This window comes from Triticum urartu, chromosome 4A (genome assembly GCF_056163025.1).
Source record: "Triticum urartu cultivar PI428250 chromosome 4A, HENAU_Tu73, whole genome shotgun sequence".
NCBI classification, from domain to species: Eukaryota; Viridiplantae; Streptophyta; class Magnoliopsida; order Poales; family Poaceae; genus Triticum; species Triticum urartu.
The window spans coordinates 51,203,358-51,275,446 of record NC_141876.1 but is presented as its reverse complement, the minus strand read 5'-3'; the positions used below and the strand labels follow the sequence as shown (position 1 = coordinate 51,275,446).

At 43.4% G+C, this 72,089-nt stretch overlaps 1 protein-coding gene across 1 annotated transcript; it reads right to left on the bottom strand.

The window, feature by feature from the left end:
- Window positions 1-24,950: 24,950 nt before the first annotated feature.
- Window positions 24,951-43,475, bottom strand: LOC147974715 (uncharacterized). Its single transcript, XM_087520121.1, has 12 exons — window positions 43,179-43,475; window positions 40,904-41,362; window positions 34,752-34,793; window positions 34,534-34,612; window positions 34,010-34,098; window positions 33,666-33,761; window positions 33,461-33,527; window positions 33,276-33,359; window positions 32,403-32,462; window positions 29,485-31,834; window positions 29,190-29,279; window positions 24,951-29,106 (listed from the first exon to the last, which is right to left on the bottom strand). The coding sequence occupies exons 1-7, from the start codon at window positions 43,473-43,475 to the stop codon at window positions 33,483-33,485; spliced, it is 1,107 nt and encodes a 368-aa protein (XP_087376247.1). The 3' UTR covers window positions 24,951-29,106; window positions 29,190-29,279; window positions 29,485-31,834; window positions 32,403-32,462; window positions 33,276-33,359; window positions 33,461-33,482.
- Window positions 43,476-72,089: the final 28,614 nt, after the last annotated feature.

Below are 72,089 nucleotides of genomic sequence, written 5' to 3'. Positions count from 1 at the left end.
AGTTGTCACAACAACTGGAACTGGTCCAACAAATCATTGTCTTCAATGAGTCACTGGTTTCATCCTTCCCTTCTCCTTACTTACTGTTACTCCTTGCGAAGTCATTGTATGATTGCACTATCTTTTATCTTCACTGAGTGACTGCGTGTTCTGTTCGGCTTCATAATATCTTCCTACCTGATCCTCACTACATTGCTGCTATTAGTCATTGTGCTTTCACTCCATTGAATATTTGACTATGGCTTTCCTAGTGTAGTCTACCTTCCGCTGCAGGGTAATAGGTTTATTTCTATCGTTTGTCTTCATAACTTCCACGTTTTGAAGACTTTCGTAAAAATCGCCTATTCACCCCCCCCCTCTAGTCGATATAATGCACTTTCAATTGGTATCAGAGCAAGGTACTCCCTTGTTCTGTGTGATTCGGTTTAACCACCTCGAGTTTTAGCTATGTCGACTGCAGGGATAATTAAAGTCTCCGCTGCGTGCCCCGTCTTCGATGGAACTGAATATCCCTACTGGAAGAATAAGATGCGCATGCATCTTGAAGCCATTGACGTCGACCTATGGTATGTCGTCAAGAACGGCGTTCCCAAGGCTGGAGAAGGTGTCACTGCTATTGATGTCAAGAAGTTCGTTCAACTGGACTCTACTGCCAAGAATATCATCTGTGGTCATCTCATCAAAGGACAATATGGCCGTGTGAGTGCTTTGGAAACATCTAAGCTAGTCTGGGACTGGCTCTCCAAAGTCAATGAAGGCGTCTCAACCCAGAGAGATCAGAGAATCAGTGTCCTTCGCAACCTCTTCAACCGCTTTAAGAGAAATGATAATGAGAATGTCCAGCTCACATTTGATCGACTCACTGACATCACGAATGAGCTTCAAGCCCTTGGCGCTACTGAGATCACCAAGCATGAAGTCGTCAAGACACTACTGAGATCACTTGACAGTTTGTTTGACACCCTAGCCCTGATGATTCAAGAACGACCTGATTTCAAGACACTCGATCCGTCTGACATACTTGAGAGGCTCAACACACATGAGTTTCAGCTTTCTGAGAAAAGAGATATCTACGGTCCAAACTATGGGTGAACTCGTGCCTTGAAGGCAAAAGTTGTCTCCTCATTTGAAGAAGAATCTGACAACAGTTCTGATGATCCTGAAGACATTGGAAGGGAACTTGCTATGCTTGTGAAGAAGTTCCAAAAATTCACCAAGAAGAAAGGTTTCAGAAAGTCTTCACGATCAAGCTCAAGGAATGATGAAGCTTCTGCTCATGACTACAAGAAGAAAACATGTCACAAGTGCAAGAAACCTGGCCACTTCATCTCTGAGTGTCCACAGTGGGACAATGAGAACAAAAAGAAGAAGAAGAGCAAGGAATATGACTCCGACGACAAGAAGAAGAAGAAGAAATACTCAAAGTCTTCTTCCAAGTCTTCATCACACAAGAAGAGCTCATCTGGCAAGGCACGTGCGTTTGTTGGCAAGGAAATGGATTCAGAGGAGGAGTCCGCTTCTGAGGAGGCGGAGGTGGAGTCTGAGGAAGAGTCCGATTCTGGCGTTGCAAGTCTGGCTACAGCATACGTTGCCAAGCCCATCTTCAACACTGAAGACAATGACTTCATCACCGACACCGATGCAAATGACAAGGACTACTCCGCTCCTACCTACTGCTTCATGGCACGCGGTGCCAAGGTAAACACATGCACTACTCACTATCAAACATCTAGTGAAGATGACTCTGATTGTGGTTCAAAACCCAGCTACAAAATACTTGCTAAAATTGCAACTGAACAACAGAAAGCTATGGAACATATTCAAAAACTGTTAGACAAAAGCGATGATATGTTAGGCGCTGAAATGACTCGGTCTGAGTCCTTAATTGAAGACATAAAAAATCTTCACGTTAAGTATGAGGAACTTGAAAGTCGTCATGAAACGCTCTCAACAACTCATGAAAAGCTTTCCTATGATTATCTTCAAAGGAAGCAAGATCTTGAGAAATTGAGAGCGGCTCATGAAGATCTTCAAAAGGAAAACGAGTCACTTCGCGCCGAACAGATCAGTTCCGCTCAGGAAGGATTTGAACCACCATGTCTTAAATGCATTGAGCGTGATAATGCTACTACTGTTGCCGAATGTTCTACTGCTGCTACTGTTGCAATATTTTCAACTGTTGATGTGGGAACTAACCCCTCTGCTGAGGATTACACTGCTATTGCTGATGAGAATGCTAGGTTGAAGACATTGCTTGAAACAGGGATGTACAAAAGTCTTAAAGGGCATCAGACACTATGTGATGTCCTCAAAAAGCAGATCTTGAACCGAAACCCGAGGAAAGAGGGTGTTGGGTTCGTAAGGAAAATGAATGCTGATGGCTCTTACTGGAAACCTGAGCAGTACCCCAAAACCACATGGGTTGCTGCAAAGGAATCTTCAGCAGATCCATCCACTCTATCTGGCTTCACTTGTGCAAACCCCATTGTCATTGATGAATCCCTTGATGCAAACTATAAACTGTTTAAGAATCAGAATGGTGAAGTGTTTGCCAGGTACATTGGTACTAACTGCAGGAACGGACCACCTATGAAGAAGATCTGGGTTCCGAAAAAGTGTCTGGAGAATCTTCCTGTGAATGTCATCATGACACCACACGTGAAGAAGACAAACCTCAGACCACAGGCTTCATACGGTCCAAAGGCTTCATACAGACAGAGGACTCACCTGAGTCGCACTAACGCAAATGTTTTGCAGGGAAACCATACTCAGGCCTATGAATATGAGCGCGGTTCATCAAACTGCCATGTTCATAAGACCAAGAACTATTCTGCTTATTCTTATGAGTAATATTGTCCGCCTGCAAGACTTTTTGCTAGGGCTCCAAAGCCAAAGTTCTCAGACGCTGCACTTAGACTTATTGCTTCTAAGACACCCTTGAAGATGTGGGTGGCTAAGAAAGCTTAACTCTCTTTTGCAGGGAAAGGTCTCCAGCAGAAAACCAAAATCGTCTGACGCTATTGCTGGGGACCTTAAACATCTTGTAGGGCGCAAGATCAAATGCCCGAATGGTCTTATTATGTACTTCGTTCCTGAATCGCTTGCTACTCTCCCTATCAGTCCTAATCTGGATCTAAGCTTTCATAACCCACTGGTTCGTTAAATGTTTTTGCTTCACAATTCTCTTCGTGAAGCCTATCCCCCTAACTGCACTGTAGGGTACGACACCAGCGTCTTCAGAATGGATTATTGATAGTGGGTGTACCAATCACATGACTGGCAAAAGAAGCCTTCTTATGGACTCAACCTTACGTCCATCCGACAAGAGTCACATCACATTTGCTGACACTAGTAAAAGTAAGGTACTGGGTCTAGGTAGAGTTGCAATCTCAAAGGATCAACACATGGATAAAGTCATGCTTGTTGAATCCCTTGGCTTCAACTTAATGTCTGTCTCAATGCTTTGCGATTTGAACATGATTGTAATATTTGGAAAATATCGCTGCCTTGTACTAATGGAATCTGACAAGTATCTAGTGTTTGAAGGGTATCGGAAAGATGATTTGTATGTAGTAGATTTCTCGGCAGGGCCACAGCTTGCCGTATGTCTTCTAGCAAAAGCTTCAGAATGCTGGCTCTGGCATCGAAGGCTAGGGCATGCTGGCATGAGGAACCTCCACACCCTTGCAAAGAAGAAGCATGTCATAGGCATCGAGGGCGTCAAGTTCAAGAAAGATCACTTATGCGGTGCCTGTGAAGCAGGAAAGATGACGAGGGCCAAACATCTCTCGAAGACAATCATGACAACCACTCGACCCTTCGAACTGCTCCACATGGATCTTTTCGGTCCCACTCATTACTCAACTCTTACTACTACTGCTTGTCTCTATGGCTTTGTCATTGTTGATGATTATTCTAGATATACTTGGGTGCACATAATCCTCTACAAGACTGAAGTGCAGGATGTCTTCAGACGCTTCGCCAATCGAGCAATGAACAACTATGGCGCCAAGATAAAGCACATCAGAAGTGACAATGGCACTGAATTCAAGAACACTGGCCTTGATACATATCTTGATACCTTGGGCATCACACATGAATTCTCAGCCCCATACACGCCACAGCAGAATGGCGTCGTCGAACGCAAGAACAGAACACTCATTGAGATGGCCTGAACGATGCTTGATGAATACAAGACTCCAAGAAAATTCTGGCCTGAAGCCATTGATACTGCATGCCATACAATCAATTGTGTTTATCTTCACAAGCTTCTGAACAAGACATCTTATGAGCTCCTTACTGGCAAGAAGCCAAATGTCAGTTACTTCAGAGTATTTGGTGCCAGGTGCTGGATCAAGGAACCACATCACACTTCAAAATTTGCACCAAAAGCACATGAGGGTTTTATGCTTGGATATGGAAAGGATTCGCACTCCTACAGAGTCTTCAATCTCTTTCATTATAAAGTGGTTGAAACAGTGGATGTGCGGTTTGATGAGACCAACGGTTCACAAAGAGAGCACCTCCCAAATGTGCTAGATGAAGTTCCATCCAGCGAATCAATCAAGCTTATGGGAACCGGAGAAATCATACCCTCTGAAGCTCAACCTGAAGAGGAACTTATCATCTCCGCACCTGATCAACCTGAAGACAATGCTCAGCCTGAAGACAATCCCACTAACAATGACAATGATCAGTAAGAGCAAAACCTTCGCCCTGTACATCCTCGTGTTGCCAATGAAGTGCAGATTGAGAGAATAATTGATAGCATCAATGCACCCGGTCCACTCACTCGTTCAAGGGCAACTCAGCTGGCAAATTTCTGTGGGCACTTCGCATTCATCTCAATAACAGAACCCAAGAAAGTTGAAGAAGCCTTCATGGAACCTGAATGGATTCAAGCTATGCAAGAAGAGCTTCAACAGTTTGAGCTGAATAATGTATGGGAACTGGTTAAGCGTCCTGATCCTCGGAAGCACAATATAATAAGCACCAAATGGATATACCGCAACAAGCAAGACGAGCATGGTCAAGTTGTCAGAAACAAAGCTCGTCTCGTTGCTCAAGGATATACTCAAGTGGAAGGCATTGACTTCCATGAAACATTTGCTCCTGTGGCTCGACTTGAAGCCATACGCATACTGCTGGCCTATGCAAATCATCATAACATACTTCTATATCAAATGGATGTGAAGAGCGCCTTTCTCAATGGCAAGATTGAAGAAGAAGTGTATGTTGCACAACCGCATGGCTTTGAAGATCCAAAACATCCTGACATGGTATACAAGCTCAACAAGGCACTGTATGACCTCAAAAAAGCCCCTCGGGCCTGGTATGACACACTCAAATACTTCCTGAAGAGCAAAGGCTTCATACCTGGTTCCCTCGACCCCACTCTCTTCACGAAGACATATGATGGTGAACTGTTCATGTGCCAAATGTATGTGGATGACATCATCTTCGGCTGCACAAATCAGAAGTACAGTGAAGAGTTTGGATATATGATGCAAGAGCAATATCATATGTCCATGATGGGAGAGCTGAAGTTCTTCCTCGGTCTTCAAATACGACAGCAACGCAACAGCATCTTCATATCTCAAGAGAAGTATCTCAAAGATTGCCTGAAGAAGTTCGGTATGCAAGACTGCAAGGGCTTCACGACGCCAATGCCAGCCAAACATCATCTGGGTCCCGACGACAATGGTAAAGAGTTCGATCAAAAGGTATACCGCTCCATGATTGGTTCTTTACTTTATCTATGTGCATCTAGGCCAGATATTATGCTTAGTGTTTGCATGTGTGCTCGATTCCAAGCGGCACCAAAGGAGTCGCATCACTTAGCTGTGAAGCGAATTCTTCGATATTTGGCTCACACCCCAACTCTAGGATTATGGTATCCAAAGGGCTCAGAGTTTGATCTGGTTGGATTCTCGGATGCTGATTATGCTGGTGACAAAGTGGATCGCAAGTCTACATCAGGCACATGTCATTTTCTGGGACGATCACTTGTATGCTGGTCTTCAAAGAAGTAGAACTGTGTATCTCTCTCCACTGTTGAATGTGAATACATTGCTGCTGGATCTTGCTGCGCTCAGCTTCTGTGGATGAAGCAAACACTCAAGGACTATGGCATTCATCTGAAGAAAGTGCCACTCTACTGCGACAACGAAAGCGCCATCAAGATCGCCAACAACCCAGTTCAGCACTCGAAGACAAAACACATTGAAATTCGTCATCACTTTCTCAGAGATCATGTTGTGAAGGAAGATATTGACATCATACACGTCAACACTGAAGAGCAATTGGCAGATATCTTTACCAAGCCCTTGGATGAAAAGAGATTTTGCAAGTTACGGTGTGAGCTAAATATCTTGGAATCCTCAAATGTCCTGTGATCAGGCACACATCCTAACACTTATGCATATTGATGACTTAGATGTGCAACACATGAAGTAAAGTATATCTTCAATCAATGAAGACATACATTCTAAGTGTGAATACATTAATATGGAATTTGACTTCGGAGCGCCACGATAATTGTGCGCCGTGGCTGGGTCTAATACTTCCTATGCGGTGGGTAATGCCACCACCAAAATGTTCTGTTTGAAGTGTTTCACTCATGGCGTTACATTTGCTATGTCTTCACATTTGGTTTGGCTTCAATTTCAACATGTCTTCATGATTATCTTCACTATGTTGATTATATATATATACTAGTGTTCTGTCCTCTACAGCATTCACTTATAGCTATGTCTTCTTGTTGAATCTTTTGAACTAAGTGAATGTGATCAGACCCTAACCTCTCTATGCTTTCTATCTCAAACTCTATCTCTCCAAATCATATGCATTCTGTTGAAACTGTCGAATGTCTTCTCTGCGTCCTTGTCAGCAGAAGATACAGAGACAACCATTAAGTCCGTCTTCAATGCTCATTCCTTCACCTGAAACCCGGAGAAGTGGGAACGACCACCCGACAATCCAGGCGTGCGTGGGACGTGGAACAACCCCCGATATGCTGCATGATGGCCACGTGTTCCTCAGATGTGAATCGCCAGGGGCACCTGTGTAATAACGCAGTGCCGCCCCTGTACCTATAAATACACACCTCACAGCAGTCATTATCTCTTCTTCCACTCTCGCACGAACCCTAGCGCCACCGCTAGCCCTCGACGACGCTGGCGACGAAGCGCTTCGCTGCCGCAACCTCTCCGACGCTGTCTTCACACCGACCGCGGACATCGTCTTCTCCGCCGTCGCCGTAGGTGTCCTCCATCGCCAAGTTAGGGCACGGACGATCGAACTGCTCGGCCTCCTCTTCCACTCCGTCTAGCAGTTCTTCGTGTGGTAAATAAAACTTCCTTTTTACAACCCCTTTGATCCTATAGCTTTATCACTTTCTACCACAAGCAGTTTCTATTCACACAAGTTGGATCTCTTTCATACTGCATCTCATAACATGCCTAGTATATTCACTTATGCTTCACAAAGTAGTTAGATTCCTCACTTGTACTGATCCGTGGATTCGTACAAATCTGGAACCAACTCCTTATCTATGAGTGAATGTCTTCGCACGATGAGGTCAATGTCTTCTAAACTGATTTATCTTCAAAATCTTCTGAGAATGCATGTGACCTCTTCCCCTTCCCTCGCACCTTAATGCTGTCACAGGTACATGTCCGTGGGAGAATCCCTTGGTTCTCATAGTCTGCATTCATTTGCAGAATTCTTACAGTATCACATAAATTCTCCCGAAGCCAGTTCCTGTCTGTCCAGCAAACAAAAACCTTTGAAGCCTTTGAACGTATTGAAGCCTTTCAATTTAAAGGTCATGGCTTCAGAGAAATCAGCAAGGAAGGGTGGCAGAAAGCGTCAAGGAGAAACATCAAGAGATCTGCCCGATGACCTCTCAGAGCTGTACAAGACAGATCCTGAAGAGGATTACAATTAGCGCAAGACACGAATCCAATGGATTCGACGCTATTGGGCAGAACAGTGGTTCAAGTACAGATTTGTGACCAAGGAATATGCTGAAAAGAATGCCATCAAGCGACCATGGGGAGACATCCTCTACAAAAATCTTCAACCCAGGACCAGAGATGAAGCCATTGAACAAGGCTTCTATCCCTGCATGGTCCGTGGACCACAGCCTGCGGATGCTGACCCATTGTACCTACTATGGTGTCGTGACGACAATCTGTTTAAGCGCAACTTCCAGTTTGCCCAGAACTCAGCGAAGCAGAACAAGAAGACTTTGGGTTTAGATTTCAACCCTGGTCCCTCTGCTCCCCGTGCCGATGGAACTCGCGAAGCTGAACCCAATCTTCTTGGGCCCTTCTACAACCTTGAAGGTCTCATCACTCACATCGTGGTTCAAGGGACAGCCGTGAATGAGCCTGCAGATGACGCTGAATCAGATGAAGCACCTGCAGCGCCGAAGCTAAAGAAGTTGAAGAAGCCAAAAGCTTCAAAGCCGGCCTCTGCACCAAAAATCTCACGGGCGAAGCCACTGGCAACTACACCTCCTAAAGACTGTGCAGTCTGAAGATTTGTCACGCATCTCCAAGCCCCAGAAGGTCAAGATGCCTCTGCCACACACCGGCCAAGAGCTAACAGCTGCTGCCATTCTGCGTAACGATGCCATTGATCTGTCAAGTGATGAAGATCTTGCAGATGACGCTCTTGAGCAACTCATCAAGAGCAAAGAAGAAGCAGAAATCTTCAATGATCTGCCTCTCTTTGACGTGACAATCATCCACAACTTCATTGATGAGTGGTTTGACACGCCAAACATCAGCTTCAAAGATCTGCAACTACCCATTAGCCTCAGTGTCGCCTTCCATGGCGCCATTGCTTCAGAGCTAGCTCTCGCTCAGCGCATCGTTGAACTGAAGCAAAAGATTGACTATGAAAAGGCTCAGTTCAAGAAGCATATGGCCAAGCTCAGCGTGCAAGAGGTGAAAAACTTCAAGATTATGCTGCACGAGCTCAAAGAAGCCTTTCTCAAGAAACGCGCAGAAGCTCAGGGTTCTCGGGAGCGCATGAAGAGCCTGGCTGACAAGTGTGTGCAAGGCTACAACGAAGCTGAGAAGCGCAAGGCCCTTGGGCGTCCGGGCATTGATCCTAGGATGGCTGCTAAGCAGAAGAAGAAGCCCATTGTGACCGAACCTCTCGCACCAAGGCAGGAAGCAGATCCCATTGTCTTCCCAACTCGCATGACTGGCTCAAAGCCAAAGGCCCGGTCAACCGCTTCAGAGCTGAAGAAGACGAGGACTGCTGAGGCTGAAGCCAGGAAGAGGAAACATCCCGAAGCCTCTCCTACTGCCCCCTCCAAGAAGAAGAGGAAGACCAAGAAAGAATGGGCTGCTCCCACAGAGCCTTTGATTGTTGAACCCATTTCCATGGTTCATCCTGACGCTAAACGCCAACTGGCAATCCATGAGCCTGCTTTCACAAAGGCTCATGAAGTTGAAGACTTTCCAGCAGCTGATCCCATCGCTGCTGAAGACATTGGTCACCATGACCATGTAGAAGATGGTGCAGTCCTTCCTCAGCTCGAGCACAGCGAACTCATCAGCATTGGTCGTCCTCTGACGCCAATTGCTCAGGATGCTTCATGGGCTGATCGCCCAGAAGAGGAAGAAGACTTTGAGGCCCGGCCAACTCCAACTACACAGGCGTTGCCTGCGTTGCGCAGGCTTCGCAAAGGACCAAGGCCTCCAGTCTCTGCGTTTGAAGACATTCCGGCTGCATCAGCCGATGAAGAAGAAGTCCCACAAGCTGCTACTCCCCTGTCCCACCAAGAAGCGGTTCTCGAGGAGAACGTGACTGTGACCGACCCTCCAGCTCGTCAAGTGGAGGTTGAAAATCTTGAGGCTGCCACCACCAACACCAATGAAGACACTGACGTTGTCATGGCTGAAGCTAATGTGGAGCCCTCACCAACAAAAGCACCAGAAGTCAGCGAAGCCACTGATCCCACTGCTTCTGTTCCTGCGCCTGCTGCCGGTCCTCAGTTCGACTATCATGTTGAGCACAGGCCTCAGGTACAGAAGCCAATCCCAAGATTGCCCAGGTTCCCAGGTCCTGCATCAGCACCTGGATCCTTCAGTATCAATGGCTTCAGAGCAGACAACACATTCTTCAACAGCTCTCGGAACCCCTACTCAAGGGAAAGAATATCATCTGATCGGTTCTGGAGCTATGCGCAGCGAAGCTATTACTCCTGCATTCTATACAATCAAGGTCGCATCTTCCCACACAAGCGTCTTGACATTGAAGCAATAGCTGGTCTGCCCTGTCTGGAAGAAGCTCTGGATTGCTTCAAAGAGGTTGGATTGTTGCCGTTCGTCACTGACCAAGAGCATTGGAATGAAGAGTTGTTGCTCCAATTCTATGCCACACTTCACATCCGCGGGTATAACAGAGATCCGAAGACTTGGGTCCTGGAGTGGATGACAGGAAATGTTCATCACGAAGCCAAAGCCTTTGACATCATTGAGCTCACTGGTCTACCCACTCCTGGTAATCTCTACGAATCTGGCTGTCAACTTCACAGTGAAGCTGTGGAGAGCATCTTTCAGAAGCCTGGACCTAACATGAGTCAGATGCTCAGTATGATGAAGCCATTGCCCCAAGATGCTGAATATCCCAAAGAGTTCTTTGTTGAAGACCTTGAGTATCTGCCAAGAACTATTTATCACATCATAAGGAGAACTCTCTGGCCCATCAAAGGACACTCTCCACATGCCAAGATGGAAGGTGCAATGAAGACTTTGGTCTTCTATATTCTTCATGGCAAATGCTTCAATGCACAGGACTTCTTCATTCGCCAACTTGCTGCATCAGGCTCTGATCTGTTTGGCTTGAAGTTCTACACCCCATGGGTAATGCGGCTGATCAAACTTCACTCCGCTATCTCATATCAGCCATCTGCTCGCAATCATCGGATCTTTCTGCGTGATGTGGATATGTCTATTGAAGCCATCTATCCTGAGCCTGCCAAGGAACCTCTAAGTCTTCAGAATGCAGAGAATCAAAGTTTTTCTCGGAACATTGAAGGAGTTGAAGCAGTCACTCGTGTGTATCCTTTGGCTGGCACTACACGTGCACCGCATCCTGCTCTCACTGAAGCCACTGATAGTACAACTGCCCCACGACCCAAGAAGCACACTCGTGTTCTCAATGACTGAGAGCTTCTTGTGTCTCTTCATCAGAAACAGGATAGGCATCATGACTGGCTGAAGCGTCAAATGCAAAGCCTCTTGGTGGATGTTAATCGCATTCGCAATCTTGCCACCAAGAATGCCTTTGTTGCCCATGAAACCTCTCGACGCACATGGAAAGGGCTGACGCTGATGTGTTCTGAAGATGATCTTCAAGAGGATGGCTTCTCTGAGCGCTTCAAGTTTGACTCCACACCTCCTCGAAGGGCAGTGCTGCGACGAACTCCATCTCTTGAAGACTCTGAGTTCTCTTCCTCTGCTGCAACTGTGAATGCCAGAGTGATCGAGGATGAAGATGATGCTACTTCACCGCCACCTCCTTCAGCACGCTTCGACACTGCTCCAAGCTCTTCTGCACAGCCGAACACCACCGATGACCCTGCTGCTTCACCTACTCTTCATGGGAACGAGTAGATGCTCTTTGTCTTCACACCTTTTTGGTCCTTACTGACAAAAGGGGGAGAAGCCTATGAGTTTGATAGTCTTCAAGCGGGTCCATATGGGCGGGTGCTTCATATTTTGCTTCGTGTTTACAACTCTCATTTTGATACATTTGGTTCTTTGAGTTGTAACACTTAAACTCGATGGTCGCCTGCTACTTATTTGCCACTTTGTGATGCGATGATAAATTCCGCATGTGCGACGATAAATTCTGCACTTAGATCATTTTGCAGACGTCCATTTTCCATTATGCATGTCATTATCTTCACATACCTTCACATGCATAGTGGATTGTCATCATAAGTTGAAGAGGATCTCCAGAAGCACAACCTGCCATGTGCATTTGCATTCCAAAAGCAAATTACTTATATGCACATCTTCAGGGGGAGCCCTTGCAACTTATGAAAACAATTCCTTATCCTTTAAAATTTCACATATTATATTCCCCGTTGAAAACTTCAACTAGTTTGTCATCAATCACCAAAAAGGGGGAGATTGTAAGTGCATCTAGTGCCACCCCTAGTTGGTTTTGGAGTATTGACGACAAACCTAGTTGAGGGACTAATGTGTTTGTGAGAATTGCAGGATAACACAGGAAGAAGTCCCTCATTGATTCGGTTTTCCTACCAGAGATGACCCCTAAAAATGTATGAAGACATTGAAGTCAAAGGTGGTATATGAAGATATTCACATTGAAGACTATGACAAGAGAAGACATCGCATGAAGCCTATGGAGCTCGAAGACTTAGATCTTTCGTAGTTCTTTTTCTTCTTTGTTGAGTCATAGGAACCATCGTACTGTTAAGTGGGGTCCAAGAGAACCAGACAGAATGACTGAAGTGATGCTTAACCAAAACCTATGTATTCGAGTGAAGACTATGAGAGCGAATCTTATCCAGAGTCGGACAAGTCAGCTTTGCTTGTAGCCCAAGTAAAGTTGCCGTGTGAGTTTGAAATCTGACCGTTGGAACACGTGTCAGTTCCTTAGTGACCCAGGGTCATTTCGGACAAATCAGGTCGGGTTGCCTAGTGGCTATAAATAGCCCACCCCCTACAACCATAAATGGTTGGCTGCTCAGAGTTAGTGTACGGCTTTTGTCGTTTGAGAGCAACCCACCTCGAAGCCTTTGAGAGAGAATTCCTTGCGAGGATAAATCCCTAACCGCCCAGAGCCAAAGAGAATTAGGCATCACTTAAGTCTTCTTGTTTGTGTGATCTGAAGACTTATTACACTTGAGGACTATGAATCCTCCAGCCGGTTAGGCGTCGCGTTCTGAGCATCCAAGAGACATTGTGGATCGCCGGTGAACGAAGTCCGTGAAGGTTTGGGAGTCTACCTTGAAGACTTACCAGAGTGATTGGGCGAGGTCTGTGTGACCTTAGCTCAAGGGGAATACGGTGAGGACTGGGTGTCCTGAGCTACGTGTTCAGGACTGGGTGTCCGGGACTGTGTGTCCTCAGGTTTAAATACCTAGCCGCCCTAACCAGACGTACAGTTGTCACAGCAACTGGAACTGGTCCAACAAATCATTGTCTTCAATGAGTCACTGGTTTTATCCTTCCCTTCTCCTTACTTACTGTTACTCCTTGCGAAGTCATTGTATGATTGCACTATCTTTTATCTTCACTGAGTGACTGTGTGTTCTATTCGGCTTCATAATATCTTCCTACCTGATCCTCACTACATTGCTGCTATTAGTCATTGTGCTTTCACTCCATTGAATATTTGACTATGGCTTGCCTAGTGTAGTCTACCTTCCGCTGCAGGGTAATAGGTTTATTTCTATCGTTTGTCTTCATAACTTCCACGTTTTGAAGACTTTCATAAAAATCGCCTATTCACCCCCCCCCTCTAATCGATATAACGCACTTTCAACCCTGGAAGTACAAAGATGTACCATGACCTCAAGCAGTCGTATTGGTGGACTCGAATGAAGCGCGAGATTGCTCAGTTCGTGAATGAATGTGATGTCTGCAGAAGAGTGAAGGCAGAACACCAATGACCAGTTGGTCTCCTCCAACCTCTTGTCATTCCAGAATGGAAGTTTGACCATATTGAGATGGACTTTGTGACTGGATTTCCAAAGTCCAAGTGTGGCAATGATGCTATCTTCGTTGTCATCGACAAACTCACTAAAGTGGCTCATTTCCTTCCTATCAAAGAATCTATCACAGCAGCTCAATTGGCAGAGCTATATACCTCCCGGATTGTCTCTCTGCACGGCATTCTGTAGTTGATATCTTCAGATCATGGCAGCATCTTCACCTCTAAGTTTTGGGATTCTTTTCAGAAGGCCATAGGCACCAACATCTGTTTCAGCATAGCTTTTCATCCTCAAACTAGTGGCCAAGTTGAGCGAGTAAATCAGATTCTTGAAGATATGCTCAGGGCTTGCGTCATATCCTTCGGTATGAAGTGGGAAGATTGTCTTCCATATGTCGAGTTCTCCTACAACAACAGCTTCCAAGCGAGTTCGGGCAAGGCCCCGTTCGAAATTCTCTATGGCAGGAAGTGTCGTACTCCTCTTAACTGGTCACAGACTGGTGAACATCAACTTCTTGGCAATGACTTGATCACAGAGGCAGAAGAGATGTGCAAAGTCATTCGTGATAATCTCAAAGCCGCGCAATCGCGCCAGAAGAGCTACTATGATAGCAAGCATCGTGACTTGGCTTTCGAGATCGGAGACCATGTTTACCTCCGCATCTCTCCAATGAAAGGTACTCGACGCTTTGGTATCAAAGGGAAGAACATACGTGGGTCCTTTCAAGATCGTCAGCAAGAGAGGCGATCTCGCCTATCAACTTGAGCTTCCCTCCAACTTTGCAAACGTGCATGACGTGTTTCATGTCTCTCAGCTCCGCAAGTGCATCAAGACCCCTGACCACACCGTCAACTTCGAAGACATTGATCTCCAAGAAGACCTTTCTTATCGTGAGCACCCGGTTGCTATTCTTGAAGAAACTGAGCGCAAGACTCGCAACAAGTCTATCAAATTCCTCAAAGTCAAGTGGTCACATCATTCCGACCGTGAAGCCACCTGGGAACGCGAGGATCACCTCCGTTCTGAGTACCCGGAATTTTTCTAGTCCTAGATCTCGGGACGAGATCCTTTCGTAGTGGTGGAGTGTTGTAACACCCCGGATGTAATTTACCTTATTTGTACTCCAAATCTTGCCGTTTCCGGCACTAAGTTATGTCATTTCATCGCTGTCGGGTTTTTGTCTCCGTGTGTTTTGTCCTTGTCATGCATCTCATATCATGTCATCATGTGCATTGCATTTGCATACGTGTTCGTCTCATGCATTCGAGCATTTTCCCTGTTGTCCGTTTTGCATTCCGGCGCTCCTATGTCCTCCGGTGTCCCTTTCTACCTCTTTTCGTGTGTGGGGGTTAAACGTTTTTGGATTGGACCGAGACTTGTCATGCGGCCTTGGTTTACTACCGGTAGACCGCCTGTCAAGTTTCGTGCCATTTGGACTTCGTTTGATACTCCAACGGTTAACCGAGGGACCGAAAAGGCCTCGTGTGTGTTGCAGCCCAACACCCCTCAAAAGTGGCCCAAAACCCACCTAAACCTCCTCCATCATCTAGAGCGTTCGATCACGACTGCGTGGCCGCAAACCGCATCTCATTTGGAGCTTCCTAGCTCCCTCTACCTCTATAAATAGACCCCTCCACGAAATCCCGGGTCTTCTCCCCCCAAAACCCTAAAATTTAGCCTCCGCCACCACCGGACGAATCGCCGCCACCAATCCTGAGCTACCACGCATCCAGCCGCCGGCCCGGGGAGCCCAAATTGGGCCCCCGAGGCCCATCCGCCGCCCGCGCCACCAGGGCGCCTCCCCGCCGCCCTTCCTCGCCGCGCCTTGCCGCCGACGACGCTCCGCCGCGCCGCCGTTGTCTTCCTCCTCGCCGGCCGCCGCGCTACCCCGCTGCCGCAGCAAGCTCCTCGGCGCCTCGCCGCGCCGCACCGTGCCGGCGACCTCCTCCGCCGCCGCCCGACGACCGCCGACGCCGCCCCCATTCACCTCCGGCCCGGATCCGGCCCCGGTGCCTTGTAACATCCCAAAATTCTAAATTTTGGAATGTTATAAACACATAGATAGATTGATTGATTGTTTGATTGATTGCGTGAATTGAGTGAAATTCGAATTCTTTTTGAAAGTTAAATGAGAGGGAATAAAAGGACTTTCCCAAACTTTCATATTTGTTTTCTGATCTTCGTGAATTCAAATTCTTTTATTTAAATGACTTCTTCCATTTATTTAAATGACAAGGGGTGTTGAAAATATTTGAATTTCATTTGAAAATATTTCCAATTCAGAAACTTTAAGCAACTCAATGATTTTCACGAGAGAAGATAAAATGACTTCTTCAAATTATGAAATATGAGTTGGGAGTTTCAAAGAATTAAATTCAAAGTTCTTTTGAATTTATTTTTCAAATTGGAATACATTAGATCATCATGCATATCTGATTTTCTTGCATTTTGGTCGATCCTAGAAATTTCACGCAACTCAAGGACCTTCGGAGAGAGTTGGAGATTTCGTTATTTTCATATTTGAGAGTTTTCTCGAATTTGAAAAGAGGGTCATTTGATTTATTTATTTCATCTTCAATAATTTTTTCCGTTATCAAAAATATAAGAGAGGGAACAATATGAATTTCCCAAAATATAGGAAAAATGAAGATCTAATGAATAAATCAAATTTCGATTCCCGGAGTTTATTTGCATTTTATTTGGATAGGGAAAAATGCGCGTTTTCGAAAATTTCATTTTAGGTCCGGAGAAAAGTTCATTTTGTTTGGCTCATTTTTAGGAGTCGGGAAAAATTTACTTTAGGTTTTTCGGAGTTCGTTTAGATCTCTTTTTTTTGCGCGCGGAATCAGTTAAAAAAATTTGGAGCAAAGGCCAGCCGGGCCTAAAACCCAAGCCAAGCCACCGCCCCCAGCCTCCCCTGCGCCAGGCGCGCAAGGCGCAGGCAGCCAGGCCGCCGCGCCGCCTCTTGCCTCTAGTCCTTTTTGGACTAGGTTAGCCCCTACTCTTTCCTTGTTTCGTTTTCTTTTCTTTTTTCTTCTAGGACTCTTTTTCCTATTCCTAGTCTATTTCTTGTCCCCTACCCCAAGTGTCCTCACCCCTCCCCAATATAAATACTCCCACACCCCCCCTCTAAATCATCAAACCCAAAAGCCCCAAGCCTCCACCGCGCCTCTCACCCTGCGCCGCACCTTGCCACGCCGCCGCCGCCCTGCATCACCGCCGTCGCCGCACCTTGCCGCGCCGCCGCCGCCCTGCGTCACCACCGCCGCCGCACCTTGCCGCGCCGCCGCCGACCTGCGTCACCGCCGCCGCCGCACCTTGCCGCGCCGCCGCCGCCTTGTGCATCGCCGCCGCCGCCCAACGCCGCCGTCACCGCCATTCGCCGGAGGTACCGCGCCGCGTCTCTTCTTTCCCTCGATTCGGTTTTTCTTATAAACCGTTCCGATTCTTTTCTTCTCTACCGATTCGTTTTCTCTCCGATTCTTCGCCAAACTGTTCCGGTTTTCTAGATCGGTTTTCGTTCTTCTTTCGGACCGTTCGTTTCAACGAACGTGATCACCGATTAACCCCGGTTAACGACGCCCGTTCGTTTAACCGTTCTTCTTTTTCTTCTCGTCGTATTTATTCCGCGATCGCGATCTCAGATCCGATCTTCGTTCTAGTTTATCTTCTCGCTCGTTTATCGGAATTAGGTGATTCAAGCGCCTGGAGTTTCGTCTCGAAACCGCCGTTCCGTCTAATCAACTTAAACAAGTTTTTGCCCCGGTAAAATTTTGACCTAGTTTCAACTTGCTAGAACCGAGTTGTTTTCTTCCGCCGTTTGTTTTCCGTTTCTTTGTTCGGTTCGTTCTTTCTTTGCAACCGGAGTTCTTAAGTTGAACTATCTGGTTCGATCTCTTGTTCGAGTTTTACTTGTGCATTAGATGAGTACTTATTGTGTGGTTACTATTGTTTGCTTACGATAGATTGACCGGAGTGTGACGAGTAGATCTATCAAGAGTTTTGAGTGCGCATCATCTTCACCAACATTGCAGGCAAGTTCACACTTTGATCATACCTTTTCTACAACCCATGTTTTATTGCATTAGATCAATCCTCACACATTGCATGATTAGGATCTAATTAAATTGTGGGATGGGAAGTAGTTGAGGTAGTACCTATTACCTGTATTATTATGAAACCTTTGGGAGTTACTCTACGTTTGCTTATTATGCCATGCTATGCTGGTAGACGTGGATTGGGTGAGTGATATCCATGACAGATGTGAGTTGATAATTTTAATGGTTTATTTAAGGTGGCAACTTAAACACACATCTGGGTGGATTGAGGCACCTGATGTCTATCAGGACTTGCCTGTTTTTTTTGGACCGCCACCCAGGCTCAAAGGGATCATAAGATAATTCATGCTAAATACTTCCGTGTGCAGCCACATGCTACTATGGGCTCTGGCATAGTTGACTAAGTTGTGCGAACTCTTACGGGGTGGACTAGCAGATGTAGGGGATGTAGGTGTACCGGTCTACCCCACATGTAAGGTGCTAGTGCTTCTGAAAGACTATGTCTCGGTCATCCGTCTTCTCAAACACCCTGTAGTGCGAGAAACCAAACGGAGGCGATCGAGTCATGTGGGGAAAAGTGCGCAAACCTCTGCAGAGTTTACAAACTAATCATGATTAGCCGTGTCCCCGGTTATGGACAACTTGAGTATCTAGTACTTGAATATCATGTGAATCTCAACATGTTACCTCTAATTAATGTTGTTGGGTTTTAATTGTACTTTTAATTGGGATTGAGAATGCTGTCAACCATTCTCGATGTTTCACAACCACCATGATAGTTAAATAAATTCATTCCTTTGCAGTAGGGAAAAATTGGCTTTACGCAAAAACCTTATAACCATAGAGCTTTTCCACCAGCCAAATATGCATGTAGTGATAGCCATTGTTCATTATTCTCTATGGTGTGAATTTACCAGTACATTCAATGTACTGACCCGTTCGGGCTGCAACGTCTTATGTTGCAGGTTTCTTACGACGAGTAAGTGATACGTTAGGGTTACGATTTCTACACTCAACTTTGCCGTTGGTGTTGATGGGAAACCACAACCTTGTTGCTTCCGCTATATGGATTGAGGTAATAGTATTTACGTTACTTTATACATGTGATTTACCTCTGTTATAAATCCTTCGAGTACTGTGTGTGTCAGCATACTGATCCAGGGATGACACATAAGCACAGAGACTTGATCCATTCGGGTCGGGTCGCTACAAGATGGTATCAGAGCACATGTTGACTGTAGGACGTGACCCTAGAAATTGGCAAGCCCATAGCAAAGATTTTTCTCTACAACTTTCCCTTTCAAAAAGATCTTTTACTTCTTTTCTCTTCCGAGCTTATTCAAAAATTCCCTTTAGTGAGACCATACCCCTTTCCCCTTTTGACCACACGAAGATTCGACTGATGAGACCACTCCAAGAAGTACAAGATATCGGACAACTGAGACCACTATGGAATGAAGGAGATTTTACCATACATTATGATAATGGAAACTACAACGTTGAAGACTCTAAAGACTAGGAGAATTGGAGGCTCTGAAGAATCCCCAGATTTGTATGACCTAGGAAGGCTACCCTTATGGAACTTGGCAGACTATGGAAGTTGTCAATACCCGAGATCAAGGTGTATCGGAGAAAGACTGAAACAAGGAGCATGAGAACTCAAAGTTCTGTTAAGAAAAAACCCTAAGGCAGAAGATATCAACTATGGAATGATAGCTCATGAATGACAAGAGCAGAAACATGGTTATCCGTGATGTCATCGCCCGCTGATGCTACTGTCACCGTGCTGAGTTAAGGATGCATTTCTTCAGAATGGATTTGATGGAAGAAGGCTGATGGAGCACCTAATAGTAAGATGAAGTTTTAACCCTGGCCGGTGTATCACCAGGATCTGGAGTATTACATCAAGAAGTTTAAGGTGGAGCTCCATGAAGCCGTATTAGACAAGGAAGCATTTCGTGAAGAACTCAGGAACCAAAAGCTGAAAGTAGCCAAGCTGGAGGAGCTACAACCTCGAGATACCGGAGAATTGTCAGGAACTGAAGGACAGTATGACCATGGCTCATGCCAAGGATGTTGAAACCTAGAAGTTTGGAATGCAATTCCAAAATATTCAAGGATGTCACGAGAGATTTCACGTCAACAGAGATTGATCTGGCAAAAGAACTTGAGAAAGACAAGCATGATCAGGAAGAAGCCACCGAAGATAGACTTGAAGAGTTTGACGACGTTGACCTTTAGAAGACCAAACCCCTGTTATATACCTGCATTAGATGCGACGTTTGTGAGCTGTCATTTGTTTGATGTTTTTCGACAGCCACAACAAAAATCTGTCTTTCAAAACTTTTGTTTGTGTTGTGTGCATCCCTCTCTATCTCTCTTATCTCACCCCAAACCCATGGACCCAATAGATGATGAATGGAGATGAGCTTGTATTTTCTGGACCGATGAGTCAATTGGAGACAGACTGATGGATTCAGAACATGGAGGATCATATGGAGAACAACCCTATAGTCGGAAAGGATATGGCCCAGCATGCTCTTCAATGCTTTGAAAGAGGTGCTGCTACTTGGTGGAGGATGTATCAAACCATCAATGGATGGCAAGGAGTAACCACTTGGAAAGAATTTAAGTTAACTTTGCTAAAGTCTCAGTTTGTGTCCCAGAAGTTGAAGCCTTATGGAAAGGATATGAGGAAACCATGTGCATGCAAGATTTGTGGAGAAATCGGACACACCCATAAAGAACACGATGATGAATGCCCTAATTGTGAAGGAAGTCACCCAGCTGAAGAATGCCCAACTAGGCAGATCACTTGTTTCTTGTGTGAAGGGACTACCCACTACCCTGCACAGTGCCACATTTACCATCTTTTGTCATGATTAATGTGTGCATGCTATGATCCTGAGCTCTACATGTATTTTGAAGAATGTCATACCATCTTTACAGGGGTATATGCCATGTATTTTTGTGATCTTTGTGGTGACTAGCACAAGCATGCAAAGTAGCTTACTCAATGATGCTGATTTCAGGGACTTAGAATTTCACTAAGTCCTTGTCCTGCTATTGTTTTTATGTCATATGTTCATGTTGTTTCCTAGTGATCCGTGCCTCTTTTGAGGATGATCAGTAAGGATGTTTTGTAGATATTGTGGTGCTCTATCCATCCATATCTTTGTTTGCAATTATGGAGCACCCTAGCTTGAGTCAATCGAGCTCTACTTTTGCTATAAAATGTTCCTGGCAGATTGTTAACATGTTTAGCGATTTTGTCGAGCTTGTTGTTGTTGATCCGTGCATGCTATGTTGTTGTTCTTGCCATGTCTAGCTTCTATGCCATGTCTTCTTGATGGGTGTATGCTTAGTTTGTCATGCAATGCCTCTTAGTGAGTGCATCGAGCTCGTAAACATGCCTACTTGTTAACTGTTTTGCATGCTCCAGTTTTTCACCAAGTCTGAATCTGTTTATGTTTTTGCTATGTTCACATGCTTGCAATTGTATTTTCTGATCCCTTTTGGCTCATGGTCACTAAGGGACTTTTGTTATATGCTTGGAGTAGCTTCATGCCATGCCTTGCTTTGCCATGATATGTTCCTGTAGCATGTAGTTTTCATGCTCTAAACATTGCTTCCTGATGATAAATTCCTGACTTGTTATTTCACTAAGTCTGAAACCTGTTATCTTTTGCACTTTTGCCATGCTTGTTTGAAGCTGCTACTGAGTGAATTATCCGTAGCTCAGTGTTCATATTTTGTCAAGCATCATGAGTGGATCCCTGACATTTATTTTATTGTCATGTTGGAGTGTTGTATCATGTTGTTCTTGATGCATTTAGAAGGCTACTTGCTGTTTATCGCAGACCAGTGCCATGTTTGTTTTGCTTGCCATTTCTAAACCGTGCATCCGATTCCGGTGATCTTTATATCGATTTCAACTGAAATCAACTCCTCTTTCCAGTGGCACTCTTGGATTTCCAAGTTGAGGCCAGGTTCAATCATTCCTTTCCAAATCTTGCATATGCATCACATATCGCATCCCGCATATCATACCATGTTTGCATCATGTTGTTTGAGCATTGCACGTGGTTGATTGTGTTCCTTTTGCTTGTTGTTCTTGTTTGGGTAGAGCCGGGAGACGAGTATGTGAATGAGGAGCCTGTTGAGTACGCTTTCGAGGATCAAGGCAACTCTGAGAACTTTGCAGGCAAGATGACCATACCCTCGAAATCACTTCTATCTTTGCTTGCTAGATGCTCGCTCTTTTGCTATGCCTATGCTACGATACCTACCACTTGCTTATCATGCCTCCCATATTGTCATGTCAAACCTCTAACCCACCATGTCCTAGCAAACCGTTGTTTGGCTATGTTACCGCTTTGCTCAGCCCCTATTATAGCGTTGCTAGTTGCAAGTAAAGATTGGAGATCGTTCGTTGTTGGAACATGTTTATTGTTGGGATATCATCATATTATCTTGTTTATCTTAATGCACCTATATGCTTGGTAAAGGGTGGAAGGCTCGGCCTTATGCCTAGTGTTTTGTTCCACTCTTGTCGCCCTAGTTTCCGTCATATCGGTGTTATGTTTCCGGATTTTGCGTTCCTTACACGGTTGGGTTATAATGGGAACCCCTTGACAGTTCGCCTTGAATAAAACTCTTCCAGCAATGCCCAACATTGGTTTTACCATTCTCCACCTAGCCTTTTCCCTTGGGTTTCGCGGACTTAAGGGTCATCTTTATTTTAACTCCCCCCCCCCCCCCGGGCCAGTGCTTCTCTAAGTGTTGGTCCAACTGAGCGATATCCGGGGCTACCAGGGGCAACTCTGGGCTGGCCTACCCAACGTCTTGCTCATCCGGTGTGCCCTGAGAACGAGATATGTGCAGCTCCTATCGGGATTTGTCGGCACATCTGGGTGGTGTTGCTGGTTTAGTTTTACCATTGTCGAGGATGTCTTGTAACCGGGATGCCGAGTCTGATCGGATTGTCTTGGGAGAAGGAATATCCTTCGTTGACCGTGAGAGCTTGTGATGGGCTAAGTTGGGACTCCCCTGTAGGGATTTGATCTTTCAAAAGTCGTGCCCGCGGTTATGGGCAGATGGGAATTTGTTAATGTCCGGTTGTAGATAACCTGAAACTTGACTTAATTAAAATGCATCAACCGCGTGTGTTACCGTGATGGTCTCTTCTCGGCGGAGTCCGGGAAGTGAACATGGTGTTGGAGTAATACTTGACGTAGGTTGTTCTAGGATCACTTCTTGATCATAGTTGTTCGACCATGCTTTTGCCTTCTCTTCTCGCTCTCTTTTGCGAATATGTTAGCCACCATATATGCTAGTCGCTTGCTGCAGCTCCACATCATACCTTTACCTTACCTATAATCTTAAATAGTCTTGATCGCGAGGGTGTGAGATTGCTGAGTCCCCGTGACTCACAGTTTACTTCCAAAAACCAGATGCAGGGACCGATGATTCCGCTCCAGATGATATGACCGAGCTCAAGTGGGAGTTCAATGAAGACTCTCACCGTTACTGCGTGTCTTTCCCAGATGATCAGTAGTGGTGCCCAGTTGGGGCGATCAGGGACTTTGTCGCATTTGGGGGTTGATCTTTATTTTGGTTCCGTAGTCGGACCTTGAGTGATTGGATGAATGTAATGACTTATTTATGATATTTGTGTGACGTGGCGAGTGTAAGACAACTATGTACCTTTCCCCTTTTATTTATGTACATGGGTTGTTTGCGAAGATTACCTCACTTGCGACATTGCTTTCAATGCGGTTATGCCTCTAAGTCGTGCTTCGACACGTGGGAGATATAGTCGCATCAAGGGCGTTACAGGTAGCTATATTATTTAATTTAGTAAAATGTGCCACAACAGTTTCAGATTCATAGCCATCGAAAGGATCAGATTCAACCAAAGTAATTAACTCAGGATCAACTGAGAAATCATAATCCTTATCAGTAACAAAGATAGGTGGAGTAGCATAAGCAGGATCATATTTCATTCTAGCATTCAGAGTTTTTTCTTTAAGCTCAGCTAATAACTTCTTAAGATCACTTCTATCATTGCAAGCAAGAAAGTCTCTAGCAGTTTCTTCATCCATAACATAGCCCTCAGAAACAACTGGCAATTCATATCTAGGGGGGGAATCTTCATCATCACTTTCATCAATATTATCAGTTTCAATAATTTCATTCTCCCTAGCCTAGCAAGTTGTTCATCAAGAAATTCACCTAGTGGCACGGTAGTATCAAGCATAGAAGTAGTTTCATCATAAGTATCATGCATAGCAGAAGTGGCATCATCAATCAAATGTGACATATCAGAGTCAATAGCAGAAGCAGGTTTTGGTGTCGCAAGCTTACTCAAAACAGAAGGTGAATCAAGTGCAGAGCTAGATGGCAGTTCCTTACCTCCCTCGTAGTTGAGGGATAAATCTTGTTTCTTTGATCTTTCAAGTTCTTCATAATGATAAGTAGATATAAATCCCAAGTGACTCAAAGAATAGAGCTATGCTCGCCGGCAACGGCGCCAGAAAATAGTCTTGATAACCCAAATTTATTGATTCGACACAAGGGGAGTCAAAGAATATTCTCAAATATTAGCAGCTGAGTTGTCAATTCAACCACACCTGGATAACTTAATATCTGTAGCAAAGTATTTAGTAGCAAAGTAATATGATAGTAGTGATAACGATAGCAAAAGGTAACGATGGCAAAAGTAATATTTTTGGGTTTTGTAGTGATTGTAACAGTAGCAGCGGGAAAGTAAATAAGCGAAGAACAATATATGAAAAGCTTGTAGACATTGGATCGGTGATAGAGAATTATGCCGGATGCGATCGATCATGTAACAGTCATAACCTAGGGTGACACAGAACTAGCTCCAGTTCATCAATGTAATGTAGGCATGTATTCCGAATATAGTCATACGTGCTTATGGAAAAGAACTTGCATGACATCTTTTGTCCTACCCTCCCGTGGCAGCGGGGTCCTATTAGAAACTAAGGGATATTAAGGCCTCCTTTTAATAGAGTATCGGACCAAAGCATTAACACATAGTGAATACATGAACTCCTCAAACTACGGTCATCACCAGTAAGTATCCCGATTATTGTCACTTCGGGGTTAACGGATCATAACACATAATAGGTGACGATAGACTTGCAAGATAGGATTAAGAACTCTCATATATTGGTGAAAACATAATAGGTTCAAATCTAAATCATGGTACTCGGTCCCTAGTGACAAGCATTAAGCATAGCAAAGTCATAGCAACATCAATCTCATAACATAGTGGATACTAGGGATCAAACCCTAACAAAACTAACTCGATTACATGATAAATCTCATCCAACCCATCACCGTCCAGCAAGCCTACGTTGGAATTACTCACGCATGGCGGTGAGCATCATGAAATTGGTGATGGAGGAAGGTTGATGATGACGACGGCGACGGATTCCCATCTCCGGAGCCCGAACGGACTAAAGATCAGCCCTCCCGAGAGAGTTTAGGGCTTGGCGGCGGCTCCATATCATAAAACACGATGAATCCTTCTCTCTAATTATTTTTCTCCCCAAAAGTGAATATATGGAGTCAAGGTTGAGGTCGGTGGAGCGTCAGGGGGCCCACGAGGCAAGGGCGTGCCCAGGGGGTAGGGCGCCCCCCCCCCCACCCTCGTGGACAGATGGAGGCCCCCCTGATGTGGATTCTTCTTCCAGTATTTTTTATATATTCCAAAATAATTCTCCGTTGATTTTCAAGTCATTCCGAGAACTTTTATTTCTGCACAAAAATAACACCATGGCAATTCTGCTGCAAACAGCGTCAGTCTGGGTTAGTTCCATTCAAATCATGCAAGTTAGAGTCCAAAATAAGGGCAAAAGTGTTTGGAAAAAGTAGATACGACGGAGACGTATCAATTACCACTACCATCCAAGTGCAGTATCAGGACCAGTCATGCAAACGATACCTACTAGTTTACTTATGTAACTGTAATTATCAGGGAACTCTGTGAATCATCCCCACTTGCTTGCATCTGCTACACTACTCTACAGGATTTTCTAGGGAAGCAGTTACCCACAACAATTGAACTACATCTTTCTAGAGAATTGTGGTACAGGAGGCCTTTCATGCAAGGCTTCCTATACACTCACTTACCTTTGGGAACAGAACTAAAACGTATTCGGCTTCATTCACTACTACATGTTGTTCGCTCCACATTTGCTCATCCGGGCTTGGGACTGGCAAAGCCAGTGTTAAACTACAAAACTACTAAACACAAAAGAATTAGCAAACACTACAACCAATCATTCAGATAAGCAACAAGCCACACAATCAACCAAAGGGAGCATTGGCACGACACATGATTGGCAATAAATATTCACGCAACGTTTTCACAAGATCATAACACAGACATGGTTCAAAGTCGCATGGAAACACCATTGAAATCATGGACACCGCTCACAAGAGCACAACAAAGATTCAAATTACACAGGAACAAAGAGCATCACACATAATGGGGATTAAAAACCGAACACACAGCAGAAGTACTAAAGACCCAACGAGGAGCCACGGCATTGAAGACAAAGTAGTCGACAGCGTCTAATCCATATGGAACACACAACATGGACAACCTGCTGAAATGAAATTACAGGTGAATCAAAGAATTGAGACACACAACATGGACAGCCTGCTGCATCTAGGAAATGAAGAAGCTCAATCTTTACCTAATAATAAAGCAAATTGGGTTTCTTTCGTCCGTCATGGCATTTTTCAGAAAAGTCCCTCTATTTCAGAGAATTCAACTCGCAGCCCTGTTTTAAGTTAAAACGAATCGTTATTCTCGTATTTTACATAAAAATCCCTGGCTTTTCTTGAAATCAACCCGCCGTCCGGATTTAAGTCACACCCGAACCGTTATTTTACATTTTTCGAAAACCCCCTGATGTTTTAGGTAATTCATTCGTGAGTCATATTTAAGTCATACAAATGCTTTTTAAAATCATCCATATCTTTTAAACCGTAACTCCGATTTGAACATGTTATATATATGAAATTTGATTAGAAAAATATGTAGAATGTGAATATGAGATTATTTTTACCTGTTAAGTATTTTTAAATATTGTTTTGGAATATATTTGAGTCAAACTAAATGATTTTCTAAATTATTTGTATCTTTTAAACCGTAACTTCGATTTTAACATATTATATATGAAATTTTATTAGAAAAATGGGTGGAATCTAAAAATGATGTTAATTTTACCTGTTAAATATTTTTAAAATATTGTTATGGAAGCAAACTTATAATTTATAGTGCAAGATTCGTTTTTTTCATACCGGCGGCGATCTGGATTGCAAATAAATACCCCACTATAACCATATACGGAAAAGAAAACATCGATAACTACACATGCATACCTCTGAAAAATGTCACAGGGGAAAACAACAGATTTCTCGTCGCGAGAGTGAGAGAAAGCGAGCGAGAGAGAGAGGGAGAGAGAGACGCCTTAAGATTAACCATATTCAACACACGTTTTTTGTTGTTTTGTGTGAACACCAAGGCCATCGCCGGCGAGGGTGAGAAGGAGGATAAGCGGCAACACAAATATGATGCCCCGCAAAAATAAAGGAGATGGACCTATTGTGGTCTTGAGTAATGGTTGTTGAGTTAAGAGCGTGTGTTATGTTTTCTCTCCCGTTGCGACGCACGGGCTCTTTTGCTAGTATAAGTAAAACTGCATTTATGAACTACCTGATTGTTCAAAAGTAGCTAGTCCTGTTAAGTAGCTAGATAATTGTTGCTGCAGGGCACATACTCATACACTGAGCTGCTGCAGTCTGGTACAATGTAATCACATCACTCGTCTAAAAAAACTGGCTTCAGTGATGTTCTAGAACAAAATGACACTGAAACACTAGCTTCAGTGATGTTCTAGGTACAAAATGGTACTCAGGTACAGAGAACTTCCGCAAGAGTTCCAACACACAAAAACTAGCAGTAAAATCACCATTGGAATGAATAAAATGTATGAAAACTGCTGCACACAAAGGCATTTATCTCTAAACTATATACGCTAACCATATCTTACAACAGATAATCAATTCAGAAACACAAGAAATGCAAGTGAAAATAGAGGGGAAAACGGGCGGCGTCTTTAAAAAGGTGCACAACAAAACCATTTATCATGTACAGAAACTAAACACTACATCAGCTAGATTTCAAGTCTTGCATGCACAAAACTAATTAACAAGCTAACCATCTAAGTAAACTAGAGTGCCATCAACCGCAAAATTCAGAAGGTGAATATATATAAGATAAAAAGGAGGTAAATACAGCTCCCTCCACATTTTCACATCCAGGCTTGGGACCGGCAAAGGCAGTGTTAAACCACACTAACACCAATCATTCAGCAAAGCATACAGGCCACACCATCAAGCAAATGCAATATTCACACAAACACAAACACACACACACAGTCACATACACACAAGCAAATGCAACATTCACACACACATATACAGAGTCACACACAGTCAGACATACACATAGTCAGGCACAGAGTCAGACATACACACAGTCACACACAGAGTCAGACACACACAGCGGAGCGCTTGCACACAAGAAACAGAGATAGATAGGGGCACATCACATGCACATAGTCACACACACAATGGAGCGCTTGCACACAAGAAACAGAAAGAAATAGACATAGATTGGGGCACAAACAGAAAGCTAATACATGCAAGAACAAAGTAAATTCAGAAAGCTATAAAAAATTCCAGAATCTGAATGAGTAAACTTATTTCTCTAGAGGGGTGAGGGTGATTTAGATCTTCGTTCCTGAAAATAAGAAGCTAGTCAGAGGCTGATTAAGTGATAATCATAACAGCATAAGTAATTATTCATGTGTGTGTATCGAAGTTATCAAGAAATCAAGGATTCGGTACAAAACAAGTCAAACAAACTGATCAAAATTCATACTCTTGACCATTTGAAAGGATAGAAACTTACCGATGATTCTGTGTATCTTGCAACTCCAATAATTCAACTGGTTTGTCGTCTTTGACTTTAGCTATAGGTGAGAAGAACTAAGAACAAATAGAAGTTACACAAATAGAAGTACACAAATGGAAGTAACCAGTGTGTTTCAAATTAGCAAACATCCACGTTTGTCTTGCACGGAGGGGGGAAATGCATTCAGCAAACCATAAAAATAGAACAATCAGAAGAATACCTCTCTCAACATTGCTTGCCTATACATCCAGATCCAGGACCTTGCAATGAGACCATTTTGTTGGTCCATACTTGCTTACAAGATCAATAATTTTGTCATCTTCCTGTAGAAAAAATATCATAAATATAACTATAAAATGTGCAAAAGCTTTTTTTCTCTAGCAAAGTCAGGAGTGCAGTGACAAACCTCTTGAGTCCAAGGACCTTTGAACAATCAGAAGAACCTTTTGCCATGGATGCAAACATTGTACCTCTGTCCTATCCGGAAATAGCTCAGCTACACAGGTAGATACCGACACAATATGTGAGCTCATCACGCTTGCATATAAAGAACAACGTCCAAAGAAGTATGGCGTTACTATATAACTAGCTAAAATGTGGGATATGCATTCATAAGGTTACCATTACCAGCCGTGAGATAAACATTGTGTAAAATATAGGAAGGAGTTAAATTCGAGAGGGATTATCATCCAAACACATACCAGGATGGTGAGTGATCCACGGCTTCAGTTCAACCACCAGAAGCACACCATCCGAACAACCATAAAAATCAAATTAGCCATCATGAAAACATCCATCCACCCCTGGATTCTACATATACATCATTCTGAGCACAAACATCATACTTGGCTAAATAAATGCTCTGGGACTACAGGCATCAGCATCGCAAAATGTAAAGAACGTCAATATACCTGCGCTATATATGCCAACTCAACCCATCAGTGTCCTTAGCAACACAATAAAGAGCAAATATGATATGTCCAGATCCAAATGTCTATGCCTTAAATACTTGGAAAAGTGTTATTCAAGTGACTGGACAGCAGTAATACAAAAAATGAATATGATATCCACATAAGACATAATCAGAAAAAAGTTCAGAAAAAAGAATAGTGCTAGGTCTACCAATACCAAAGTTAGATACCGGTCAACAAACAGCAGTCAATCAATCAACAAACAACATTCAATCAATCAATCAATCTTAACAACCATAAACAAACAATAATCAATCATGCCATATAAACATATCATAGCTAGTGTACTAACACAGAAGTGATCAATATTCCTACCTTCCACAACAGATTTGAATCAGTGAACTACAAAAGGGAACAAAGAACAGTAGAAATGGAGTGTTGTCAACACCATGATAAACATGATTATTGATTAGAAAAAGAAGGGAAAACAAACAGGGAAAAGGGTTTTTTGATGAGTGGATGCATTGGATATGAAAACAAACAGGGAAAACATGATTATAATAAATAAGATAGGCATTGGATGTCAAATCGGCAACACAAAGAAGTGGAAACCAAGCAGATTGTTACAAGAGTCAAACTTTTCTTCTCAGCCTATCATCCTAATTTATTAGCAGGAGAGAAGCCTCATATCATAGTACCCACGGCCTACATGGTTTGCACCCCTGAACACACATCACCATATATGGGAACATAAGCAAAGCATGATAACAAGAAACCAATTGAAAAGAACACCATCAAAACAACTGTAACAGACAAGAACAAGATTCTCTGCATCTACGATGGGAGACAGGTGATGGAACAGAGGAACCAATTTGACACTGCTTCAATTTTGAAACCAGAACCAATCGTTCCTACAACCGTCGCCCCAACGCGAACACAAAATGCAGGATCGTCATATAACAGAAGCGCACGCACAAGTTTCTCAAACAGAAACGCTGGAATCATCGCTCCACCGTGAACACGAAACGCAGGATCATCGGATAACAAAAGCGCACGCATTTCTCGAACAAACTTGTTAGTTCGCAAACCAGACGGTGATCCAAACGGTGGAGACCCCTGATGAGACGGCCCCAAGAACATGCAAGAGCATCAGGGCGACAGCGAGGACGACCAAAATCATATCAGAAGCGCTTCTAAACGGGTGACGGTGAGGACGAGCAAATCAAACCAGACACTAACATCATACAACTTTAGAAAGGAACACACCCGTACCATAACACTGACCTCATACAACTTCAGAAAGGAATCAGTAAGTTTATAGCAAGGAAGGATGCATTTTAAAGCTTAAATCACATGCTACCAAATTATGTGAAGATTCACTATTCGATTAGGACAGTAACCTAAGCTGTGTAATTTCTATCGACACTCGTAATGCAAACAATACAAAGAAGGTAACTGCAGCTCCCTCCACATTTTCACATCCGGGCTTGGGACCGGCAAAGGCAGTGTTAGGCCCCGACAATATAAACACACAAGTTATACAACCAATCATTCAACAAAGCATACAAGACACACCATCAAGCAAATGCAATATTCACACACAGAGAGTCAAGCACACACACAGTCAAGCCACACACAGTCACACACACAGTCAAGCCACACACATACAGAGTCAAGCACACAGAGTCACACACACATAAAGGAGCGCTTGCACACAAGAAACAGACATAGATAGGGGCACAAACAGAAATCTAATACATGCAAGACCGAAGTAAACTCAAAAAGCTATAAAGAATTCCAGAACTTGAATTTGTAAACTAATCTCTCTAGAGGGGTGAGGGTGATTCAGATCTTCGTTCCTAAAAATAGGAAGCTAGTTAGAGGCTGATTAAGTGATTATATTCATCACTACCCACAAGTTTGTAGGCACAGTGACGCATGCTTATTTATTTAGAATTTAGTTTGCAATTCAAAATATCATGAGCGTACGCATATGGACATAAAAGAAATGTTAAAGTATTCTTGTTCTACTTACTAGAGAAAGGAAGGCATGTAACATGAGCAACATTCTTATAGAAATTCTGGCTAAGGTAAGAGTAGCCTTCAACACTGATTCATTTGTAGTGCTAGTAGATTCAGCCTGCAGGGCAGAGAAACAATGTCAGTACAAATCACCAGGCAAACCAACCTTCTTACTTGTTGGGTCCAAATCAAGGAATTCTAGCTACCAAATAATTCAAGGTGGATGCAAGATGAAACACCCCCAAACATCAGCCTCACTGGTTCACACCAGCTTATAAACTCACGTATTGCGTTTATATTATACAGAATAAACAAACCAGCCTACCACCAGTCAAGTTCGAAATAATGTACTGATTAACCAAGCTTATGATGACTTTCCAACAGTTCAAAAGTGAACTGCACTCTAGTGTTTATTCCATTTGTAAGTAGAACATGATGCAAGCAAAAACACTAAAAGCATAATTAATTCACTGGCCTAATGTATGTAAAGCATCCACTTTTCACATATTGGGAATATGCACTAATGCCAATTGCCATTATTCCCTTTATGTTCAGAACAAGGGCGTTGATATTTATAGGTAGTTCCTGTTTTTCATATTATACGTACTGGGCCATGTATTCTAAAATTGAAAAGAACCACCAAAGAATGGTTAATGCAGGCAACAGATGAAGGCAGGTTAACTCACCAGGTGACGTGGATCAGCAAGCATGGGAAAGAGGCCTCTAACTATGAGTGATTGTCTTGCCTGCAGGAATATAATGCAACAAATATGAGTTATAACTGGCACACTGCCAAACACCAGAGACAAGTCTTGGTCCAACATAAGCGATATTGGTTCTTATCGGGCAAAATTCTTTAGTACTCCCTCCGTCCCGAATTACTTATCTTAGATTTGTCTAGATAGGGATGTATTAGACACGTGGTAATACATGTTAATTAGTGAGTCTAGTTGAACACCACACTGTTTCTCATCAGGGTAAATTCTATAGTACATTAGTGAGTGCAGCTGAACAACATAGTCCCAATCTTTCTGTTTGTTAGGCACATGCTATTTTTAGATCAACGATTTGGCCAATGGAATATGAGGTATGCTACAAAAGGTACACCATGACAAACCTATTTCAAATACAAATTTCAATGGTATACTTCAGCATATAATATGTATTTCGTTGGTCAAACTGATGATCTAGAAATACGTCCCTTATAAACTGAAACAGAGGTAGTACGAATTATGCACCATGTAAAAATAAAGGAGCAATACATATCATCATTCTTTTGCTGAGAGAAAAGAAGGATGTTGTATCAAGGCAAAACCATGAAGGTTAAATGCTAAATGAATTTTCTAGCATTACATGGAAAATACTTATATATTGTTCCTCTGTATTGAGTTGCGTGATTGTGCAAGTTTCAGTGTTAGATTTGTCATTAACAAAACTATAGCCTTAAGTTATCTTTCAAAGTTTGAAGATCAGCATGCTAGTTCTGAATCATTATTACCTATATATAGCACACACAGGAGGTACTAAAAAGGTTAGAAGGAAAAAGGTTGTTCACATACTTCAAATGTGCCTGTGAAGCTCCACTTCAATTGATTTGTTTTCAGACGAGGAATGGCATGGTGGGCCTGTACTTGGCAATTAGCCTGTACTCAATACAGCATAATATATGAATCAATTTCCATTAAACTACAAGATGAGGTGAAGCGCCTATAAGAAGAAATACTCTTTTTATTTCTCTTTCTACCTTGCAGCCCTCCCAGATGAGGTCAAGCAAATGATGACCGAAGCCTTAACTTTGATAGCAGCCGCACCTAGCAAATAGGTAGTGAACTATTTCAAACTTATAAACCCAAGTGTCACAGCCTGATATTCAATCAATGGAAGACAGAAATTGTTCCCCTGTAAACACTACCAAAAGGTTGGAAAATGAGAAGAAACAAAATACGCACTGTAGACGAAGCAATAGACTCCAAGTGGGTCATGGGTTCTCCCACGTATTTCATGGTTCGCTTGAAGTACAAATCCTGGTTGAAGACCTTCTCAGCCTGTGAAACAATTCATGATCACCAAATATAAAGAGAGAAAAGGCAGGAGGGAGTGAATTTCCATCAGATTCCATTAGAGTGCCAAAGATATACTTGTTGACATTTAGGGGCTGTTCCAAAGAATGGTATTTATTTGTAACATTTTAGTATTGAAGTCTGATTTGAACTACAAATGGGAACCTATCAACAAATGCCTCCCAAACACTCATGTTTATCAAGAGAACGTAGAACTCCAAAAGAAAGCTCACCTCAGCACAAATTCTGCCTACTGTTGAAATAGTCTCAACTGGATACAACCCACGGCAAGTCTCAGCACCAAGGAGAATGTCATCACTACCTGAACAAAACAATTATGATTCATGTTACAGCTTGTGTAATTATAGTTTGTTTGGGTGTAGTAAAGAGCAATTGTACAGGATCACCAAAGTATAAGATATCTGCAAGAGGCAAAAACTAACTGTCGCACCGCATTTGCCACATCAGTTGAAATAAGAACACCTAAAGAACAAAACAAAGTAGTACTCAATTGAGAAAAATACATGTTAATTTTGGCTAAAATCGGAGTTTGGCTAAGATCAGCTAACTTTGAGAGGAACTCCCGTGCCTATTACAGGAAAAATACTATCAACGTTAGGAACATTTTCCCAAAGTATGAAGTGCCCAAACATGTGATACTATTCAACAAAATATCAATATAAAAAAATTCAATCTGTTGGGAAAGATGGCACTGTGAAGTAGTACACTCTAAATATCGACATAATGAGTTACTTACTTGCCACACATCTTCTGCATGCCTTGTATAAGAAAGAGAGGAAGTCAATCTTGTTTGGAGCACCGCATTTTTTCATAACCTGAAAGTGGTGCATGCTCATATAGTCATATAATGGGTTACAGCAAGGAGCTCCAGTTTTACGGAAAAAAATAGCATGCAAAGTCTAGTCGCCAAGTTAATACAAGGAGCAACAGAGATTCTTGGGAGGAGTTCCTTACATCTTTATGCTCATCCGACAGTGTGGGCACGTTGATATGGATCTGGGAGCAGTGCAATGTGAAGACATAATCACAAAAAAGTTCAGAAAAAAGAATAGTCAGTCTACACTAAACAAGTAATAGGTGTATTACCTATGGTGAGGAACTACCAATACCAAGTTAGCATAAATGATTATTCGTCAAGATACGAGTTCACACTCGACAAATAGCAATCAATCGCGCCATATAAAATGTACCATCTCAAGGCAAACTTGTAAGAGATATGCTTAATAAGTTGAATAAAACACACCATAGCTAGTATACTAACACAGAAGTGATATCAATATTCATACCTTCCACATCAGATTTGAATAACTGAACTTCAAAAGGGAACAAGGAATAGTAACAACGAACAACAATCCACCTCAAGGCTCAAACAACAATCCATTGGCCTACATGGTTTGTACCTTCTCAAGGCAATCAATCAAACAACAAACAACAATCCATCTCAAGGCAATCAATCAAACAACAAACAACAATCCACCTCAAGGCAATCAATCAAACAACAAACAACAATCCATCTCAAGGCAATCAATCAAACAACAAACAACAATCAATCAATCGTGCCATATGGGAACATAAGAAAAGAGTGATAACAATAAACCAATTGAAAAGAACACCATCAGAACAACCGCAACGGACAGAACAAGATTCTCTGCATCTAGGATGGGAGCACACACGCCTGCCGAAAGCGAGACCAGCACACAACCGCAATGTTGAGACCTGCATCTAGGTGGGACAAGAATCGACAGAGGGCCAATAATCCACCTTGTATTAACGGACCCTGGAACTAGAGTATCACAAGGGCGCATGCATTTGAGATCTGAAAATAACCGACAAACAACATAGGTGATGGAACAGAGGAACCGATCTGACACTGCTCCAATTTCGAAACCAGAACTGATGATTCCTGCAACCATCGCCGGGCGCGAACACGAAACGCATGATCATGAAATAACAGAAGCGCACGCACAAGTAAACGCAGGAACCATCGGTCACCGTGAACACAAAACGTGGGAACAGAAGTTTCTCAAACAGACTTGTTAGTTTGCAAACTAGACCGACCGACTGCTCGCTCGCCCACTTCCTCCCAGAGTCGCAGGGACGGAGACCCCCGACGAGACGGCCCCAAGAACACATGAAAGCATCGGGGCGACAGCGAGGACGACAAAATCATATCACAAGCGACTCTAGACTGACGAGGAGAACGAGTAAATCAAACCAGACACAATTTTCTATCTAAACGGACGAATCGAGGACGAGGAAAATCAGTCGAATCATACGCGCTTCAAGACAGACGAATCGAGAACGAGCAAAATGACAAATCAGGCGCGATTCTTCTAATCTAAACGGATGAATCGAGCGGGGACGAGCAACATAAAGTCAGAGGCGAGAGGAGAGGGAATCGGGGACGAATTGCCTCACCAGACGCGAGAGGAGGAGAGGCACGAACCGAGGATGAATTGCCTCAACAGACGCGAGAGGAGGAGAGGTAAGCCATTCATACCTAAAAAATATATGTTTCAAGTTGGCAACATCGGTTGTCTCTCATCAGTTCCAAGCAGATGGCTAGCCTGAAATGACATGAGCAACTTAAAATGTGAGTGTGATGTAAATGATGTTTCTATTATTCTTGAAGCAAGAAAAGTAACTTACATCATCAGCAGCACCGGCAGTCATATTTGCAAATGAAGATTTAGATGACCTGTTATGTAATAGGCATCATAGAAATCAGTTTATGATCATAACAGCATAAGTAATTATTCATGTGTATATATCAAAGTTATCAAGAAATCAAGGATTCGGTATAAAACAAGTCAGACAAACTGATCAAAATTTAAACTCTGACCATTTGAAAGCATAGAAACTTACCGATGATTTGTAGTCCTGCAACTCCAATAAGTCACCTGGTTTGTCGTCTTTGACTTTAGCTATAGGTGAGAAGAACTAAGAACAAATAAAGTACACAAATGGAAGTAACCAGTGTGTTTCGAAATTAACAAACATCCCACCCAGGGGGGAATGCATTTCAGCAAACCATAAAAATAGAACAATCAAAAGAATACCTCTCTCGACATTGCTTGCCTATACATCCACCCATGACGTACTTTTGTGTCCAGGCACACTCATACTTGGCCCAATCAGTCTTGTACATGTGAGAAATCTCAGGCACCAGAGGATCATTGGGATTGGGGTCCGTCAGCAACGAACAGATTGACAGGAGGACCTGTTAACAGAGACGGGTAAATATTAGAGAAACATAAATGAAGATTTTTTGTGAGATTAATTTGCTGAAGGAACCAAGCTTATATCAGCAACAAGCTTTAAGCAAAAAAATGGAACAACCAAGCTAGGAATGCAGATCATTACCTTTGAGATGGTCAAAGTCAGGCTCCACTGTTCCTTGAGAATGTCGAGGCAAATGCTGCCGTTGCTATTGATGTTTGGGTGGAACACCTTGGTGCGGAAAGAGACCTGAAATATGTTCATGTCTGAATGTCAGAAAAAAATAGATAAGATAGCAAGCAGCAGCAAACTAATTGTTTGAGGACCCCTAAGACATTTGTGTAACAGCAATTCCAATATCATTACAAAGGTTAGCTCGGTACACCAGAAATTACCTTCGGGGGCTTGAAGGGATAATCCAGTGGGAAATGGATGTTCACCAAAAATAGACCACCAGTAAACAGGCTGTCCGAGGGTCCCATGATAGTGGCCTGCCAGTGGAACATGTCCTCACTTACAGGACCTGCCTGAATAAAAGGAAAGTAATACAGTATTACGCAACAGTCAGACAAGCATTTGTATGAAGCCAGTCAAGTATGAGTAAGAAACAAGTCATATTTGTTGTGAGATCAAACAGCGGCCAGCTTTAGTTATGTGTGAACAAGTTCAGAATTAGGCATGAAATTATATTATCAAGGGTTATCCATCATATACGCGTCCAGTAAAATGATTAGAATAATTCAAAGTTCATTGATCTTCATTTCAAGAGGTTAGTGCAACCAAATGTTGTATGAAAAAACATCAAGTCACCCAGGAGGCCAGGACATCCACTGAAGCCACTTATTCTCCACAAAAACACAGAACATCAGGTTTACACACATTATGAATGCTAAAGTTGTTTCAGTAATTATATTTCTTCCTGTATGCATTGATAGACCAAGGAAAACAGGTGACCATTACAACCTCACCTACTAAAACATAGGCCACTATTGATGATTCTCTCTATTGGTTAGGATGGTACCGTTCATGTTTCTCAAATCAGATTTACACAACATTAACAATGGTAAAGTTGCTTCAGTAATTATATTTCTTCCCAGTATGCATTGATAAACCAAGGAAAGCAGGTGATCATTGCAACCTACTAAAACAGAGGTCACTTTTGACAATTCTCTCTATTGATCAGGTTAGTACTGTTCGTGTTTCTCAAATCAGATTTAAACAACATTACCATAAAGTTGCTTCAGTAATTATATTTATTCCAGTATGCGTTAATAGACTAAGGAAGACAGGTGACCATTGCCACCTCACCTCCTAAAACATAGTTCACTCTCAAAAATTATCCCTATTGATTTGGTTGGTACTATTTATGTTTCTTAAATAGTCTAGTCCATGCCTAACAGATTAGATTGGTACTGTTTATGTTTCTTAAATAGTGCTAGTCATGCCTAACTGTCCATATAAATTGTGAAGTCCTTGGCAATTTTAATTTCTTTTGGTTATGGCAGTTAAGATAACATATAGTGCTACAGGGTGGTGCATGTTCTGCCCATGTGGTACTGACTGTAAACTGTAATAAGGTTGGCATACTTTATAACCTAACAAAACAAAATCCAAGGGTTTTTTAATGACCTGCTCAGAAGATACATCACACACTTAACATGAGTCAATCATAATTGTAGTCCATGTACAGTTCATAAGCAGTGCGAGAGCACAACAAACCTAAAAGCACTGCGAGAGCACAGCTAAATAATCGACAACCTAACCCCCATGACCAGTAACAACAGTTAACAACCAGACCACGCCAACGGCGCGCTCATCCAGACACAACCCAATTCGGGGCAAACGGAATCAAACGGGGCAGAGGGGAAATCACCTGCGCTGAGGTGGGAGGGTCCTTCTGCAGGTCCTTGCAGTGAGATCATTTTGTTGGTCCATACTTGCTTACAAGATCAATAATTTTGTCATCTTCCTGTATAAAAATATCATAATCATAAATACAACTATAAAATGTGCAAAACATATTATTTTTTTTCGAGCAAAGTCAGGAGTGCAGTGCCAAACCTCTTGAGTCCAAGGACCTTTGATGAGTTCAGGGTTACGAACCTTCTGCCATGGATGTAAATATTGTACCTCTGCCCTATCCAGAAAGAGCTCAGCTGCGTTAGGTAGATACCGACACAATATGTGAGCTCACCACACTTTCATATACAAAACGTCATCCAAGGAAGTATGGTGTTACTATATAACTAGCTAAAATGTGGGATATGCATTCATAAGTTTACCATTACTAGCCATGAGATAAACATTGTGTAAAATATAGGAACGATTTAAATTCGAGAGGGATTATCATCCAAAGACATACCAGGTTGATGAGCGATCCACGACTTTAGTTAAACCACCAGAAGCACACCATCAGAACAACGATAATGAATCAAATTAGCCATCATGAAAACATCCATGCAAATATCAGGTAAATGAATGCTTTGGGACTACAGGCATCAGCATCGCAAAATGTAAAGAATGTAAATATACCTGTGCTATATGCCAACTCAACCCATCAGTGTCCTTAGCAACATAATAAAGAGCAAATGTGGTATGTCCAGATCAACATGTATGTACCTTAAATACTTAGAAAAGCATTATTCCAAGGACTGGACAACAGTAATACTAAAAAAAGAATATGATATCCACATAAGACATAATCACAAATAATTCAGAAAAAAGAGTAGTGCTAGGTCTGTTACCTATGTTCAGGAACTACATATACCAAAGTTAGATACCAATCAACAAATAGCAATCAATATTAATAACCATACACAAACATCAATCAATCATGCCATATAAACATGTACCATCTCAAGGCAACAAACAACAATCAATGGTGCCATGTAGAAACATACCATCTCAAGGCAACAAACATCAATCAATTGGCCTAGGTTTTTACCTTGTCAAGGCAATCAATCAAAGAACAAACAACAATCCATCTCAAGGCAATCAATCAAACAACAAACAACAATCCATCTCAAGGCAATCAATCAAACAACAAACAACAATCAATCAATCATGCCATATGGGAAGATAAGCAAACATGATAACAATAAACAATTGAAAAGAACAGCATCAGAACAACCGCAACAAACAAGAACAGGATTCTCTGCATCTAGGATGGGAACACACACGACTGCCGGTAGAACAAGAATCGACACAGAAACTGATCTGACACTGCTCCAATTTCGGAACCAGAACCGATCGTTCCTGCAACCGTCGCCCCAAAGCGAACACGAAACGCGAAATCGTGAGATAACAGAAGCGCACGCACAAGTTTCTCAAACAGAAACACGGGAACCATCGCTCCACCGTGAACACGAAACACAGGATCGTCAGATAACAGTAGCGCGCGCACAAGTTTCTCAAGCAGACTTGTTAGCTCGCAAACCAGACGGTGACCCAAACCGATAGACCGCTCGCTCGCTTCCTCCCATAGTCGCAGGAACGAAGACCCCCGACAAGACGGCCCCAAGAACACGCGGGGCAATGACAAGGCCGAGCGAGAATCAAAGCACACGCGACTCTAAACTAACGACGACGGCGAGGACGAGCAAATCAAACCAGACGCGATTTCTATCTAAACGGCCGACGGCGAGGACGAGCAAAATCAAACAAATCAGACGCGCTTCAGAACAGATGAATCGAGGACGAGCAAAATGAAACAAATCAGACGAGGTTCTTCTACTCTAAACGACGGACGAATCGAGCGAGGACGAGAAACATAAGACGAGCGAGGACGAATTGAGCGAGGCGAGAGGAGAAGAGGCACGAATCCAGGACGAACTGCCTCACCGAACGCGAGACGAGGAGAGGCACGAACAGAGGACGAGTCGCCTCACCAGACGCAAGAGGAGGAGCGGCACGAGTCGAGGACGAGCGCGCGCAGCTGGCGCACGACGCCGGTCGCCCGCCACTTGCCCGAGCCCCGCGGGGCGAGGCCCGGGCGCCCGCCCGCGTCCTCGGGGAGCGGCGCGGCCCCGCAAGCGGAGAGGGAGCAGGGCACGAGCGGGCGGCTGGATTTGGAATCGGAGGTCGGCACGAAGACCACCACGCAGCCAGGACGGACCGAGGACGAAGGAAGGAGGCGAGAGACGCTGCCCAGACGAAGAGAGGAGGAGCGGGCCGGCCAAAGGGCGGAGCTTTATAGCCGTGGCGGAGGCGGTGGCGGTGGCGGTGGCGGTGGCGGCGGGCGGATATGAAAGGTAAGTTTTTTCTGTGAGACAAGGATATGAAAGGTAAGTGGAGCGGGGGTTGGCGGCGGCGCGTCCGTCTCCGTCCGTTTTCCAGGCAGCTGATGCCTGTGCATGCCGTTGCCGTGTCTTTCCTTCTTATTTTTTAACTGAGCGGTGAAAACAAGGCCAAGTCTAGCGAGCGCCGGCTGCTCGTTTAAGGGGTGTTTGTTTTCAGGAACTTTTTAGTGTAGGGACTAAAAAAATTCCTCTTAAAGACTTTTTAATCAAACGGAAGGGACTACTAGGGACTAAAAGTTGTGTTTTGGGACTAAATGAAGAAGACTCTCAAGGAGAGTATTTTTTGAGACTTTTTGAGACTTCTCCAACAATGCCCCTCCATGCACCCATTGACTCGCCACCTCATGATGTTGTTTGGTTGTTATTTTTCTATATACTAGGGGTAATATGGTCATTTAATAACCTCTAGAGAGGAACTAGGGACTTTTTAGTTCCTAGAAACAAACAGGGAGGGACTTTTTAGAGACTAGAGACTTTTTAGTTGGGATTAGAAAAAGTCCTAGGACTTATAAACCAAACAGGGCCTTAGCCTACGCGAGTGGCCGGCCTAAACTGGAAATTTTGTGTCCCTTTTCTAATTAACCATCTTAATTAAAAAAGCTTTTCATCTGGTCTTTAAATGTCTGCACATCCATCCTTTCAGTGCATGCGTTTTATTCTTTGGTGTATTTAATTCGTGGTTTCAAAAACTAAAAAAAGCATAACTTTTAATTCGCATGTCAGAATTAAGATCCGTTTTCACCGCTGGAATCCTCGCAACGTGCTCTTCGAAACTAGATTCCGCATGGGGATGTTTCGACGAACTAGTCTTTCTGTCAACTAAACAACAATGTGTGTGCAACTAGACTAGATTGCCGTGCCAACTGAGGATATGTGTGTGTGCCAAAAAAGTCCTGTCAACTAAACATCAATGTGTGTGCAACTAGACTAGATTGCCACCCCAACTGAGCATATGTGTGTGCAACTAGTGTCCTGCCAACTAAACATCAATGTGTACAACTAGACTAAATTACAAGACAACTGAGCATATGTGCGTGCAACTAGTCTTCCTGCCAACTAAACATCAATGTGTGTGCAACTAGACTATATTACAAGCCAACTAAACATTAATGTGTGTGCAACTATACTACATTACAAGAGTAGGTTGCACATCGACTTTTGTCGAGGCAATAGACTAGTTGCACATCAAAGTTGTCGTGGTTGCTAGGTTGCAACCTCATACGAAGGTGCGGCTCCAAACATTAGTTTTGGAAAAAAGTTGCACGATGTAGTAATAAAGTTGCACAATACAGTAATAGAGTTGTACAATATAGCATCAAAGTTGGCATCAAAAAATCGTCAAAACATACCCATGCAGGATCTAGTTTCAAAGATCTCGTCGTGAGGATTCCAATAGTGAAAACGGATCTAAATTCCGAAGCACGGTTTAAAAGATATGGCTTTTTAAAAATTTGAAAACCCGAATAAATGGACATACGCATCCATGGAATAATGCGGTGTCTTGCCCATGTGACCATCCTAGTAGTACATGCCACGTCACGAATAAAGACAAAATTAAGACCACAAAACTACATGCATGCGTGTGTAAGACCGGCCGCTCGTTTCCTCTAATTAGTGCGTATGCATTCTTTAGAATTTAGGTGAAAACAAATGTGCTCTTTTTTAGAGCTGAAAACAAATGCTACCACTACCCCAAAAAAGAGAAAAAAATGCCACGTTCATATATGCACAGGGAACTAAAACATTTGATGTACTCATTTCACTAGCACCAACTTAAGTGTAATTCTTTTTTTGGCCCGGAAAGAATAGGTAGGATACGTATCCGAGTTGATCGAAAACTCGAATCACCCGCTCTAGCTTATGCCGCTTCCCTCCCCTTCATCGCCTCTCCTTCCCTCCTGTTTTCAGACAAAGCCCGGTCGGTGTAGGCGGCGGCAGGGCGTTCCTCCCCTCCTGATGGTGTGCGCAACGCGGGATGCGGCATCGTGTCGGGGGCGCGGCGGCAACGAGTCAGATGGGTGCGCTGGTGGCGTGGGCGGATGGCAGGGCTGCGGTAGCTGTGCGGATTCCGAAGGTGCATGGTGGGGGAGGGGGCGACGTCAGTCTGGATGGCGGCGGCCCGCCGATCTGGTGTGCTGAGCGGCGAGGGTCGAGTAGGCATGAGTCGAAGGCCGTCTAGGCGGTCATGGCTGTCGACGGAGGGGGTGCACTACAGGCGCGTGGTGGTGGCCCAATTCCATCGAGGATCTGGGCGGGTGCTGCGAACGCAGCGCGAGGGAGCTGCTCAAGGTCGTTCTGCATCTGGATGGCCTTGGTTTGTCCTCGCATCTCTGATGGGCGGAGGGCTAGGTCGTGGAAGGGATCTCCCCATGCCCCGGTCTAGTTCGACCATCATGGGGTGGCTGCATCTATCGGTGGGTAAGTGGTAAGTCACTATGGCTTGGTGTCGGCGGTTGGCGACGAGGTGCGGGTGCTGGTGATACCTCTCTTCTTCTAGGTCCCAACCAGCGACGCGGGGTTCTCGTGCAAAGGAGATGGCCGGGGCTGGGAGCTCGTGCTCGGGCGAATCAGTTTTGGGCATGAGACGGGTCAGAGCTCTACTCTAGGTAGACGATGGTGGGCCTGGTCCGGTTGGTGCCCACAGGAGATGAGGAACCTCTCCTCCTGGCTACGATGGTTGATGGTGCTGGTTGGGATGTGAGTCTGTCTGGAAGGTCGACGTCGAAGATCACAGAGATGGCGTCGCGCGAGCATGCTTGGTGGCGGCCATCGGTAGCACGCTTCGAAGGTATAACCGTCGAGAACGACCGCCCGTGGACGAATGCTTGTGTTGTGTGAGATGCATGGTTGGTTGTTGTATTCGCCCGTGAACGTTAATTGTTCCTCCTCGTTGCCATGCCGTCGACACGTGGGAACCTGGTAACCGGGATCACCCTGAATGAAATATGCCCTAGAGGCAATAATAAAGTTATTATTTATTTCCTTATATCATGATAAATGCTTATTATTCATGCTAGAATTGTATTATCCGGAAACATAATACTTGTGTGAATACATAGACAAACTAAACGTCACTAGTGTGCCTCTACTTGACTAGCTCGTTAATCAAAGATGGTTATGTTTCCTAACCATAGACATGTGTTGTCATTTGATTAACGGGATCACATCATTAGGAGAATGATGTGATTGACATGACCCATTCCATTAGCTTAGCACCGATCGTTTAGTATGTTGCTATTGCTTTCTTCATGACTTATACATGTTCCTATGACTATGAGATTATGCAACTCCCGTTTGCCGGAGGAACACTTTGTGTGCTACCAAACGTCACAACGTAACTGGGTGATTATAAAGGAGCTCTACAGGTGTCTCCAAAGGTACATGTTGGATTGGCGTATTTTGAGATTAGAATTTGTCACTCCGATTGTCGGAGAGGTATCTCTGGGCCCTCTCGGTAATGCACATCACATAAGCATTGCAACTAATGAGTTAGTTGTGAGATGATGTATTACGAAACGAGTAAAGAGACTTGCCGGTAACGAGATTGAACTAGGTATTGAGATACCCACGATCGAATCTCGGGCAAGTAACATACCGATGACAAAGGGAACAATGTATGTTGTTATGCGGTCTGACCGATAAAGATCTTCGTAGAATATGTAGGAGCCAATATGAGCATCCAGGTTCCGCTATTGGTTATTGACCGGAGACATATCTCGGTCATGTCTACATTATTCTCGAACCCGTAGGGTCCGCACGCTTAACGTTACGATGACAGTTTCATTATGAGTTTATATATTTTGATGTACCGAAGTTTGTTTGGAGTCCTGGGTGTGATCACGGACATAACGAGGAGTCTCTAAATGGTCAAGACATAAAGATTGATATATTGGAAGCCTATGTTTGGACATCGGAAGTGTTCCGGGTAAAATCGGCATTTTATCAGAGTACCGGGAGGTTACCGGAACCCCCCAGTAACCTAATGGGCCTTAATGGGCCTAATGGAGGAAGAGGAGAGGAGGCCTAGGGGCTGCCGCGCGCCCCTCCCCCCCAAGTCTGAATTGGACAAGGAGGAGGGGCGGTGCCCCCCCCCCCCCCCCCCGCCCCCCTTTCCTTTCTTCCCTCTCCTCCTTCCCCCCAAGTCCTAATCCAACTAGGGAAAGGGGGGAGTCCTATTCCCAGTAGGAGTAGGACTCCTCCGGCGCGCCTCCCCCTAGGGCCGGCCGCACCCCCCCCCCTTGCTCCTTTATATACGGGGGCAGGGGGGCACCTCTAGACACACAAGTTGATCTTCAAGATCGTTCTCTTAGCCGTGTGCGGTGCCCCCCTCCACCATAGTCCTCGATAATATTGTAGTGGTGCTTAGGCGAAGCCCTGCGACAGTAGAACATCAAGATCGTCACCATGCCGTCGTGCTGAAGGAACTCTTCCCCGACACTTTGCTGGATCGGATTCCGGGGATTGTCATCGAGCTGAACGTGTGCTAGAACTCGGAGGTGCCGTAGTTTCGGTGCTTGATCGGTCGGGCCGTGAAGACGTACGACTACATCAACCGCGTTGTCATAACGCTTCCGCTGTCAGTCTACGAGGGTACATAGACAACACTCTCCCCTCTTGTTCCTATGCATCACCATGATCTTGCGTGTGCGTAGGAAATTTTTTGAAATTACTACGTTCCCCAACAGTGGCATCCGAGCCTAGGTTTTATGTGTTGATGTTATATGCACGAGTAGAACACAAGTGAGTTGTGGGCGATATAAGTCATACTGCTTACCAGCATGTCATACTTTGGTTCGGCGGTATTGTTGGATGAAGCGGCCCGGACCGACATTACGCGTACGCTTACGTGAGATTGGTTCTACCGACGTGCTTTACACACAGGTGGCTGGCGGGTGTCAGTTTCTCCAACTTTAGTTGAATCGAGTGTGGCTACGCCCGGTCCTTGCGAAGGTTAAAACAGCACCAACTTGACAACCTATCGTTGTGGTTTTGATGCGTAGGTAAGATTGGTTCTTGCTTAAGCCCGTAGCAGCCACGTAAAACTTGCAACAACAAAGTAGAGGACATCTAACTTGTTTTTGCAGGGCATGTTGTGATGTGATATGGTCAAGACATGATGCTAAATTTTATTGTATGAGATGATCATGTTTTGTAACCGAGTTATCGGCAACTGGCAGGAGCCATATGGTTGTCGCTTTATTGTATGCAATGCAATTGCGCTGTAATGCTTTACTTTATCACTAAGCGGTAGCGATAGTCGTGGAAGCATAAGATTGGCGAGACGACAACGATGCTACGATGGTGATCAAGGTGTCGTGCCAGTGACGATGGTGATCACGACGGTGCTTCGAAGATGGAGATCACAAGCACAAGATGATGATGGCCATATCATATCACTTATATTGATTGCATGTGATGTTTATCTTTTATGCATCCTATCTTGCTTTGATTGACGGTAGCATTTTAAGATGATCTCTCACTAATTATCAAGAAGTGTTCTCCCTGAGTATGCACCATTGCGAAAGTTCTTCGTGCTGAGACACCACGTGATGATCGGGTGTGATAGGCTCTACGTTCAAATACAACGGGTGCAAAACAGTTGCACACGCGGAATGCTCAGGTTATACTTGACGAGCCAAGCATATACAGATATGGCCTCGGAACACGGAGACCGAAAGATCGAGCGTGAATCATATAGTAGATATGATCAACATAGTGATGTTCACCAATGAAACTACTCCATCTCACGTGATGATCGGATATGGTTTAGTTGATTTGGATCACGTGATCACTTAGAGGATTAGAGGGATGTCTATCTAAGTGGGAGTTCTTTAGTAATGTGATTAATTGAACTTAAATTTATCATGAACTTAGTAACTGATAGTATCTTGCTTGTTTATGTTTGATTGTAGATAGATGGCCCATGCTGTTGTTCCGTTGAATTTTAATGCGTTCCTTGAGAAAGCAAAGTTGAAAGATGATGGTAGCAATTACACGGACTGGGTCCGTAACTTAAGGATTATCCTCATTGCTGCATAGAAGAATTACATCCTGGAAGCACCGCTGGGTGCCAGGCCTGCTGCTGGAGCAACACCAGATGTTATGAACGTCTGGCAGAGCAAAGCTGATGACTACTCGATAGTTCAGTGTGCCATGCTTTACGGCTTAGAATCGGGACTTCAACGACGTTTTGAACGTCATGGAGCATATGAGATGTTCCAGGAGTTGAAGTTAATATTTCAAGCAAATGCCCGGATTGAGAGATATGAAGTCTCCAATAAGTTCTATAGCTGCAAGATGGAGGAGAACAGTTCTGTCAGTGAGCATATACTCAAAATGTCTGGGTATAATAATCACTTGATTCAATTGGGAGTTAATCTTCCAGATGATTGCGTCATTGACAGAATTCTCCAATCACTTCCACCTAGCTACAAGAGCTTCGTGATGAACTATAATATGCAAGGGATGAATAAGACAATTACCGAGCTCTTCGCAATGCTGAAAGCTGCGGAGGTAGAAATCAAAAAGGAGCATCAAGTGTTGATGGTCAACAAGACCACTAGTTTCAAGAAAAATGGCAAAGGAAAGAAGAAGGGGAACTTCAAAAAGAACAGCAAGCAAGTTGCTGCTCAGGAGAAGAAACCCAAATCTGGACCTAAACCTGAAACTGAGTGCTTCTACTGCAAGCAGACTGGTCACTGGAAGCGGAACTGCCCCAAGTATTTGGCGGATAAGGATGGCAAGGTGAACAAAGGTATATGTGATATACATGTTATTGATGTGTACCTTACTAATGCTCGCAGTAGCACCTGGGTATTTGATACTGGTTCTGTTGCTAATATTTGCAACTCGAAACAGGGACTACGGATTAAGCGAAGATTGGCTAAGGACGAGGTGATGATGCGCGTGGGAAATGGTTCCAAAGTCGATGTGATCATGGTCGGCACGCTACCTCTACATCTACCTTCGGGATTAGTATTAGACCTAAATAATTGTTATTTGGTGCTAGCGTTAAGCATGAACAATATATCTGGATCTTGTTTGATGCGAGACGGTTATTCATTTAAATCAGAGAATAATGGTTGTTCTATTTATATGAGTAATAGCTTTTATGGTCATGCACCCTTGAAGAGTGGTCTATTCTTATTAAATCTCGATAGTAGTGACACACATATTCATAATGTTGAAGCCAAAAGATGCAGAGTTGATAATGATAGTGCAACTTATTTGTGGCACTGCCATTTAGGTCATATCGGTGTAAAGCGCATGAAGAAACTCCATACTGATGGACTTTTGGAACCACTTGATTATGAATCACTTGGTACTTGCGAACCGTGTCTTATGGGCAAGATGACCAAAACACCATTCTCCGGTACTATGGAGAGAGCAACAGATTTGTTAGAAATCACACATACAGATGTATGTGGTCCGATGAATGTTGAGGCTCGTGGCGGATATCGTTATTTTCTCACCTTCACAGATGACTTAAGCAGATATGGGTATATCTACTTAATGAAACATAAGTCTGAAACATTTGAAAAGTTCAAAGAATTTCAGAGTGAAGTTGAAAATCATCGTAACAAGAAAATAAAATTCCTACGATCTGATCATGGAGGAGAATATTTTAGTTACGAGTTTGGTGTATATTTGAAACAATACGGAATAGTTTCGCAACTCACGCCACCCGGAACACCACAGCGTAATGGTGTGTCCGAACGTCGTAATCGTACTTTACTAGATATGGTGCGATCTATGATGTCTCTTACTGATTTACCGCTATCGTTTTGGGGTTATGCTTTAGAGACGGCCGCATTCACGTTAAATAGGGCACCATCAAAATCTGTTGAGACGACGCCTTATGAACTGTGGTTTGGCAAGAAACCAAAGTTGTCGTTTCTGAAAGTTTGGGGCTGCGATGCTTATGTGAAAAAGCTTCAACCTGATAAGCTCGAACCCAAATCGGAGAAATGTGTCTTCATAGGATATCCAAAGGAAACTATTGGATACACCTTCTATCACAGATCCGAAGGCAAGACTTTTGTTGCTAAATTAGGAAACTTTCTAGAGAAGGAGTTTCTCTCGAAAGAAGTGAGTGGGAGGAAAGTAGAACTTGATGAGGTAACTGTACCTGCTCCCTATTGGAAAGTAGTACATCACAGAAACCAGTTTCTGTGACACCTACACCAATTAGTGAGGAAGCTAATGATGATGATCATGAAACTTCAGAACAAGATACTACTGAACCTCGTAGATCAACCAGAGTAAGATCCGCACCAGAGTGGTACGGTAATCCTGTTCTGGAAGTCATGCTACTAGATCATGATGAACCTACGAACTATGGAGAAGCGATGGTGAGCCCAGATTCCACAAAATGGCTTGAAGCCATGAAATCTAAGATGGGATCCATGTATGAGAACAAAGTGTGGACTTTGGTTGACTTGCCCAATGATCGGTAAGCAATTGAGAATAAATGGATCTTCAAGAAGAAGACTGACGCTGACGGTAATGTTACTGTCTAGAAAGCTCGACTTGTCGCAAAAGGTTTTCGACAAGTTTAAGGGATTGACTATGATGAGACCTTCTCACCCGTAGCGATGCTTAAGTCTGTCTGAATCATGTTAGCAATTGCCGCATTTTATGATTATGAAATTTGGCAGATGGATGTCAAAACTGCATTCCTGAATGGATTTCTGGAAGAAGAGTTGTATATGATGCAACCAGAAAGTTTTGTCGATCCAAAGGGAGCTAACAAAGTGTGCAAGCTCCAGCGATCCATTTATGGAATGGTGCAAGCCTCTCGGAGTTGGAATAAACGCTTTGATAATGTGATCAAAGCATTTGGTTTTGTACAGACTTTTGGAGAAGCCTATATTTACAAGAAAGTGAGTGGGAGCTCTGTAGCATTTCTGATATTATATGTAGATGACATATTACTAATCAGAAATGATATAGAATTTCTGGATAGCATAAAGGGATACTTGAATAAGAGTTTTTCAATGAAAGACCTCGGTGAAGCTGCTTACATATTGGGCATTAAGATCTATAGAGATAGATCAAGACACTTAATTGGACTTTCACAAAGCACATACCTTGACAAAGTTTTGAAGAAGTTCAAAATGGATCAAGCAAAGAAAGGATTCTTGCCTGTGTTACAAGGTGTGAAATTGAGTAAGACTCAATGCCCGACCACTGCAGAAGATAGAGAGAAAATGAAAGATGTTCCCTATGCTTCAGCCATAGGCTCTATCATGTATGCAATGTTGTGTACCAGACCTGATATATGTCTTGCTATAAGTCTAGCAAGGAGGTACCAAAGTAATCCAGGAGTGGATCACTGGACAACGGTCAAGAACATCCTGAAATACCTGAAAAGGACTAAGGATATGTTTCTCATATATGGAGGTGACAAAGAGCTCATCGTAAATGGTTATGTTGATGCAAGCTTTGACACTGATCCGGACGATTCTAAATCGCAAACCGGATACGTGTTTACATTAAACGGTGGAGCTATCAGTTGGTGCAGTTCTAAACAAAGCGTTGTGGCGAGATCTACATGTGAAGCGGAGTACATAGCTGCTTCGGAAGCAGCGAACGAAGGAGTCTGGATGAAGGAGTTCATATCCGATCTAGGTGTCATACCTAGTGCATCGGGTCCAATGAAAATCTTTTGTGACAATACTGGTGCAATTGCCTTGGCAAAGGAATCCAGATTTCACAAGAGAACCAAGCACATCAAGAGACGCTTCAATTCCATTCGAGATCTAGTCCAGGTGGGAGACATAAAGATTTGCAAGATACATACGGATCTGAATGTAGCAGACCCGTTGACTAAGCCTCTTCCACGAGCAAAACATGATCAGCACCAAAGCTCCATGGGTGTTAGAATCATTACTGTGTAATCTAGATTATTGACTCTAGTGCAAGTGGGAGACTGAAGGAAATATGCCCTAGAGGCAATAATAAAGTTATTATTTATTTCCTTATATCATGATAAATGTTTATTTTATTCATGCTAGAATTGTATTATCCGGAAACATAATACTTGTGTGAATACATAGACAAACTAAATGTCACTAGTGTGCCTCTACTTGACTAGCTCGTTAATCAAAGATGGTTATGTTTCCTAACCATAGACATGTGTTGTCATTTGATTAACGGGATCACATCATTAGGAGAATGATGTGATTGACATGACCCATTCCATTAGCTTAGCACCCGATCGTTTAGTATGTTGCTATTGCTTTCTTCATGACTTATACATGTTCCTATGACTATGAGATTATGCAACTCCTGTTTGCCGGAGGAACACTTTGTGTGCTACCAAACGTCACAACGTAACTGGGTGATTATAAAGGATCTCTACAGGTGTCTCCAAAGGTACATGTTGGGTTAGCGTATTTCGAGATTAGGATTTATCACTCCGATTGTCGGAGAGGTATCTCTGGGCCCTCTCGGTAATGCACATCACATAAGCCTTGCAATCATTGCAACTAATGAGTTAGTTGTGAGATGATGTATTACGAAACGAGTAAAGAGACTTGCCGGTAACAAGATTGAACTAGGTATTGAGATACTGACGATCGAATCTCGGGAAAGTAACATACCGATGACAAAGGGAACAACGTATGTTGTTATGCGGTCTGACCGATAAAGATCTTCGTAGAATATGTAGGAGCCAATATGAGCATCCAGGTTCCGCTATTGGTTATTGACCGGAGACATATCTCGGTCATGTCTACATTGTTCTCGAACCCGTAGGGTCCGCATGCTTAACGTTATGATGACAGTTTCATTATGAGTTTATATATTTTGATGTACCAAAGTTTGTTTGGAGTCCCGGATGTGATCACGGACATAACGAGGAGTCTCGAAATGGTTGAGACATAAAGATTGATATATTGGAAGCCTATGTTTGGACATCGGAAGTGTTCCGGGTAAAATCAGCATTTTACCGGAGTACTCGGAGGTTACCGGAACCCCCCAGTAACCTAATGGGCCTTAATGGGCCTAATGGAGGAAGAGGAGAGGAGGCCTAGGGGCTGCCGCACGCCCCTCCCCCCCCCCAAGTCCGAATTGGACAAGGAGGGGGGCGGCGCCCCCCCCTTTCCTTTCTTCCCTCTCCTCCTTCCCCCCAAGTCCTAATCCAACTAGGAGTAGGACTCCTCCGGCGCGCCTCCTCCTAGGGCCGGCCGCACCCCCCCCCCCCTTGCTCCTTTATATACGGGGGCAGGGGCACCTCTAGACACACAAGTTGATCTTCAAGATCGTTCTCTTAGCCGTGTGCGGTGCCCCCCTCCACCATAGTCCTCGATAATATTGCAGTGGTGCTTAGGCGAAGCCCTGCGACAGTAGAACATCAAGATCGTCACCATGCCGTCGTGCTGACGGAACTCTTCCCCGACACTTTGCTGGATCGGAGTCCGGGCATTGTCATCGAGCTGAACGTGTGCTAGAACTCGGAGGTGCTGTAGTTTCGGTGCTTGATCGGTCGGGCCGTGAAGACGTACGACTACATCAACCGCGTTGTCATAACGCTTCCGCTGTCGGTCTACGAGGGTACGTAGACAACACTCTCCCCTCTCGTTGCTATGCATCACCATGATCTTGCGTGTGCGTAGGAATTTTTTTGAAATTACTACGTTCCCCAACACACCCCACCATCTTTTGCATGCTCCCGCCACATTTTCTTTTGCACCGACGTCTCAATGAGTTGTCGGAACCGGAACGTTGCCGTGGCACCATTTCGTTATCGTCGCCGTGGCACCCCTTTCGTTTCCGCCACGATGACAAATGCTTCATAATGCTCTTATGAATATTTTCATAAAACTTGCATAAACTTGCATATGTCATCCACATCATGATAACAACATCAAGAAGTATTAAATTGTTGTTTGCTTCACTTGCTAAATGCATATGGGGATTTATCGGATTTGTTGTTTGTTATATCCGGCCCCATTTAAATTGTTTAGATAGTATAGTTTTGTTATGCTTCACCTCTTGCCATGCTAACCAACATTTAATATTGTTGAGTACCTAAACAAGAGAGAACTAAATAAGTCATGTGGTGTTTTCTTCAATATGCAACTCCGTTGCATATTGAGCTCCACTTAATTTGTAGTGTTGTTTGTGCACCTTGCCATGCCATGCCTCATTAAACCGGACATGCATCATACTTGGTTGTGCATCACGCCATGTTTATGTGGTGGTTGATTACTATGCTGTTTGCTTCCTTCCGGTATTGCCTCTTCGGGTTAGTTCCAATAACGTCGCATTTGTGAGGATCCGTTCGACTACGTCCGTTTGTCTTCTTCATGGACTCGTTCTTCTTCCTTGCGGAATCTCAGGCAAGATGACCATACCCTCGAAATCACTTCTATCTTTGCTTGCTAGTTGCTCGCTCTTTTGCTATGCCGTGATACCTACCACTTGTTATATCATGCCTCCCATTTTGCCATGTAAAGCCTCTAACCCACCTTTCCCCGCAAACCGTTGTTTGGCTATGTTACCGCTTTGCTCAGCCCCTCTTATAGCGTCGCTAGTTGTAGGTGAAGACGAAGTTTGTTCCTTGTTGGAACATGATTATTGTTGGGATATCATTATTATATCTTGTTTACTTTAATGCATCTATATACTTGGTAAAGGGTGGAAGGCTCGGCCTTATGCCTGGTGTTTTGTTCCACTCTTGCCGCCCTAGTTTCCGTCATACCGGTGTTATGTTCCTTGATTTTGCGTTCCTTACGCGGTTGGGTTATGCTACCTCTTGAGCTTGCGTTGGTTTTCCCCGAGGAGGAAGGGATGATGCAGCAAAGTAGCGTAAGTATTTCCCTCAGTTTTTGAGAACCAAGGTATCAATCCAGTAGGAGGCCACGCTCAAGTCCCTCGTACCTGCACAAAACGATAGCTACTCGCAACCAACGCGATTAGGAGTTGTCAATCCCTTCACGGTCACTTACGAGAGTAAGATCTGATAGATATAATATTTTTGGTATTTTTGGTATAAAGATGCAAAGTGAAAAGTAAAGGAAAAGTAAAAAGCAAAACAAGATTAAAGTGATGGAGATTGATATGGTGAGAATAGACCCGGGGGCCATAGGTTTCACTAGTGGCTTCTCTCAAGAGCATAAGTATTCTACGGTGGGTGAACAAATTACTAATGAGCAATTGACAGAATTGAGCATAGTTATGAGAATATCTAGGCATGATCATGTATATAGGCATCATGTCCGTGACAAGTAGACCGAAACGATTCTGCATCTACTACTATTACTCCACTCATCGACCGCTATCCAGCATGCATCTAGAGTATTAAGCTAAAAACAGAGTAACGCCTTAAGCAAGATGACATGATGTAGAGAGATAAATTCATGCAATATGAAATAAACCCCATCTTGTTATCCTCGATGGCAACAATGCAATACGTGCCTTGCTGCCCCTTTTGTCACTGGGAAAGGACACCGCAAGATCGAACCCAAAGCTAAGCACTTCTCCCATGGCAAGAACTACCAATCTAGTTGGCCAAACCAAACGGGTAATTCGAAGAGACTTGCAAAGATAACCAATCATACATAAAATAATTCAGAGAAGATTCAAATATTATTCATAGATAGACTTGATCATAAACCCACAATTCATCGGTCTCAACAAACACACCGCAAAAAGAAGATTACATCGAATAGATCTCCACAAGAGAGGAGGAGAACTTTGTATTGACATCCAAAAAGAGAGAAGAAGCCATCTAGCTACTAACTATGGACCCAAAGGTCCGAGGTAAACTACTCACACTTCATCGAAGAGGCTATGATGATGTAGAAGCCCTCCGTGATGACGGCCCTCTCCGACGGAGCTCCGGAATAGGCCCCAAGATGGGATCTCGTGGATACAGAAAGTTGCGGCGGTGGAATTAGGTTTTTGGCTCCTGTTCTGATTGTTTGGGGGTACGTAGGTATATATAGGAGGAAGGAGTGCATCGGTGGAGCTCCGAGGGGCCCACGAGGCAGGGGGCGCACCCTAGGGGGCCGCCCCCCCCACCCTCGTGACCGCCTCTTTGACTCCTTGGAGTAGGGTCCAAGTCTCCTGGATCACGTTCGGTGAGAAAATCACGTTCCCTAAGGTTTTATTCCATTTGGACTTCGTTTGATATTCCGTTTCTTCGAAACACCGAAATAGGCAAAAAAACAGCAATTCTGGGTTGGGCCTCTGGTTAATAGGTTAGTCCCAAAAATAATATAAAAGTGGAAAATAAAGCCCAATATAGTCCAAAACAGTAGATAATATAGCATGGAGCAATCAAAAATTATAGATACGTTGGAGATGTATCAGGCATCCCCAAGCTTAATTCCTACTCGTCCTTGAGTAGGTAAATGATGAAAAGAGAATTTTTGATGCGGAGTGCTACTTGGCATAATTTCAATGCAAATCTTCTTAATTGTGATATGAATATTCAGATTCGAAAGATTGAAGATAAAATTTTATATTGACATAAAAAATAATAATACTTCAAGCATACTAACAAAGCAATTATGTCTTCTCAAAATATCATGGCCAAAGAAAGTTATCCCTACAAAATCATATAGTCTAGCTATGCTCTATCTTCACCACACAAAATATTTAAATCATGCACAACCCATATGGCAAGCCAAGCAATTGTTTCACACTCTAACTTTTTCAAAACTTTTTCAATCTTCACGCAATACATGAGTGTGAGCCATGGATATAGCACTATAGGTGGAAGAGAATGGTGGTTGTGGAGAAGACAAAAAGGAGAAGATAGTCTCACATCAACTAGGCGTATCAACGGGCTATGGAGATGCCCATCAATAGATATCAATGTGAGTGAGTAGGGATTGCCATGCAACGGATGCACTAGAGCTATAAGTATATGAAAGCTCAAAAAGAAACTAAGTGGGTGTGCATCCAATTTTCTTGCTCATGAAGACCTAGGGCAATTTGAGGAAGCCCGTCGTTGGAATATACAAGCCAAGTTCTATAATGAAAGATTCCCACTAGTATATGAAAGTGACATAACATGAGAGACTCTCTACTATGAAGATCATGGTGCTACTTTGAAGCACAAGTGTGGTAAAAGGATAGTAACATTGTCCCTTCTCTCTTTTTCTCTCATTTTTTTATTTGGGCCTTTTCTCTTTTTTTATGGCCTCTTCTTTTTTTGGGCTTCTTTGGCCTCTTTTATTTATTTTTCGTCCGGAGTCTCATCCCGACTTATGGGGGAATCCTAGCTTCCATCATTCTTTCCTTACTTGGGACAATGCTCTGAAAATGATCATCATCACACTTTTATTTTTCTTACAACTCAACAATTACAACTCGATTCTTAGAACAAAATATGACTCTATATGAATGCCTCCGGCGGTGTACCGGGATATGCAATATGACAATGATGAATGTGTCATGAACGGAACGGTGGAAAGTTGCATGGCAATATATCTCGGAATGGCTATGGAAATGCCATAATAGGTAGGTATGGTGGCTGTTTTGAGGAAGGTATATGGTAGGTGTATGATACCGGCGAAAGGTGCGCGGTATTAGAGAGGTTAGCAAAGGTGGAAGGGTGAGAGTGCGTATAATCCATGGACTCAACATTAGTCATAAAGAACTCATATACTTATTGCAAAAATCTAGAAGTTATCAAAGCAAAGTATTACGCGCATGCTCCTAGGGGGATAGATTGGTAGGAAAAGACCATCGCTCGTCCCCGGCCGCCACTCATAAGGAAGACAATCAATAAATAAATCATGCTCCGACTTCATCACATAACGGTTCAACATACGTGCATGCTACGGGAATCACAAACTTTAACACAAGTATTCTTTAAATTCACAACTACTCAACTAGCATGAATCTAATATTATCACCTCCATATATCAAAACAATTATCATGCTTCAATCTTTTCTTAGTATTCAACACACTCAAAAGAAAGTTTCACAAATCTTGAATACCAAGCATATTATTATTAAGCAAATTACCATGCTATTAAGAGACTCTCAAAATAATTTAAGTGAAGCATGAGAGATCAATAGTTTCTTTAAAAAAAATCCACCACCTGCTCTAAAAGATCTAAGTGAAGCACATAGAGCAAAATTATGACGCTCAAAAGATATAAGTGAAGCACATAGAGGAAAACTACATAGCTCAAAAGATATAAGTGAAGCACATAGAGTATTTTATCAAATTTTAATTCATGTATGGCTCTCTCAAAAGGTGTGTACAGCAAGGATGATTGTGGCATACTAAAACACAAAGACAAAAATAATACAAGACGCTCCAAGCAAAACACATGTCATGTTGGTGAATAAAAATATAGCTCCAAGTAAATTACCGATGGAAGTGGACGAAAGAGGGGATGCCTTCCGGGGCATCCCCAAGCTTTTACTTTTTGGTGTCCTTGTATTATCTTGGGGGTGCCATGGGCATCCCCAAGCTTAGGCTCTTGCCACTCCTTGTTCCATAATCCATCACAAGAATTCACCCAAAACTTGAAAACTTCACAACACAAAACTTAAAGTAGAAAACTCGTGAGCTCCGTTAGCGAAAGAAAAACAAAAGACCACTTCAAGGTACTGTAATGAACTCATTCTTTATTTATATTGGTGTTAAACCTACTGTATTCCAACTTCTCTATGGATTATAAACTATTTTACTAACCATAGATTCATCAAAATAAGCAAACAACACATGAAAAACAGAATCTGTCAAAAACAGAATAGTCTGTAGTAATCTGTAGCTAGCGCAAGATCTGGAACCCCAAAAATTCTAAAATAAATTTCTGGACGTGAGGAATTTATCTATTAATCATCTGCAAAAAGAATTAACTAAATAGAACTCTTCAAATAAAAATTACATCAGTTCTCGTGAGCGCTAAAGTTTCTGTTTTTTACAGCAAGTTCAACAAGACTTTCCCCAAGTCTTCCCAACGGTTCTACTTGGCACAAACACTAATTAAACACAACCAAAACACAACCAAAACAGAGGCTAAATAATTTATTTATTACTAAACAGGAGCAAAAAGCAAGGAATGAAAATAAAATTGGGTTGCCTCCCAACAAGCGCTATCGTTTAACGCCCCTAGCTAGGCATAAAAGCGAGGATAGATCTAGGTATTGCCATCTTTGGTAGGCAATCCATAAGTGGCTCTCATGATAGTTTCATATGGCAATTTTATTTTCTTTCTTGGAAAGTGTTCCATGCCTTTTTTTAATGGAAATTGAAATCTAATATTCCCTTCCTTCATATCAATAATCGCACCAACCATTCTAAGGAAAGGTCTACCAAGAATAATAGGGCAAGAAGGATTGCAATCTATATCAAGAACAATGAAATCTATGGGCACATAATTCCTATTTGCGATAATAAGAACATCATTAATCCTTCTCATAGGTTTCTTAATAGTGGAATCCGCAAGATGCAAGTTTAGAGAGCGATCATCAAAATTACGGAAATCTAGCAAATCACACAAAGTTTCGGGGATAGTAGAGACACTAGCACCCAGATCACACAAAGCATAAAACTCATGATCTTTAATTTTAATTTTAATAGTTGGTTCCCACTCATCATAGAGTTTTCTAGGGATAGAAACTTTCAACTCAAGTTTTTCTTCATAAGATTGCATCAAGGCATCAACAATATGTTCGGTGAAGGCTTTATGTTGACTATAAGCATGTGGAGAATTTAGCACGGATTGCAACAAGGAAATACAATCAATTAAAGAGCAACTTTCATAATTAAATTCCTTGAAATCCAATATAGTGGGTTTAGCAACATTTAGACTTTTATTTCTTTCAATCCTACTTTCATCAATTTCATCATAAAGATCTAAATACTCTGAATTTTTAGAACACCTTCTAGGTAAAGGAAGATCATATTCAGTTTCATCAAGATTCATATTGCAAAGCAAAGATTTAATAGGGGACACATCAATAACTTTTAGATCTTCATCTTGATTTTCATAGGAATTGGAAGAACACGCTTTAATAAAGGCATCTTTGGAAGCACGCATCCTAGCGGTTCTTTCCTTGCACTCATCAATGGAAATTATCATGGCTTTGAGAGACTCATTGATATCATGCTTAGGAGGAATAGATCTAAGATTTAAAGAATCAATCTCAAGAGAAATTCTATCAACGTTTCTAGCCAAATCATCAACTTTAAGCAATTTCTCTTCAAGCAAAGCATTAAAATTCTTTTGTGAATTCATAAACTCTTTAACACTATTCTCAAATTCAGAGGGCATCTTATTATAATTTCCATAAGAGTTGTTGTAAGAATTCCCATAATTATTAGAAGGATTACTAGGATATGGCCTGGGATTAAAATTCCCTCTATAAGCGTTGTTACCAAAATTATTCCTACCAACAAAATTCACATCCATAGATTCACTGTTATTCTCAATCAAAGTAGACAAAGGCATATCATTAGGATCAGAAGAAACACTCTTAGTGGCAAATAATTTCATAAGTTCATCCACCTTTCCACTCAAAACATTGATTTCTTCTATCGCATGCACTTTTTTATTAGAAGATCTTTCAGTATGCCATTGAGAACAATTAACCATAATATTATCTAGGAGTTTAGTAGCATCTCCTAAAGTGATTTCCATGAAAGTGCCTCCCGCGGCCGAATCTAAAAGATTTCTAGAAGCAAAATTCAATCCGGCATAAATTTTTTGTATAATCATCCACAAATTCAAACCATGAGTAGGGCAATTACGTATCATTAATTTCATTCTCTCCCAAGCTTGTGCAACATGTTCATGATCAAGTTGCTTAAAGTTCATAATATCGTTTCTAAGAGAGATGATCTTAGCGGGAGGGAAATACTTAGAGATAAAAGCATCTTTGCACTTGTTCCAAGAATCAATACTATTTTTAGGCAAAGACGAAAACCAAGCTTTAGCATGATCTCTAAGCGAAAAAGGAAATAGCTTCAATTTAACGACATCATTATCGACATCTTTTTTCTTTTGCATATCACATAAATCAATGAAGCTATTCAGATGAGTAGCGGCATCTTCACTAGGAAGGCCGGCGAATTGATCTTTCATAACAAGATTCAACAAAGCAGCATTGATTTCACAAGATTCAGTATTGGCAAGAGGAGCAATCGGAGTGCTAAGGAAATCATTATTATTAGTATTGGTGAAGTCACACAATTTGGTAGTATCTTAAGCCATCGCGACAAACAAGCAAACTAGCACACGAGCAAACAAGAGCGAATGGGCAAAAGAGGCAAATAGAGAGGGAGGATAGAGAGAGAGAGAGGGCGAATAAAACGGCAAGGGTGAAGTGGGGGAGAGGAAAACGAGAGGCAAATGGCAAATAATGTAATGCGAGAGATAGGGATTGTGATGGGTACTTGGTATGTTGACTTTTTGCGTAGACTCCCCGGCAACGGCGCCAGAAATCCTTCTTGCTACCTCTTGAGCTTGCGTTGGTTTTCCCCGAAGAGGAAGGGATGATGCAGCAAAGTAGCGTAAGTATTTCCCTCAGTTTTTGAGAACCAAGGTATCAATCCAGTAGGAGGCCACGCTCAAGTCCCTCGTACCTGCACAAAACGATAGCTACTCGCAACCAATGCGATTAGGGGTTGTCAATCCCTTCACGGTCACTTACGAGAGTAAGATCTGATAGATATAATATTTTTGGTATTTTTGGTATAAAGATGCAAAGTGAAAAGTAAAGGCAAAGTAAAAAAGCAAAACAAGATTAAAGTGATGGAGATTGATATGGTGAGAATAGACCCGGGGGCCATAGGTTTCACTAGTGGCTTCTCTCAAGAGCATAAGTATTCTACGGTGGGTGAACAAATTACCGATGAGCAATTGACAGAATTGAGCATAGTTATGAGAATATCTAGGCATGATCATGTATATAGGCATCACGTCCGTGACAAGTAGACCGAAACGATTCTGCATCTACTACTATTACTCCACTCATCGACCGCTATCCAGCATGCATCTAGAGTATTAAGTTAAAAAAAGAGTAACGCCTTAAGCAAGATGACATGATGTAGAGAGATAAATTCATGCAATATGAAATAAACCCCATCTGGTTATCCTCGATGGCAACGATGCAATACGTGCCTTGCTGCCCCTTTTGTCACTGGGAAAGGACACCGCAAGATCGAACCCAAAGCTAAGCACTTCTCCCATGGCAAGAACTACCAATCTAGTTGGCCAAACCAAACGGATAATTCGAAGAGACTTGCAAAGATAACCAATCATACATAAAAGAATTCAGAGAAGATTCAAATATTTTTCGTAGATAGACTTGATCATAAACCCACAATTCATCGGTCTCAACAAACACACCGCAAAAAGAAGATTACATCGAATAGATCTCCACAAGACAGGGGAGAACTATGTATTGAGATCCAAAAAGAGAGAAGAAGCCATCTAGCTACTAACTATGGACCCGAAGGTCTGAGGTAAACTACTCACACTTCATCGGAGAGGCTATGATGATGTAGAAGCCCTCCGTGATGACGGCCCTCTCCGGCGGAGCTCCGGAACAGGCCCCAAGATGGGATCTCGTGGATACAGAAAGTTGTGGTGGTGGAATTAGGTTTTTGGCTCCTGTTCTGATCGTTTGGGGGTATGTAAGTATATATAGGAGGAAGGAGTACATCGGTGGAGCTTCGAGGGGCCCACGAGGCCGGGGGGCGCCCCCCACCCTCGTGACCGCCTCTTTGACTCCTTGGAGTAGGGTCCAAGTCTCCTGGATCACGTTCGATGAGAAAATCACGTTCCCGAAGGTTTTATTCCGTTTGGACTTCGTTTGATATTCCGTTTCTTCGAAACACTAAAATAGGCAAAAAAAACAGCAATTCTGGGCTGGGCCTCCGGTTAATAGGTTAGTCCCAAAAATAATATAAAAGTGGAAAATAAAGCCCAATATAGTCCAAAACAATAGATAATATAGCATGGAGCAATCAAAAATTATAGATACGTTGGAGACGTATTAGGTTATAATGGGAACCCCTTGACAGTTCGCTTTGAATAAAACTCCTCTAGCATGGTCCAACCTTGGTTTTACCATTTGCCACCTAAGCCTTTTTCTCTTGGGTTCTGCAAACTCAAGGGTCATCTTTATTTTAAACCCCTGGGCCAGTGCTCCTCTGAGTGTTGGTCCAAACTAGAGTCCTTTGCAGCGCCACCTCGGGGCAACTCGAGGTTTGGTTTTAGTTGTACGGAACGCTCATCCGGTGTGCCCTGAGAACGAGGTACGTGCGACTCCTATCGGGATTTGTCGGCACATCGGGCGGCTTTGCTGGTCTTGTTTAACCATTGTCGAAATGTCTTGTAACCGGGATTCCGAGTCTGATCGGGTCTTCCTAGGAGAAGGAATATCCTTCGTTGACCGTGAGAGATGGTGATGGGCTAAGTTGGGACACCCCTGCAGGGTTTTGAACTTTCGAAAGCCGTGCCCGCGGTTATGGGCAGATGGGAATTTGTTAATGTCCGGTTGTAGAGAACTTGACACTTAACTTAATTAAAATGCATCAACCGCGTGTGTAGCCGTGATGGCCTCTTTTCGGTGGAGTCCGGGAAGTGAACACGGTTCTTGTGTTATGCTTGAACGTAAGTAGTTTCAGGATCACTTCTAGATTCACGACCGTGCTTTGCTTCTCTTCTCGCTCTCATTTGCGTAAGTTAGCCACCATATATGCCAGTGCTTGATGCGGCTCCACCTCACTACCTTTTCCTACCCAAAAGCTTAAATAGTCTTGATCGCGAGGGTGTGAGATTGCTGAGTCCCCGTGACTCATAGATTACTTCCAAAACCAGATGCAGGTGCCGATGATGCCAGTGCAGGTGACGCAACCCAGCTCAGATGGGAGCTCGATGAAGATCGTGTTCGTTGTGTTGTTTCATTTCCAGTTGATTAGTAGTGGAGCCCAGTCGGGGCGATCGGGGATCTATTGCATTAGGGGTTGTCTTTTTTTATTTGGTTCCATAGTCGGACCTTGATTGTATTCTGGATGATGTAATGCTATATTCTTGTACTGTGTGAAGTGGCGATTGTAAGCCAACTCTTTATCCCTTTCTTATTCAGTACATGGGATGTGTAAAGATTACCCCTCTTGTGACATGCCTACTATGCGGTTATGCCTCTAAGTCGTGCTCCGACACGTGGGAGATATAGCCGCATCATGGGTGTTACAAGTTGGTATCAGAGCCTTCCCTGACTTAGGAGCCCCCTGCTTGATCGAATCGCTGGCGTTGTTGAGTCTAGAAAAATGTTTTGAGTCTTATAGGATTATATATATATATATATATATATCAGAGAGTTGGATTCTTTTTACTCCTCAGTCCCTTCGTCGCTCTGGTGAGGCCTCCTTACGTAGAGTTTTGACTCTTCTCTTCTCAAATTTCACGAATTTTTTTTAGGATCACGCGGGTATCTTGGAATCATTCTGATGGTTTTGTGACGAGAACATTGTTCTTGGTGCTTCCTGACATTTAGGGGTTGTGGCAGTGTCCCGGGGAGTTGAGCTCTGAGGTGTTGTCGTCACAATTTTATCGTTGCAGTTCTGGAATACCTGAGTTCGCCGACATCGAAAATCTCTTTTATGCAGTTGTTGGTGAGATAACCTCGACGCCACCCAGTACTGGGGTGGGAGTTCGGGAGTATTGCCATAACTCGTATAACGGATGCTTTTTGAAGGTTGAGGTAAATGATTTCCGAAGGTTTCTTGGTTATGTGTTGAAGGATGGATACAGCTGGACGTAGGTATTGTTAGTTTTGTTGAGATATTATGCTTCCCCTGTATCCCCAACACCTGATTGCATAACCGGAAAGTTTCGGGAGTTTATAAGTGGGAATTCAAGTAGCTCGCAGGATATCCTTCCAACAGACACATGATATGATATGGGATCTATCATACGTTTGTTTCCGGTTTATTTTGCAAGCCAATCCTTTGTTATGTTTTGAGTTGTGGTATTCGAGTTGCTTCGGAGTCAAATGTGGAATCCATACCTTTCCTAAGTGGTTTTCTCATACTTCTATGTGAATACCAATCCTTCTTGATCATCGAGGTTGTCATGTTAATTCTTTTCCAACCGACGCATTTCTCTTCAAGTGGATCCGATCATTTTCAACACCCGCAAGATCAACTCTAAGTTTTCTCAATGGTGTTTGTTTCATCCGTCCCAAGTTGCCTTTGTTTTACCCACCCTCCCACCCTTTTTCTTTAAGGACTAAGATTTCTTAATCAACTATCATGTTATTGATGAGAAGTCTCTCCATTCTTTTCCGTCAATGTTTTATCCGGTGGTTCTCATGAAGATGCTCTACAAGTTTATCATTCTTCATTCTTTTCTTCTCCGGTGGATTCAAGTCAAGCTTTGTCGATCATATTCCTTTCATTGTTTCAAATGCTTTCCATGCCGTTGCACCTCTTAATCATCCACCTCTTGCTATTTTGTATCCGGTGTCCTGAAGATATCTCAGAAGATACAAGTTTCCATTCTTAGATCCACTCAACCTATTTCGAGGTTGTTATCTCATTCAAGCCATTTAATTCAACCGGCGCAATCTCTCTTTTAAATCGTTCAACGGTGTATCTTTTGAGTGGTCCCTAACCCACAGGTCTTTTCCCAGGATCTTACCTGACTCTTCTATTTTTCCCGGAGCTATCCTCAAATTCCTTTCTAAGTTTGACATAAGAATGAGTTATCATCAGTCAAATGCCTTCTCCAAGATCTTTCACATTCTTTTCATCATTGGTTCAACCTTTCTATTTCTTCATTCCGGAGTGTCTCAACAATTCATGGTGGTGTTTCTCATCGTCATTCTCAACACTTGAAGACCGAAGAAGATTTTTCTCTCAAACTTGTCCATTCTCTCAAAGATTCGTGGTTCTAGCTTAATGTCATGCTCTCATAGTTGTTTTCGATTGTGAGAATTCTTTTCACCTATCTGGAGCAATTCAAATTTCTTTCAGTTTGATTCGTCCAAATCACATCATCCAAGAATTATCCATTCTCAACTTTCAGCTCTCATTCTCCAAATCTTACCGGTGCATCATTCAAATATTCTATAATCAGCTCATGATCTCTTCGTTCTCTTGTATCTAAATTCCCTCAAGTATCTTCTTTCGTTTTCTAATTCTTCCTGGTGTTTCTTTATCTTTTCTTCTTCCATTTTCAATTCTTACGGTGGTTCGTTCAAGAGTTCTCTTCCTTGGTTTTCATATCAATTCATTCGTTGTTTCCAAATCCTACCGGTGGTTCGTTGAAGGCCTCTTCAAGTTGGCGCTATATCTATCTTAATCCTTTCTACGAAAATAAGTAGTATGCCAAATCCATTTGCTCGTCATCAATTTAATTGGTGAAGGATACACATAATGTAATTCTTATTCTTGTTTCATCCAAGTGATTAATTCCTTATTCCGGAGGTTCATAAAAAATTCTTGATTTCAGTTGTCCTTCTTTCTTTCCTGAGTTCCAAGTTTTCTTGGTTATATCATTTCAAAGCTTCACCTAATCATTGCAAGGCTTCTCCCGGAGTTCTTTTCAACTTTCCCTTTTCGTTTGATCATTCTTCTATTGCCGGAGTTCTTCATGGAGGCTCTACATGGTGGTTCGTCAAGGATTTCTTTCATTCTTCATTGCCCTCAAGATTTCTCTCGAAGCAGTTCCACCAAGCTATACTTTCAAATAAACATGGTGTTCAACACATGTCTTGTTCTGAGGAGTTCAAACATTCTTCATCTTGCATTTCTATGTGCACTTCTTCCTATCTTATCTTTTGAGGTGGTGTTATGTCACTCTTGACAAATTGAGTTTGTGTTTCATGATTCCCATGTTGTCAAGATTGAGAGATTTGTAATCCACCAATCTCTTCGTTGGAGTTATCTTGTGTCATGTTTCACCTAAAGCCTTCCCTAAGGAATGTTGCTATTGTGGTGCTTATCAATGATCCAAGTTTTCTCCTATCCTCTCGGCGGAAGAAGTTTTTCATCTCCTCGTCGATCTAAAGCAAGCAATTGTTTTTCCATTTGTGGCAGAATTTCACCTCAAGATATCGACGTGTTTTCCATTAGCCCACATCAAGCTTATGCTTTCCTTGTTGATAATCCAACAACTCCGTTCAACCTTTTCTTCGTAAGCATGCTCTTTCAATTTTATTTGCGAGAGTTGTCTTTCTTCTCCTCCGTTCTTTCCTTTCCAACCATCTAGTTTTCCATTCATTTGTTCTGGAGGCATGGTGATGTTGCTCTCTTCGTCCTATCATCTCGTTTTGCCAAGATCATGCTCTTTCCTTGTCTATCCATTCAGCCAGACTGTCGGGTACTTCATTCAAGTTCTCTCATCTTATCAAGTTATACCTCCCTTCTCAACCGGAGTGCCGTCTGAAATCTTTCTTACCCCTTGTACCATTCTTTCAATAGTTCCGGAGGCAGTATGTTGTTGATCTCATCAAGTATCCTCTCATCTTGTCAAGTTCATGTTCATTTCCTTCCATGTTCAGTCGGAGTGCTGCCCTAATTATATCATTCTTATTCCTTCTCTATTTTGTTTTGACCGGAGTGGCTTCAATGTCTATGTTGTCACTTGAGCTCATCTTTTTCGTCGTATTTCTAGTTCCTTGTCCAACAGAGTGATTTCATTTCATTCATCTCCATTGTATTCTTTCTTTCAATTTGTTCAACCTCTCAAGGTTCATGGTTTCACTCATTGGTCAAAGAAGCAACTTAGTTTTACCTCTTCTCTTCCTCTTCCGTTTCCCTCCGGTGCCATCCTAGATCTCGGGACTAGATCCTCTCGTAGTGGTGGAGTGTTGTGACGCCCCGAGACTGATGCTCGAGAAGACTTCCATATGTTCCGGGTTTCGCCGTGTGTTTCATTTGTGCCTGCCCTTTTATTTTTGCATTGCATCATGTCATCATGCCATCATCTCATAAATATTTTGCATCTCATCTAAATAAATTGTGTGGATCTTTGATCCATTTAAATCGAGGGAGTTCACATGGTGAAATTCTCTTTATAACATATAAAAGTCTCCTACGATTATTAGGGAGCTATATTAAAAATTCCATTGTTTTGGAATCACCAAAAACACACTTGCAAGTAATTCCCCAGGCCTTTGTTATCTCACATATTGACCTCAAATGTTGTCCATAAATTCTTTCATCATTTTTTCAATCTCCAGCAAAAATTCCCAACATTTTTGGACTTCTCAAGCACCCCATTCCTATTCAAATCCATTTGAATTAAATTCAAATGAATTTGAATTCAATTCTTGCAATCTTGCCACTTCATTTTTTCCGGGATCTTACACATTTTTTGTGAGTCCGGGGAAATTATCCCCGTGCCCAAATTCCTTCTCCTACCTTTTCTTCCTCTTATTTCTTTCCTTGCTATTTGTTGTTTTTGGTAAATAAAGAGAAATGGAAAAAGTATGGAGAGAGAGAGAGCTTGCGCCGCCGGCCTCCTAGGCCTTACAACCTCCCGCGCCGGCCCACCTAAGGTCATCCAGTCCCGCAGGCCAGCCCAGCCTCTCTCCCTCGCTAACCCTAGTGCCAGGGGAGAGCCTCCTGCTCGATCCCCATCTCCCTCCCGAGCGCCGTCATCTCTCCTCCTCGTGATGCACCTTTCATCCCGACCCCTCGCTCAGCTCCTCTCAATCCCCATGGCCTCTCCCTCATTCCCTCGCTCCCGCGGCTCCGCGCACCTCCAGCGCCCGACGCAGCACCGTTGGAGAAGCCGCCCTCGTCCGTCGCCCCGCCTCCAAGTCCGTCGATGCCAAGCGCCGCCCTGACCTTGCCGCGGCCACCTCTCCTCCCCCTGCTCCTCCACGCGGTGCCGACCGGCGACCAAGACGGACGTGAACCGCACCGGAGCTCCTTCTCTACGCCCTCTCCTGGAGCCACCCACTGCTGTTGCTCTTCATCGAGGCGCAAGTCCCGCCGCGGCTGCTGCTCTGCTCCTGCCCCGCCGGCGACCACGAGCCCCTCCACTCCTTCTTCCAGCGGGGCCCCGTACCTCGACCCCGCCACCACGTCCTCTCCAACCAGCGCCGGCCTCGACCTCCTCCCTCACGCGCTGTCAAGTCCCTGGAGCTGCTGCTGTTTTGCTTTGTTGTTGCATCCCCGTTCGTCCCTGCGTCGTCTGCCCAGTCGCTCGCTTCACGCTCGAGCTCCTTGCTTCCTACCGTTGAACATGACCATCTCCTCCCCGACGCCCCGGCTGCTGCTACAAGACCACTGAACAGGGAGGATCACCAAGTACCACGACACCGAAGACCCGAACCCGTTTTGTGTACTTTTGCTGTCGGATGCGCCAAGTCCAGCCGGTCTGGGATCACCTCAAGTTCGACTACACGAAACTTCAAGTCCGAAGACTGCCGTGGCCGTGTATCTCGCTTGCTGTCACTTCGGTTCGTCTACACGACCTCTTCGCTGAACGACCGAGACGTCCCCGCACATGAGCACTTTGGTTTTGCAAGACCCGTACCTGGATCGTCAAGTAATGCTCCGGCCGTTCAGCAAGTTCGACCACTGCACGGATACGCCAAGTTCGCCTATGAAATGTGCACCCTACCGTCGACTCCATGGACGTCAAAGATCCTCGCCGTGACCTCAAACATCTACGGAATGTGTACGACTACAAAATGTGTACCACTACCGGTGCCGAAGACCCGTGTAACGGAACCGTCAAGTTCGACAACCATTGCGTGAACAACTACTTCCTCTACCATCGCCGAGTACCACTACTTCCCACGACGATCATGAACGACTACACCGCTTGGCCCGAACCGCTCCGAGAACGCACGCTTCGAAGGTATAACCGCCGAGAACGACCGCCCGTGGACGAATGCTTGTGTTGTGTGAGATGCATGGTTGGTTGTTGTATTCGCCCATGAACGTTAGTTGTTCCTCCTCGTCACCATGCCGTCGACACGTGGGAACCCGGTAACCGGGATCACCCCACCATCTTTTGCACGCTCCCGCCACATTTTCTTTTGCACCGACGTCTCAATGAGTTGTTGGAACCGGGACATTGCCGTGGCACCGTTTCATTATCGTCGCCATGGCACCCCTTTCATTTCCGCCACGATGACAAATGCTTCATAATGCTCTTATCAATATTTTCATAAAACTTGCATATGTCATCCGCATCATGATAACAACATCAAGAAGTTTTAAATTGTTGTTTGCTTCATTTGCTAAATGCATATGGGGATTTACTGGATTTGTTGTTTGTTATATCCGGCCCCATTTAAATTGTTTAGATAGTATAGTTTTGTTATGCTTCACCTCTTGCCATCCTAACCAACATTTAATATTGTTGAGTACCTAAACGAGAGAGAACTAAATAAGTCATGTGGTGTTTTCTTCAATATGCAACTCCGTTGCATATTGAGCTCCACTTAATTTGTAGTGTTGTTTGTGCACCTTGCCATGCCATGCCTCATTAAACCGGACATGCATCATACTTAGTTGTGCAGCATGCCATGTTTATGTGGTGGTTGTTTACTATGTTGTTTGCTTCTTTCTGGTGTTGCCTCTTCGGGTTAGTTCTGATAATGTCGCGTTTGTGAGGATCCGTTCGACTACGTCCGTTTGTCTTCTTCATGGACTCGTTCTTCTTCCTTGTGGGATCTCAGGCAAGATGACCATACTCTCGAAATCACTTCTATCTTTGCTTGCTAGTTGCTCGCTCTTTTGCTATGCCGCGATACCTACCACTTGCTATATCATGCCTCCCATTTTGCCATGTCAAGCCTCTAACCCACCTTTCCCCGCAAACCGTTGTTTGGCTATGTTACCGCTTTGCTCAGCCCTCTTATAGCGTTGCTAGTTGTAGGTGAAGACGAAGTTTGTTCCTTGTTGGAACATGATTATTGTTGGGATATCTTGTTTACTTTAATGCATCTATATACTTGGTAAAGGGTGGAAGGCTTGGCCTTATGCCTGGTGTTTTGTTCCACTCTTGCCGCCCTAGTTTCCGTCATAGCGGTGTTATGTTCCTTGATTTTGCGTTCCTTACGCAGTTGGGTTATAATGGGAACCCCTTGACAGTTCGCTTTGAATAAAACTCCTCCAGCAAGGTCCAAACTTGGTTTTACCATTTGCCACCTAAGCCTTTTTCCCTTGGGTTCTGCAGACTCAAGGGTCATCTTTATTTTAAACCCCCGGGCCAGTGCTCCTCTGAGTGTTGGTCCAAACTAGAGTCCTTTGCAGCGCCACCTCGGGGCAACTCGAGGTTTGGTTTTAGTTGTACGGAGCGCTCATCCGGTGTGCCCTGAGAACGAGATACGTGCGACTCCTATCGGGATTTGTCGGCACATTGGGCGGCTTTGCTGGTCTTGTTTAACCATTGTCGAAATGTCTTGTAACTGGGATTCCGAGTCTGATCGGGTCTTCCTGGGAGAAGGAATATCCTTCGTTGACCGTGAAAGCTTGTGATGGGCTAAGTTGGGACACCCCTATAGGGTTTTAAACTTTCGAAAGCCATGCCCGCGGTTATGGGTGGATGGGAATTTGTTAATGTCCGGTTGTAGAGAACTTGACACTTAACTTAATTAAAATGCATCAACCACGCGTGTAGCCGTGATGGTCTCTTTCTGGCGGAGTCCAGGAAGTGAACACGGTTCTTGTGTTATGCTTGAACGTAAGTAGTTTCAGGATCACTTCTTGATCACTTCTAGATTCACGACCGTGCTTTGCTTCTCTTCTCACTCTCATTTGCGTAAGTTAGCCACCATATATGCTAGTGCTTGATGCAGCTCCACCTCGCTACCTTTTCCTACCCATAAGCTTAAATAGTCTTGATCGTGAGGGTGTGAGATTGCTGAGTCCCCGTGACTCACAGATTACTTCCAAAACCAGATGCAGGTGCCGATGATGCCAGTGCAGGTGACGCAACCCAGCTCAGATGGGAGCTCGATGAAGATCGTGTTCATTGTGTTGTTTCATTTCCAGTTGATCAGTAGTGGAGCCCAGTCGGGGCGATCGGGGATCTATTGCATTAGGGGTTGTCTTTTTCTTTTATTTGGTTCCGTAGTCGGATCTTGATTGTATTTTGGATGATGTAATGCTATATTCTTGTACTATGTGAAGTGGCGATTGTAAACCAACTCTTTATCCCTTTCTTATTCAGTACATGGGATGTGTAAAGATTACCCCTCTTGCGACATGCCTACTATGCGATTATGCCTCTAAGTAGTGCTCCGACACGTGGGAGATATAGCCGCATCGTGGGTGTTACAGTGTCTGCCATGGACGACAATGTGCAAGGGCGAAGGGTACCTGGGTGGTGGCCTAACTAGGGTGGAAGGGAGTCGCATGCAAGTCGGCTGCCACTCGGTCGAGAAAAGGAGGTTTGATAAGGCTTGGACGGCAGAGCAGGTAGTACATCGGCGACGACGGTCTTGGACTACGCGGATACACAGCAAGGACAGAGGGACAAAGTGAGAAAAGCGGGGCACTGGGTGGGGTTTTGTGTGGGCCGGGGGTGTCAGAGTCCAACGTGGCAGCTGACCGTATGCTCGGAAACCTTTTACATGTTTGCTTATGTTTGCAGAATTCGGATGTGCGAACCGGACCACGCAACGATGGACGACATTGGAGGGTTCAAAGTGTGTTAACCACACAATCCAGACGTTTACGAGCGGTTTGATTGAGGCCTATCTGACAGATCCCTTATAACCAACTTTACTAAAAAAATAGCTTTGGCTCCTTAAAAACCAACCAAACTCTCTCATATTTAATCAGACCAAGTCGTTGGACCTAAATGAAGTTTCAAGCAAATGA

Excerpts from the sequence above, each read along its gene's own strand:
- LOC147974715 (XM_087520121.1), bottom strand. The coding sequence starts at position 43,475 with ATGCCTACTCGACCCTCGCCGCTCAGCACACCAGATCGGCGGGCCGCC. Across the intron at positions 41,363-43,178 it reads CGATGAAGGGGAGGGAAGCG|GCATCAGCTGCCTGGAAAAC; the intron begins GCATAAGCTAGA and ends CGGCATGCACAG. Across the intron at positions 34,613-34,751 it reads TGTCGGATGAGCATAAAGAT|GTTATGAAAAAATGCGGTGC; the intron begins GTAAGGAACTCC and ends CACCACTTTCAG.